The 69,411-nt window shown below is 49.9% G+C and overlaps 2 protein-coding genes and 1 non-coding gene across 8 annotated transcripts; 2 read left to right on the top strand and 1 right to left on the bottom strand.

Annotated features, from left to right (window-relative positions):
• Positions 1-13,360: 13,360 nt before the first annotated feature.
• On the top strand, positions 13,361-46,351 carry DHX8 (DEAH-box helicase 8). Of its 2 annotated transcripts, XM_044389217.3 has the most exons (24): positions 13,577-13,598; positions 17,459-17,519; positions 18,518-18,603; positions 19,356-19,428; positions 19,855-19,940; positions 20,795-20,904; positions 21,291-21,644; positions 22,117-22,261; positions 22,352-22,555; positions 23,239-23,326; positions 25,946-26,043; positions 26,878-27,025; positions 28,643-28,824; positions 30,469-30,663; positions 30,967-31,152; positions 31,272-31,482; positions 31,918-32,099; positions 34,442-34,582; positions 38,305-38,460; positions 40,936-41,073; positions 41,543-41,671; positions 41,853-42,049; positions 42,504-42,683; positions 43,566-46,351. In XM_044389217.3, the coding sequence occupies exons 4-24, from the start codon at positions 19,395-19,397 to the stop codon at positions 43,783-43,785; spliced, it is 3,384 nt and encodes a 1,127-aa protein (XP_044245152.2). In that variant the 5' UTR covers positions 13,577-13,598; positions 17,459-17,519; positions 18,518-18,603; positions 19,356-19,394; the 3' UTR covers positions 43,786-46,351. The 2 variants fall into 2 exon arrangements, with proteins under 2 accessions (XP_026368507.2, XP_044245152.2); XM_026512722.4 differs by lacking the exon at positions 17,459-17,519 and having other exon boundaries at positions 13,361-13,598.
• TRNAM-CAU (transfer RNA methionine (anticodon CAU)) lies at positions 36,914-36,986 on the top strand. The gene has a single exon. It is a non-coding gene; the product is annotated as a tRNA-Met (tRNA).
• Positions 46,352-47,248: 897 nt separating the features above from the next.
• Positions 47,249-61,048, bottom strand: ETV4 (ETS variant transcription factor 4). 5 transcript variants are annotated; one of them, XM_026512721.4, is made up of 12 exons: positions 60,941-61,048; positions 60,665-60,758; positions 60,397-60,444; positions 53,717-53,770; positions 52,406-52,532; positions 51,910-52,071; positions 51,406-51,674; positions 49,424-49,498; positions 49,195-49,263; positions 48,872-49,044; positions 48,498-48,599; positions 47,249-48,158 (listed from the first exon to the last, which is right to left on the bottom strand). In XM_026512721.4, the coding sequence occupies exons 1-12, from the start codon at positions 60,998-61,000 to the stop codon at positions 47,934-47,936; spliced, it is 1,458 nt and encodes a 485-aa protein (XP_026368506.2). In that variant the 5' UTR covers positions 61,001-61,048; the 3' UTR covers positions 47,249-47,933. The 5 variants fall into 5 exon arrangements, with proteins under 5 accessions (XP_026368506.2, XP_044245153.2, XP_057173943.1 ...); XM_044389218.3 differs by having other exon boundaries at positions 51,910-52,053; XM_057317960.1 differs by lacking the exon at positions 60,941-61,048 and adding an exon at positions 58,466-58,541 and having other exon boundaries at positions 60,665-60,699.
• Positions 61,049-69,411: the final 8,363 nt, after the last annotated feature.

Here is a 69,411-nt window from a genome sequence, read left to right as displayed (position 1 = left end):
TTAACAACGTGGATTTGTCCCCCTTAACTGATTCAGGTGTCTGTTTATCACTGTTTCTAGGAAAACATGATCGTACAACCACATGCATCAGCCACCTATAATGGGGTCGAATGATCAAACCTTTTCCCCTTACAGAGGTGGACAGGGAGGGGACCTTGGAGACGCAATTCACGGAAGCCTATCGAGTTCAACGGCAAGCTCACTGGGTAATTAATGGTCTAGACAATGGCAGGTGGGACAGAGGCTGGGCTGACATCATTCTGAAAAAAGATCGAGGAATAGAATTGAAGAAAGAAACAGTTAAAAAAATTAAAGATAATGGGATGGGGTAACTGGATGACGGGCATGTGATGTGATGAGCACTGGGTGTTATCTGCAACTGATGAATAACTGAACTCTCCATCTGAAACCAATGATGTACTCTATGTTAGCTAATTGAACTTAAATTAAAAAATTTAAAGATAATGCTTCATTGTAAATATTTAAACTGAATACAAGGATTTAGAGAAAATTAATTGTCCTTTCTTAATTCTCTCTTCTGTTTCTTGTGCTTCTTTCCAGATTAGATATGTATAAAAACATATGTTTCTAAGTGTGTTTACATCCATCTGTATCATCTATTCTTTAAGAAAGAAAAAAATAATGATATCATAGCACTGTGCCAGTCCACGGCTTCTCACCATATGGCTGCACTGTCATTCATTTAACCATTTCCCTGGTAATGGGCATTAGGGTGATTCTCACTATTATAAGCAGGGGGGCAATGAACATCTTTGTGCTTCTGGACATGTAGCCTTGCTTGCTTCTGTGCACGCGTCTGTAGCATACATTCCTGGAAACAAGATTTGAAAATTAGATGGATATTGGGGCGTCTGGGTGGCTCAGTCGGTTAAGTGTCTGCCTTTGGCTCAGGTCGTGATCCTGCCAAATACCGAAACACACAATTTTTAAGACAGCTGCTGACCTCTTGGGAAGCTTTACTCAGGGCCTCATGACTCTATACACCTAAGAGATCCTCACCCAGTAAGTCAGTTAGGACCATCCAACTGATAGAGGTGTCATGCGTAATGTCCAGGCACCTGCGTAATTTCAGACTGGAGTACTCCTAGTGCTGGGAGGGTGCGTGCTCATTGCAAAGGGTCAACGTGGCCTCATTAAGTCAGTCTCTTGGTGACTTTGGTGAGTTTTTTTTTTTTTTTTTTTAAGATTTTGTGTATTTATTGGGGCACCTGGGTGGTGCAGTTGTTAAGCGTCTGCCTTCGGCTCAGGGCGTGATCCCAGCGTTCTGCGATCAAGTCCCATGTGGGGCTCCTCCGCTGGGAGTCTGCTTCTTCCTCTCCCACTCCCCCTGCTTGTGTTCCCTCTCTCGCTGGCTGTCTCTGTTAAATAAATACATAAAATCTTAAAAAAAATATTTTATGTATTTATTAGAGAGAGAGAGCAAGAACGGGTGGGGGAGGGACAGAGGGAGAGGGAGAGGCAGACTCCTTGCTGAGCAGGGACCCTGACGTAGGGCTCTATCCCAGGACCCTGGGATCATGACCTGAGCTGAAGGTACATGCTTAACCGATTGAACCACCCAGGCGTCCCGCCCGACTTTGGTATTAATAAATTCTCTGGATACTGTTCACCAACCTAGGCGGACCAATGCAATTTACAATGTCCTTCCTTCACTCGAGGTTTGAGGTGGTCCACCCCAGGAGGGCTGTACCGCTCAGCATTTATCCTGCACTGCCCAGTTGCTCTGCTTGAATTACCAGGTGCCTGGAGCTACCCTGGGACCCGGGATAAGTCCCAGGGCTCATTTTCTCCAGACCCCAAGGGGAGGTCAAGTTGATTGTGGCTGACTGACCCCAAAGAGGCTGCCCTAAGCAATGAATCCTCTTCCCTGGGACTTACTCTGTTTCCTCAGGATCGGGTCTGGTTGGAATCTAGCCAGGAACTTGGATTGTCCAAGACAGATCTGAGTTGGGGATTCACGCCCAGCTGATTCAGCCTGCCCCAGGAACAGAAGCTTCTGTCGGGTACCGGGGGAGTCAGTGACAGATGGCTCCCAGGGGGTGCAGGAAGAGCTTCTGCCGCTTCAGCTGGGGGACATTCCCCAAGTGACAGCAACACCTGCATCCCCATTTAAATTTTTTTAAAGATTTTATTTATTTATTCGATAGAGATAGAGACAGCCAGCGAGAGAGGGAACACAAGCAGGGGCAGTGGGAGAGGAAGAAGCAGGCTCATAGCGGAAGAGCCTGATGTGGGGCTCGATCCCAGAACGCCGGGATCACGCCCTGAGCCGAAGGCAGATGCTTAACCGCTGTGCCACCCAGGCGCCCCCCCATTTAAATTTTGATTTAATTTCTGCGTGTGATTTCTGAACTGATATTCCTCTGGTGACAAGGGAATAAAGCAATGACAGGCCTCAATCATCTTCACGTGCTCAGCAGGAGAAACCGTGTTTCCTGCCGCTGGGATTGCGGGCTATGGAAGGGCAGGGTTTCCACCTCCCTTTTACACAACTTGGGCAATGGAATGTCCTTCTGCCTCCCCGAATTAGCTTCTCATGCCATTGAGACTAGCAAAAAGGGAATTGGGACTGCACGTTTGACCCATAAATCACTTGCTAGCTCCTGCAGGAATCACTCTTTTTTTTTTTCTTTGAGCATTTTTGTGCTGGAGTCCTAGGTTTCTGAAACAGCTTGCTTGGGAAGCAAGACCTTTCAAGGCTAGAAGGTCTAATAATGTCTACGGCCAGTAAGCATTTATTTGAAGAACTTTCGGCTGGCAAGCCTGAGAAGTGGCAAAGGGCACTGCGTCTCATGCAGTGGAGAATTAAGGTCTCTCAACCTGCAATGCATGAATTCATGAAGGCGCTGGAAATGCTCGCAGCGTCTTGTGGTCGGGTGCAGAGTGAGGCAACCCACGTTTCAGTGCCTCCTCTGTCCTTGATTAGCTCTGTCACATCGGACAAGTCACTTCATGCCTTTGCCCCACATTTATTCATTCATCAAACGGTCGCTGAACATCTGAACATCGGTAGCATGTGAAGTGAAGGGATGAGTTGAATGAGCACCTGCTATGCTCCTGGCACTGGGGTAGGTGTCTTTCCACAGTCTTCTCTGTAAACTGGAGGTTAGCCTGCACCTGCTCTCTCTCCCTCTTGCGTTGCCATGGGACCCAAAATAAGATGAGGCGTGGGAAGGGACTTTGGGAGAAGCAAAGCATATAACCATGGAGAGGCCTGTTATCTTTGCCTTTAGCTCACATTTTCTACTTCTTTTCTTTTCCCTTCCCATCCTCCCAAGCCTGTATGAATTTGTCTGGGTGCGGCTTCACTGGGCTGATTATTCACCAAGCCGCCCAAGTCCAGTGTAGACACATAGCTAGGAGTGTAACATTTCCTTCCGAGCCCATGCCCTAAGGGGCGCGTGTCATTTTTAAACGTACATCAGTGGGAACATCGGCTTCCCACGCTCTGTGGGAAAGTGAAGCTGAACATGGGTGCGAATCACATGAGGCTGAAGGGCTGGGTTTGGTGCCTTTGTGCTGTTCATTCTCACGTTGCGGGGACAAGATCTGAGCAATCAGGTGATCTTGGTCTACTGTGGCAAAAAGAGCACGGGCTCCAGGGTCTCCTCCTCCAGTTCAGGCCTCTTTACTCTCCAGTTACCAGTGGCATAAAGACGACTTGACTCAGCTTAGGCAAAAAGGGGAATTGAGTGGAAGGATCCAAGAGCATCTAGAATTGGGGGTAACTGGAGTCAGGGACTTAAATGCCTCCAGGACACGCTCTCCCATGGATTTTTTTTTTCTTTCTCCTCTCTAATATGTTTGGCTTTATTCTTTCCGTCTGGCTTTCTCTCCAGACAGGGGATCATGCCTTCTGGTAGCGCTTGTGTCTCATGAGTCATAACTTCACCATTAGAGAAGTCCTGGTCTCTTTCCCCTATTCCAATATCAAATATCCTAGAAAGAAGTCTGATTGGCCTGGCATGGGTCAGGTGTCTGGTCCCAGACCAATCAAATGTTGGGGAGGGAGGGTGTCAGGCAGCAGAGACAAAACCATTTCCAGAGATCCGGGAAATTCACTGTGAGCCTGGCTGATAACCCAATGATACAGCTACTTCACCTCTGAGACTCCCTCTGATCATGTGTAAAATGCAACTAAGCATACCACCCAACGCCATGGTGACATTTTGACGCTTCCGTCCTGCCCTTTGATCTAGCTAGTACTGGGGGCTGAAAAATAATGAGACAAACCAGGACATCTTTAATGTATTGATACAAAGAAATTTGGTGACATGAAATATTTACTTTCACGTCCAAAAGTAGGCAAAGCAGTTACTTTTAAATAAATTATTTCCTGGGCAAGACCCAAGTTCTGGAATTCAGTGTCTAATTAAACAATACCTTTAAAAATGGTGACTGAAACTCTGTGAATACTAAAATATGCAAACTGGGGGCGCCTGGTTGGCACAGCGGTTAAGCGTCTGCCTACGGCTCAGGGCGTGATCCCGGTGTTATGGGATCGAGCCCCACATCAGGCTCCTCCACTGGGAGCCTGCTTCTTCCTCTCCCACTCCCCCTGCTTGTGTTCCCTCTCTCGCTGGCTGTCACTATCTCTGTCGAATAAATAAATAAAATCTTTAAAAAAATAAAATAAAATAAAATGAATAAAGGGAAAGATAAAACGTAGAAAATTGTAAGGAATCGTTTTTTTATGATTCAGAAATTTAAAATTATAATAAACAAGTATATTGATAATACGGGTTATTATATATGCAATTTGTAATCTCCAAGAGTATGTGCTATTAATCAGTCTTTCTATTATATTCATAGAAATAGCTAGATGTTCCCAAAGAGCATCTTCCCTTGTGCTCTGGAGGAAAAAAGGTTTCCTTGTGAGCCAGCACGATAGTAACACGAGCACTGTCTCCTAAGTGGCCAAGGGGATAGTTTCGTGATCACAAACTCAGCTGGAATTTACACGTAGCTGTGAATGACTAGTCCAGGCCAAGGCAACTGGGGCAAATGGCTTTTAGAAAGAGTTGGAGGATATAGTTCAAGGCTTCAACCAGCCGTGCTCAAATCTGCTTTCTGAAAAGCAGAGAAAATTGAAGGCCCCATCATTTGAAGCCTGGCCAAATGGTCCTGCTGCCTGTCTTCCCACTTTCCCATATCTTGCAGTCCCTACTTACCTCCTCGGGCTGTGATGATAACCACTAGGGCATTTAGCCACATGCTTAAGTAGATACACAATGAATACTGATTCTCTTTCTATAGCTCAAAAATCTTAAAAAAAAGAAAATTATGGGCACATAAACAAGGTTGGCTACAGACATTCAATTGTAAAAGCAGGCCATATGGCTCAAATATTGACTATGGTATTCTCTGATTTGCTTAAAACTGACCCAGAGGATCCCACAATGATTCTTAGTTTCAAAAATATCTCAGTGTTCTAAATACTTCCTGGCCCACAATGAATTAGGCAGGCTTGGGCATGTTCGGGAGAAGAGTCACTTCTACTCCGTGAAAATACATGAAATGCTTATATTGTATCTTGTATTACACAGACACATGGGTATAATTATAGTGCATGGTATGCCAAAGGCTCAAAATGGCACAACACTTATTTAAATTGTAGTTTAGAATTTCTCAAATCACTACCTTTTCCTAGGAAGCCTGTGTCCTCATGACATTGTCAGCCCCATAAAAAAAAAAAAGCAGGACATCGTCTATCATCTGAATGTGCAGTCTCCATCATCTAGCAAAACATTTCTAACTAGATGTGTGGCTTTGGGCAAAGCCGCTTGAGCCCTTTAACTTGAACATTTTTGTGCCTACCACATGCCAGGCTTCGGGATGGACTCCTGTGGGGTGACTCAGATGTGCCTTTAAGATTTGGAGCCTGAGTAACTTGGAGAATGGGATGCATTTTTGAGAAGCACTAGAGAAAATAGCGGGACAAGTTAGTGGACGGGGTTAGATATAGAAAGTTAAAGATTTCGGGTGGGTATCCAATTGCTGCTCCCAATAGGTAACTGAAATGTGGACTCAGAGCTTGGGAGAGTTGCAGCGGCTGGAGACAGATCTGAGAGTGGCTGGAAGTGAGAGTTGAACTTGATGGAATCTTTATTGATTAGGTTGTGGGTTCAGCTGATGTCATAGTGACGCCCTCGTAATAGTAGCTTAAACCAGACAGAAGTATATTTCATTTTTGTTTTTTTGGAAGATTTTATTTTCACGTAATCTCTATGCCCCATGTGGGGCTCGAACTCACAACCCTGAGATCAAGAGTTGCATGCTCAAGAGTGGTCAGCCAGTCTCCCCAGAAGTATATTTCTTTCTGTCACAAAACAGTTCAAGAGTAAGCAGTCTAGGGCTGGTATAGTGGCTCTGGGGGGTCAGAGACCTAGGGTCCTCCTGTCATTTTATTTCAACAACCTTGGGGTCATGACCTTGCTCATACAGTCCACGATGACTCAACACTACCGCATCTGCACATCCAGCCAGTGGGAAGGGCGGAAAGTGGGAAAAAGACAGGATCCGGAAGTACTGTGGGACCAGAACCCCAGTCTTTAGCTAGACATGACTGCCACCATGAAGGTCACATTTCTTGTCTCCCTTGCAGATAATTGGTTAAGGGGAGGTGAGCCAAAGACATGTGAGCAACTGCTAGGTCCCCTCTGTAAACATGTTTTGAATATCAATATGTCCTTGCATACTGAGTCAGAGGGCAGTGTTGAGAAAGCCACGTTAAGGAGAGTCTTCGGAAGGAGGGTTTTGACAATGGTACCCATAGTCAAGGAGGATGGGAACCGATGACATTAAGGCAGTGGCTCGAAACCAGACTGATTTTGCTCCCCAGGGGATATTTGGCAATCTCTGGAGACTTTTTTTTTTAAAGATTTTATTTATTTATTTGACAGAGAGAGAGACAGAGCACAAGCGGGGGCGGGGGGTGGGGGAGCAGCAGGCAGAGGGAGAAGCAGGGTCCCTGCTGAGCAGGGAGCCAGACGTGGGGCTTGATCCCAGGACCCCAGGATGGGGACCTGAGTCAAAGACAGATGCTTAATCACTGAGCCACCCAGGCACCCCTTTGGGGACTTTTTTGACACTTGTGACAGTTGGGGGCAGGGGAGGCTATTGGCATCTACGAGATGGGGGGGGGCAGGGATGCTGCTAACGACCCTACAATGTGTACTGGAAACCCCCAACAACAAATAATGACCCTGGCCCCAAGTGTCAATAGTGCTGATGTTGAGAAACCTTGCATTAGGGGATTGGGGCAGTGGTCCCCAAGCTTCACTACACTGCAGACTCATCTGGGAGCTTTTCAAAATCCTGATGCCCAGGTCGTACTCAGACAATTAACACAGTACCTCAGAATAAGTTTGATTACATTATTTCTTAAATCCTTTCCACTCTAAAATTTCATGAGTAATACAAATGACTGAACACTGCATTTATATTTTTTAGAGATTTTATCTATTGCGGCACCTGGGTAGCTCAGTTGATTAAGTGTCTGCCTTCAGCTCGGATCATGATCGTGGCCGGGGTCCCGAGCCCCATGTCGAGCTCCCGGCTCAGTGGGGAGTCTGCTTCTCCCTCTCTCTCCATTCCCCTGCTCCTGCTCTCTCGCTTGCTCTCTCTCAAATAAATAAATAAAATCTTTTTTAAAGATTTAAGTTCTTAAAAAAAATATTTTATTTATTTATTTATTTGAGAGAGAGAGAGAGCACGAGAAGAGAGCACGAGCGGGGTAAGGGGCAGAAGTCGAAGAGGAGTCCCCGCTGAGCAGGGAGCCTGGTGCGGGGGCTCAATCCTGGGCCTCCGGGATCATGCCCTCAGCCCAGCCCAAGGGAGACGCTTAGCTGACTGAGCCACACAGGCGCCCCTGAATACTGCATTTATTTTTATTTATTTTTATTTTTTTTAAAGATTTTATTTATTTATTCGACAGAGATAGAGACAGCCAGCGAGAGAGGGAACACAAGCAGGGGGAGTGGGACAGAGAGACAGCCAGCGAGAGAGGGAACACAAGCAGGGGGAGTGGGAGAGGGAGAAGCAGGCTCACAGCAGAGGAGCCTGATGTGGGGCTCAATCCCAGAACGCCGGGATCACGCCCTGAGCCGAAGGCAGAGGCTTAACCGCTGTGCCACCCAGGCGCCCCTGAATACTGCATTTAAATCCAAATTTCCAAGTAGCGGACAGCGTGACTCCAATCAATCTTTGTTACCTGGGAAGTTCCATTAGGTCCACGTCCATGGGGGTAAAACAGAATGGGGGTTTCTGCGCATGCTCAGTGGTGAGGATGATCAATCAATATCAGAGCTCTACGTCTTTCAAAAATTTTCACTCACACCAATAGTTGACTTTTTTAAGTAGGCTCCACACCCAGCATGGAGCCCACACGGGGCTTGAACTCACGACCCTGAGACCAAGACCTGAACTGCGATCAAGAGTTGGACACCTCCAGGGAGCCCCCCGGGTGCCCCACTCACACCAATATTTGAGTGTGGACTGCGGACGTTAGGAAAGATAGTCTTTCTGGGTCATGTAAAGGCAAATATATGACTAAGAAGAAAAAATATCCTTGTCCCACACATACGCATGTGATAGAGGTTTATCCTTACTTCCCCTTCCCCTCTCTCGGCCAGTTTGTAACTAAAGAGGGTAAATTAGCCGTCCTGGAACAAATGACTTTGAAAGGTGGACCCACAGGCTTGTGTTTACAAGAGGACTCGGGGCATTGGAGAGGGGCAGAGGGGATGCTTGTTAGGACCTGTGCTCATTATCGAACCAGGCAGGGGAACCCGGGCCCCTGAACTCTGTCTGCTTCTGCGGAGCTCTGAGAGCAGGACTTCGGCTCTCTAATTGCCCCATATGCTGGTTTTATTGGGTGGCCCAGCTGGGTGGAGTGAACTCCAGCAAGAGATGCGTTCATTTTTAGTTACCTCACCAGATTGCTAATTTTCACTCTGGAGGCATAAATCACCATAATTGCTGTGAACCCAAAATGGAGAGGCAGCTCTTTTAGGCACGGGGTGGGGGTGGGGGACAGCCACCACTGCGACCACCGACCACCACCGACCACCGATGCTCTCCTACCTGAGGCTCCAGGCCTGGAGAGCTGGGGAAGAGGTCTGGCGTGGCTTGCTCTGCTGGGCGCTCCAGATTTTGGATGGAGGCCAGGCTGGAAACTCATCCTCCTTTACTTGGGGGAAGAAGGGAAGTTTCCAGAGGAGCAGTGTCTTTTGAGTTAGTGGCGAGAACATGCAGATTAACCCAGATCTTTGGTCCGGGGACTGGACTGACCGGATAGCTGTTTATATGCTTGGCTTGCAAATGGAACGCGGCCCCTCCTTTATTCTGGTCTCTTCCCATCAATACCCTTCTTGATTAGGCTTGCTTTTTGCATCTCTCCTGAGGAAAGCCTTAAAAGTTCCTAAAGAATTACCTCAAACAGCAACCAGAGGCTACAAAAATCACTAGAGGAAAAAGAAGCCTAATGTAACTTGTTCCTTTGTTGCCCATACTTGTCACATTGACCTTTAAAAATTCCTTTTTAAAGAAAACCAACCCAGGGGTGCCTGGCTGGCTCAGTCTGAAGAGTATGTGACTCTTAATCTTGGGGTCATGAGTTCAAGCCCCACGTTGGGTGTAGAGAGTGCTAAAAAATAAATAAACAAAAAAAATAAAGAAAGCCAACTCCAATTGAGTTTAAGAAGCAGGGTCACTTAAAGAGTGATTAACTCATAAATAAATATGTGAAAATTCCTTACCATTCTCACAGACGATGAAGAGGCGGAGATGGGAGAATTATTATTATTATTATTTACAAAGTCCACCTCGTAAGGGTATCTGGGTGTCTGATTTTTTTCTTTTTTCCTGATATTTTTAAGATAGTCCTGAAAGTGAGGAAGGAGGAAACTTGATTGTGACGAAAAGATACACACACACACACACACACACACACACACACAAAGGCCTGTTGAGGAGGAATATTTTTTGCCTAATGCTATAAAGCTTTGGAGAATTTGCAGCCAAAACATCCATTACTACCGACGGTAGGTTGATGGCTTAACAAGGAGGGAATTCTAGGTCAGGGACATTTAGGGCAAAATTGAGGCTATGTCTGGGCATAAAAAGATAAGGCTGACAAATAATGGATTGCAGCAGGAGAAACTGTCCTGTGAGATGGCTCCGGCCCTGGTCTGCCCCCGGCCCTCCCCCAGCTGCCCCCAGATGACAGGCAGCAGACCTGCTTTCTTTTTTGTCTTCCAGTCACCTGCCGTCATGTTTAAGCAGCAGAGAGACCAGTTATAAACACAACTCTGCCACCAGCCATGAGTGCCACATTTAGAATATTCTAGTTCTTCCTTGATAGCTTCCCACCACCTTCCAGATCCCTAAGGGTCCTTTCCAGAACCTACCTAAAGTGCCTGGGTCCAAAGTAGATGTCCCATATGCGTTCGATGAATTGATTCAGATTGGGAGAAGAATTTGGGGGGAAAGTCAAAGAGGTATTTCAGTCCTTCATTTTCTCTGGGCTCCTGGAGGACCTCAGACGAAAGCGTTTAGGCCATTTTCACCAATGTCTTTAGGTTGGGTCAGGGCCCCCGTGGAGCAGTGAAGGAGGTGCCATTTTTTCTAGAGTCCGCCTGCATTAATAACAATAATCGTTGAGCAGCAGTTATATGCTTAGACGCAAATCATTCTGATTTTTGCCTTCCAGAGCAGAGGGGTTTCCTCTAAGATCTGAGTTTTACCCCAGCAGAAAAAGCGAGGGCTGTCTTGGTTGCAGCAATACCGTTTTGTTTTGGTGACAGGAAGTCCTGTGATTTTTCTCACCAACCTCCCTGAGGACGCCATCTTTTGGCGACACACACTAAGGTGATCTCTGCCCTCCCCCATCCAGTCTAGGGTTGCTAAGAGGTTCAGTACTTTCTTCTCTGCTTCCTGCCTTCCCCTAACTTCTTACCCAAATGCCAGCAGCTGTGACTAGTCTCTGGGACAGAGCAGAAATAATGCGGGGATTGCGGTTAGAGCTGAACACATATATCAGTCTGGAAATAGGCATCAAAGCAAAGTCCTTGTTACTACAAAGAGGATGGTGGGAAATCATTTCTTAACCGTAATGGGTGGTGGTGTGGGTGGTGATGAAGCATAGGCTATTTGTTTTAATATAGTTTTTGGTGAAGGTAAACTGTCAATGGCTGTGTGACAAGGGCCACATGGAAGCTGTTCAAGGAAAGCAACATAATAATAGTAATGGGCAATTAAGTGTATCTGATATAATATTTAATATGTTATATAATATATAATATTCAATATAATATCTATATTATATATAGATATATAATAACCAAAGGACAATTAGAATGCATTCACTTTAGGACTGCATTTGATTCAGTGCCTCCTCATAAGGGGAGAGGAGGATTCCATGTGCATCTGTGTTTGGGCTGTCAAGTTATCCGTTATCTTTGCTTTTATTTCTTTTCCTTTGGCTTCAAAGAATTCCTTGGTGTTACAGGAAATATGCGTATTGTGTAACAAACTTGCACTCTTGAAAACATGTATATGTAAATAAAATTTAATTAGTTTTGCTGTTAATATTTACTGTTGAGACGTATGTTCAATAATTTCCAAATAATCCTGGAGTGCTAAAAGTTAAACCTTATTTTATTTTTTATTTTATTTTTATTTTTGAGAGAGAGAGAGAGAGCACGTGGCATGGGGGGCAGTGGGAGAGAGAGAACCTTTTTTTTTTCTTAAGATTTTATTTATTTATATGAGAGAGAGAGAGCACGAGCAGGGGGAGGGGGAGAAACAGACCTCCCACGGAGCAGGGAGCAGGACTAGGGCCTTGATCCCAGAACCCTGGGGATCAAGACCCAAGTTGAAGGCAAGCACTTAACCTACTGAGCCACCCAGGCTACCCAATCCTAAGAGTTCTTACAGTATTTACTGCTACTACAACTACTACCCATTGTGGTTCTATAGCCCTTTCCCCCACAGTACTTTTAAGACAAAACAAACTCCATGTTTTCCCCCCTTCCTGTTAAATATTGGAGAAAAGCAGAATATAAATATAACATTTCTAAAGGCAGAGAAGCACAAAGAAAGGAAGCCAAACGGAATAAGTCCCTAATATCCTAACTCCAAGCCGGCAAGTTGAGCGTGTTGAATCAAGAGCAGGATTTTCCTTTCCATTCACAAGGAAAAATAATCAGTGCGCTACTGACTCCTTAGGAGCCTGGAAACAAGGAGCTCTCAAAGTCAGTGAGAGCTACTGCTCCAGGGGTTTCTCTGTCATTTTTTTAGTCCATGGTGAGATGTTGGACGGACAGAGTCCAAAGGTGCAGCAGTGTAATGTAGCCTGAAGCTAAAGGCAAAAGGGTCTGATTTCCTCCCTTTTGCTTGATTGGAGGACCACTCACCCCGGGGTGCCCTCATTTCCTTATTCATCACCCAGAGCAGTGCGGTGTGGGAAAAGGCTTCCTTCACCTTAGGGTTGTTGCAAAGGAAAATGGGAGACCAGAAACAGAAGTTGGGAGACCTGAGCTTATGACCTTAGGTTCACAGCACAGCTGCTATTTGGGGGCACATGTTCTGAGGGTATTGCTACTGGAAAATCCGGAGTTGAGAAGCGCTTTTCATAAGAGACAGCCGGGTCGCTCTCTGGGGTCTCAGACTGAGGGGATGTACCTGACAGATGAATTTTACCATGACCATTATCTCATCCTTAGGATTATACTAACTGGAATTTGTAGTGTGTTCACTATGCGTCGGGCTCCTCGCACAATCATCTTGGTCATCACCTAAACCCAGTTAAAGCAACATTATCTCAGTTTATAGATAAGAAAACTAAGCCCCCAAAGATTAATTTGCCCAATGTCACTTAGGTAGATAGTGGAAGTGTCCGTTTCCTTATCTGTAAAATGAATTAATAATAGAACTAGACTATCACCTAATGGTTTATTACAGAGTCACTCATGAACCACGAAGAGGCAAAGCTCCGGGAATAGAGGGAACCGCTGTACAGCAAGTTCTGCCTTTTCCAGGCTTCAATTCAGGTGCCTTTTTCAAAGCGCAGGCGCCGGTGCGCTGGAGGCGTGAGGGTCGTGACCTCCCCGGAGCCCCTTGCGCAGGCCACGGTCGCCCTCTGCCGACTTCAGGAGGGAGAGCGCTGAGATTGAACGTTTCCGGGCCTGAGAGCCGACTGAGCAGCTCGCTGGCCTGTAGAGGGCGCTGCCGGCGTGCCGAGTAACCCACCTGGCCGTCCCTTCCTCAAGCGCTTCCTGTCTGATCTCTATGATTCTTCGATTGCGTCACGGGAAGTTCCTAGAGTTTTCAATTTACTGTAAACAAAAGGGTCGTGCGCCGACCCGGAAGTGGAAACGGGAGTAGCTCAGACGGCAGGCAGTAAAGCTGGGTGGCGGCGGCCGTAGCCATGGCGGTGGCTGTGGCCTTGGCGGGAGCCGTAACCGGCACAGAGCTAGGCCCCGCGGAGGAACTCGCCAAACTCGAGTATCTGTCTTTAGTGTCGAAAGTTTGCACCGAGCTGGACAATCACCTGGGGATCAACGACAAGGATCTGGGTAAGCCCGGGGAGGCCCCTGCGGCCTCTGGGCCTGGGGTCGAGGGAAGCGGAAGAAGAAATGGGGTTGATGGGCTGAATACGTGTGTCCCTGTGAGTTTCTTTCCCTCTCTGTCGCAGATACTTGGGCCCAGGGAACCTGCGGCCGTGGCCCCCGCTTGAGAACCTTCCAGGCTGAGCTGTTAGAAACCATTGCCCGGAGCTGTCAGTGAAACCCGGAGCGACTATCGCTCTTGCTCCTTGCTACCCCTGCTCCCAGCTCTAGTTAATTAAACAGCGTTAAGAACAACAGCAGGAGCAACCCCATCGTGATCATGATAATAATGGCCGACCTTTATTGACAGGGCAGATATTATGCACAGTGCTTTGCTTACATTATCTTACTTGATCTTCACACGGCCCTGTGAGACAGTATTATCTGTTTTTCGATTAAGAAAACAAGGGTCTGAGTAATTAAGTAATCTCCTCAAAATTACGTATCAAATGTGAGCCTGATCTAGCCTTTTGAAGTCTGCCTTTAACTATTCTCAACCACTTATTAGGCGTTGAATGTACCAAAATGTGGAATTGAAAAAGGCTAGGGGCCTAGAGCTAAGGCCACAGGCTGGTGGAGCCCTTATGAAAGCAAAGGGAGGATGGGATCAAGAGCATGAATGGAGGGGTTGACCTTAGGTACAGGGATGCTTGATCCATTTTAATAGGAAGGAGGACAGAGAATGCGATTGTAGGTGCAGATAGGTTTAGGGATTGGTGGTAGGAAGATGAGGGAGAGACTTCCATTTAATTGTTCTATTTTCTAAATGAAGATGAAGTCATCAACTGGAGAGATGGAAAGGAAAGGGCATGTGACAGAAGGGTCAGGGAGGTTAGATGTATGACCTTATGACTTTGAGTAAGATACCTAATGTCTCTGAAGCTGTTTTCCTTATCTGTGAAATGGGGACGATAATGTGTGTTTCTCGGGGTTACCATGTCACACCTGGGAAGATGCCCTGCTGCCAATATGTTTTAGTCACATTTTTCTTCCCAGTCAAGATGTGCTTGTCCGGTATCTTTTGTCTTCATTCTCCTTCTCTTTTAGATGGTAATGAGTGACAGTCTCGTAGTTTGCTATCTGGGTTGTACGTTCGTTGTTCAGCAAACACGTACTGAGCCAGTGTTAAATCATTTTGAGGTTAACCTCATTATGTAAAAAAACAAAATGAGGTATAAACTCCATAATTTTCTTGCCTATATATAACTGAAGTCTCCATTTAATTTGCAAGTAAACCACAAACATGCGTTTTCTGTTTGTAATACTGACACCATTTATTTATTTATCAAAAATATTTATTTATTTAAGTAATCTCTGTGGCCAGCGTGGGGCTTGAACTCATGAACCTGAGATCAAGAGTCCCGAGCTCTTCTGACTGAGCCAGCCAGGTGCCCCTGACACCGTTTATGATGTGTGTTTTTTCCAGTACCGCTAAGTGGTTCTGTGACATCAGCTGGTATCCTACATTGAACTGAGTTTTGACACCGTCTACCTGGAGATAACATCAGATCCCACAGGTTAAGGACTCAGACCTATAAGACTGCCCCACCCCAAACTTCAGATGCCATTTGCAAGGTCAGGTGCTGACCCACAGTCACTGTAGATCAGGGGTTCCGATGACACCCCTCTCCTTGGGTTTGATTAATTTGCTAGAGCGGCTCCCAGAACTCAGAGAAACATTTTACTTACTAGATTACTGGTTTATTATAAAAGGATATAACTTAGGAACAGCCAGATGGAAGAGATGCGTAGGGCAAGGTATGTGGGAAAGATGGAGGAGCTTCCAGGCTCTCTTTTTTTTTTTAAAGATTTTATTTATTTATTTAACAGAGATAGAGACAGCCAGCGAGAGAGGGAACACAAGCAGGGGAGTGGGAGAGGAAGAAGCAGGCTCATAGTGGAGGAGCCTGATGTGGGGCTCGAACTCAGAACGCCGGGATCACGCCCTGAGCCGAAGGCAGACGCTTGACGCTTAACCGCTGTGCCACCCAGGCGCCCCTTCCAGGCTCTCTTAAGTGCCCCACTGTGCTCAAATCTCCATGTGTTCACCTACCTACAAGCTCTCCAAACCCAGTCCTTTTGGGTGTTTGTGGAGGCTTCGTTATAATAGGCATAATTGGAAAAAAAAAAAAAAAAAGGCAAAATTGATGAAATCGTTGGCCACTGGTAAACGAACTCAGTCTCCAGCCCCTTTCCCCTCTCCAGAGGCGGGGCTGAAAGTTCCAGCATGTAAACACGTGGTTGGTTTCCCTGGCAACCAGCCCCACCTTACTTGGGCACTTTCCTAAAGTCATCTCTTTAATGTAACAAAAGACCTTTTTCACTCTCCACGCTTCTGAAATTCCAAGGGTTTTAGGAGGGCTGTGCCTGGAAAGGGGATGAAGACCAAACACACATTTCTTCTCACAAATCACAGTATCACAGTGTTGGACACAGAATTTTAAAACCAGTAACATTAAAGTTACTAAAGTTGGAAAAATGTGATAGTATTGTTCTGTTGAAATTAAATTGCCAGAGTGGGTTTAATAACTAAAAGGTATATATTTGCTACTTTTATGTTTTATTTTTTGACTTGATTCTTTTGATTTTGGCCTTAATGTATTATCATTTTTCTTTTTTTTAGGGAGATGGGGGAAGGGGCAGAGGGAGAGAGAGAATCTATTTTTTTTAAAGATTTTATTTATTTGACAGAGAGAGAGGCAGTGAGAGAGGGAACACAAGCAGGGGGAGTGGGAGAGGGAGAAGCAGGCTTCCCGCTGAGCAGGGAACCCAGTGTGGGGCTCAATCCCAGTACGCTGGGATCATGACGTGAGCCGAACGCAGACAATTAAGGACAGAACCACCCAGGCGCCCGAGAGAGAGAGAGAGAGAGAGAGAGAGAGAGAGAGAGAGAATCTTAAGCAGGTTCCATGCGCAACGCAGAGCCTGACGCAGGGCTTGATCTCACCTCAACCTGATATCATGACCTGAGCCAAAATCAAGAGTCAGACGGTTACCGAGTGAGCCACCCTGGCACCCTCCTATATTATCGCTTATATCGGTGTCATTATTTTTCCTCTTTTCAGCACTGAACTTTTTTTTTTTTTTTTTAAGATTTTATTTATTTATTTGACACAGAGAGACAGCCAGCGAGAGAGGGAACACAAGCAGGGGGAATGGGAGAGGAAGAAGCAGGCTCCCAGCGGAGGAGCCTGATGTGAGGCTCGATCCCAGACCCCCGGGAACATGCCTTGAGCCGAAGGCAGACGCTTAATGACTGAGCCACCCAGCCGCCCCATCACTGAACTTGTTTTTAAACATGAATTCATCTGGGGCGCCTGGGTGGCGTAGTCGTTAAGCGTCTGCCTTCGGCTCAGGGCATGATCCTGGTGTTCTGGGATCGAGCCCCACATCAGGTTCCTCCGCTGGGAGCCTGCTTCTTCCTCTCCCACTCCCGCTGCTTGTGTTCCCTCTCTCGCTGGCTGTCTCTATCTCTGTCAAATAAATAAATAAAATCTTAAAAAAAAAAAAACATGAATTCATCTTTGGGGTGCCTGGATGGCTCAGTTGGTAGAGCATGTGACTCTTGATCTCCGGGTTGTGAGTTCGAGCCCCACATCGGGTATAGAGCTCGCTAAGGGAAAAAAAAAAAGTCTTACTAATTCATCCTTGATAGTTCAGTTAATTTAATGATGCCCCTATATAATTCTGAAAATTAAAAAAAATAACCCAGCCCTGATTAATGACAGCTGCAGTGTGAATATGCTGCTGATTGCTTTGGAATAGTCTCTTGAGCATTGCATGCCTCGCACCACGTGACTTGCTTCTCCCTCCACCTTTGTCTACAGAATGTGGGCTCAGAAGTCAGATTGCCTGGGTTCCAATCCTGGCTCCACCAGTTATTATTGGGTAGGTGAGCATCTCAAAGCCTTAGCCTCCTCATCTGCCAAAAAAAAAGGGGGGGGGACAATAAAAAAAAAAGGGATCAATGAGGGCTGTTGTGAGGATCACGGGATAGCTTACGGGAAGCACTTGGCATAGTGCTTGCTGGGTCTATGGCAGGTGGTCTCAAAGCCTTAACCGTTGGTATTGTTATGCATAAGCTAAGTCCATGTAGCCCGATGGCATTTGGCTTTTCCTTAGGTCATCAAAAAGGTAAAGGCACAAAAGTTCCCGCTAGGAAATGGCATGATAGCGCTAGCTTGTGTTAGCGATCCAGATCTGCTAGGCTGTTACTGCTGTGTTTCAGGTTTAAAATCCAGGGGAAATCATTATTACTATTTTCTTGTGGCGTTCACAGCGTGAGGCTTATTATCTCAACCCCTCACAAAATGCACTTTTCTTCCAAAAGTCCCTCACTTAAATAGCTCTAATATTAGAAATTTCAAACACTGGGCAGGTTTGTAGAGAAAAATTTGAGGGGCAAGTGAGTCTTTGATCAATTTGGAGATTGTACCATTCAGCAGCTGCCTGGCTCCCATAGATGGACTGGGTCTGACCTTCCTGAAACTGTAGAAAGCATCCTACTGTGTGCTTCCATCGTGGGGGGAGGGGAGAGGGAGGGCTCTTGCTTTGGGGCATTGTTAGCTCTGGAGTCTGTGTGGCAATGCGCACAGCTACTAGTCTCATGAGAGGGGTACGATGATCTGGGAGAGGGAGATATTTCTCCCTTAGATGCACTGAAGGGCCCGGTGAGCCATTCTGTAGTAATATCTTCTTTGCGTTTCTAAAAATTAACTGGAACATACCTGGATAATCTTGGTACTCTAAATTCTCTTTACTCTCACTGGATGGTGCTCTTTGGTTTTATGACTGTTGGATAGGCTAATTGGTTTTGCTTTTAATGTACTTGAAAGTGATTTTTTGTTAGTCTCCATTCCAGTTTTAATCCCTTTCCTCTTTTGCAGCTGAATTTGTGATCAGTCTTGCTGAGAAAAATACCACCTTTGATACTTTTAAGGCATCTCTGGTAAAAAATGGTGCCGAATTCACGGTACGTGTACCCGGAGACCCCTCTTTTGTTTTAATGTCACTACTGAAATTTTGATAGGATTTCACATAGGATTTTGGTGGAGAGAGGAGATAATTTGTGCGTACCAATCCAAGAAACCATTAAGTGTGTAATGTTTTCATGCCACTAAGCAATGGTGATATAACCGTATTTCCTGTGATACCTTTCTAGGAAAATGGGGCAGGATTTCCATCATTAAGTCTTTATGAGTGTTTATATTCTTGTTTTATGAATCCGAAGTTAAAGACAAAAGAGTCTAGGTTTTGGAAGTAATTCTGAACAGTAGAAAATAAAAATGGTTGAATGGAACGAAATTACTTTCCCCCCCAAAAGAATCCTAAATATCAGCTTTCTCTGAAGCTATTTTGCTAGGTTCATGCCCATCAAATTGATACCCTGTGCTGCTTTTGTTCTAGTTAGTTCCGTTCAGGAATACAACCACCTTTTCTTAGTGTTTCTTTCTTTCTTTTTTTTTTTTTTAAGATGTTTTCATTTTAGAGTGAGAGAGAGCGCATGCGTGCGTGGGGGCGGGGGGCAGAGGGGGAGAGAGAATCTTAACCCCAAGCTGAGCGTGGAGCCCGACATGGGGCTCAGTCTCATGACCTTGAGATCACGACCTGAGCCAAAACCAAGAGGCAGATGCTTAACTGACAGTGCCACCCAGGTGCCCCTAAAACTAGTGTTTTCGGGCACGAATTCAGGGGCTGACAATTTTTGTTCTGTTCCTTTGAAAGGATTCCCTTATTAGTAACTTGCTGCGGCTCATACAGACCATGCGGCCTCCAGCAAAGCCTTCTACTAGCAAAGGTGAGTAGAGCGCTCCGCTGCGCTTAGCCCCCAGAGCCGTGTAGAGTGTGAGCGTCCTGTACGTCGTGTTCTTTCCCTTGCAGGAGCTCCCGAGCCAAGTACACAGTCTAGGAACATTTTCCAAATGACTTAAAATTAAACCCATAAGACATAACTACCCAAATGAATTCTGATGTATCCCCCACCCCAGCACACACCCTACCACATGCCCAGATTGTTTGTTGAGGGTTTTGTCATCAGTGTTATTTTTAGAAAATTGAATCATGTTTATAGTAATGTATATGAGTAGTAGGTAGAAAAATGCTATGTCCAATTTTTTAGTTTGATGCAAATCTGTTATTGGGGTTCTTTGTTAAAAATGTTAAATATATCTTTTTCTTTTCTTTTTTTTTTTTTTAACCCCTTTATGCTCTTTGATGAAACAAGATCCAGTTGTTAAACCCAAAACTGGGAAAGAAAAGCTGAAGGAACTCTTCCCAGTCCTTTGCCAACCGGACAACCCTTCTGTTCGGGTACTGATTCCATTTTGAGAATGTCTACCATAACTGGGTGTTTCCCCCATCCCTGTCCTTTTTCTTTGTCTCATTAGTTCCTAGTTTGAAGTTTGTGTTCGTTGTAATATATTTTTCAAATTGAAAATGTTGGATCCTTCCCTGAGTACGCATTATGCATAGAATAGTGTTACAGTTCGGAGAATGGTGTTTGAGGGAAATGGGATTGAGAATTGTGGGGAGCAGTGATTAGGGATATGAAATAAGTATGAACTAGCTTAAGGTTCTAGAACAGATACCTGATATGTGAAATTAGATTTTTTTAAAATCTATTACATGTTAGAAGTGTTTTTATTTTTATTTGTTATTTAAATATTTTATTTATTCATTTGAGAGGGAGAGAGAGCCCGAGAGTGCATAAGCAGGGGGAGGGGCAGAGGGAGAGGAAGAAGCAGACTTCCTGCTGAGCAGGGAGCCTGATGTGATTTGGGGCTTGATCCCAGGACCCTGAGATCATGACCTGAGCGAAGGCAGATGCTTAACCGACTGAGCCACCCGGGCGCCCTTAACATCTATGTTCTGTTTATAATCATCACTCGGATGCTTTCACGGGAGGAGTGGTAGCTAATTGCCCTCCGTAGGCTTGCATGAAGGACAAAGGAAATCTGTCAGATGTAGCCGTGACTTCCAAGAGCCTTTGCTCATTCCTTCTGCCTCTCTCTCAAATTGTGCTGGAAATCTCCAGCTTCTGCTTCCTTCACGTAAAGTGGTCTGTGATGTAGGGCCTGTCAGGTCTGCCGATGGACCTGGAATGCAGATTCTCACATGATTTTCTCCCCCTGTCCTCCTAACTTTGCCGGCCGCTGTCGTCACAGACCATGCTGGATGAGGATGATGTGAAAGTCGCTGTGGATGTCCTAAAGGAACTGGAGGCCTTAATGCCCAGTGCAGCGGGCCAGGAGAAGCAGAGAGATGCTGAGCACCGGTTTGTCCATAGTGTCTTAGCCCTTGGAGGTTGAGGGTACTGTGATAGTAGAATTTTGTGGACCTGCTAAGCAAAATTTGGGGCAAGTTTATAGGATCTAGACTGGCCACGTACCACATTGTTAGATCTACTTCATTGCTCCCTGCAAAGAGTATTTACACGGCAAATGCTAAGTTGTTCATAAGATAGAAATCTGGGTTGAAGGAGGCGGAATATGTTTGTGACCTCATCCTTCATTGGCCTGCAGGGGCGTCCCAGAGAAACTATAATTCAGTTCAATGCTTAGTAGGCCCTTGCCATGTGTGTGGCACTGTGCTGGGTGTTGGGGATGCGGACATGAAATTGGGCCGGTTTCTTTTTCAAACAGGTGTTTGTTGATTTGTTAGGGACAAGACAAAGAAGAAGAAGCGGAGCTGGAGCCGCGACCGGGACCGAGAACGTGACCGAGACCGAGACCGTGATAGAGACCACAAGAGGAGACACCGGTCCCGCTCCCGGTCACGTTCCAGGACCCGGGAAAGGAATAAAGGGAAGTCCAGGTATCGGTCCAGGAGCAGAAGTCAGAGTCCCCCCAAAGACAGGAAGGACCGGGACAAGTATGGGGAAAGGACTCTGGACAGATGGCGGGATAAGCATGTGGACCGCCCACCCCCGGAAGAGCCTGCCATCGGAGACATTTACAATGGCAAAGTTACCAGCATCATGCAGTTTGGATGCTTTGTGCAGCTGGAGGGATTAAGGTAATGGCTGGTGTTCTTCTTCCACACCTGTGATGAGCAGAATTTCTCTTATCCCTGGGGATTTTCACATTCTAAAAAGTTACGGTTAATGCCACTTTAATCAAATCAACTGTATCAGGTTGTTAGAATTTGACCTTTTTTCTTTTTTGAAGATTTTATTTATTTGAGAGATAGTGCGTGGGGGTGGGGGGAGTAGCAGAGGGAGAGGGACAAGGAGACTGCACGCTCAGTGTGGAACCCAGTGCGGGGCTCGATCTCACAACCCTGAGATCACAGCCTGAGCTGAAATGAAGGGTCAGACACTTAACTGACTGAGCCACCCATGTGCCCCACTGTTTTATTTTTTGACCCCCTTTTTGGTACTTTCAAGTTTTTGAGTTTAAGACCATTTCCTTTTGTTCCAACAATGGTGGAAATTGGTTGGGGAAAATGTATTTTAGGCATGCTCCAGATGTGTGTGACTTTCCCTTAGGAAGCGGTGGGAAGGCCTGGTGCACATCTCTGAGCTCCGGCGAGAAGGCCGTGTGGCCAATGTGGCTGATGTGGTGAGCAAAGGCCAGAGGGTGAAGGTCAAAGTACTGTCCTTCACTGGGACCAAGACCAGTCTGAGCATGAAGGTAGGTGAGATACCCCGTGTCCTCATCCGATGGCCAAGGAAACAAGAGGACAAAGAATGAGTTAGTCCCCTTTTTTTGTATATGCTTTAGGATGTGGATCAAGAGACTGGAGAAGATCTAAACCCCAACCGGCGACGAAATCTCGTTGGGGAGACCAATGAGGAGACCTCCATGAGGAATCCAGACAGACCCACTCACCTCTCCCTCGTCAGCGCCCCTGAAGTAGAGGACGATTCACTGGAGCGCAAGCGCCTTACCCGCATCTCTGACCCGGAGAAGTGGGAGATCAAACAGGTCGGAGCCATTTGCCTTTATGATCAGAGTCATTCTGCAGGCCGTAGTAGTTAGGGCGGGCCCTGGAGCTCAGTGGCCTGGGTTGACTTCTGGCCGCTGACTAGCTGTGTGATCTGGAGCCAAGCTACTCGACTTCCTGGTGCCTCAGTGCCCTCATCTGTGAAACAGGGCCAGTGGTGGCACTGTGGGGATCAAATTAATCCGTAGGAGTGGAGCGCTTAGGCTAGTGCCTGCCTGTGGGAAGTGCTGTGTAAACATTCGTTCTTGTTCTCACCACTTGTCCGTGCACGTCAGAGCCACGGGGTGCCAGGCACTGAGTAGATGCTAGGGCTGTAGAGACGAACGTGTCATGGTTCCTTACCCTTGAGGAACTCAGAGTCCACTGGAGGAGACAGATGGAAACACGATTGTCGAAGTTGGGTGTTACGTAACCGGGAATGTGCCCAGTGCTGGGGAAAGCAGGGAAGGAGCAGGTAACACTTCCCGGAGGACAGACCCTTGAGCTTTTAGGCACCAGGTTGTGCCCCCTAGGGATGGGATAGATGATGTTTGAGGCCCCGCAGTCCCGGGTCGGAAGAGGAAAAAAACTTGCGTTTCCTGTGTGGGACCTCTGCATTAACGCCTACAAAGGAAGGGTTTCAGTCCCTGCCGGTGACAGGTGCTGCGCTCTGTCCTTTCACTAGATGATTGCTGCCAATGTCCTTTCCAAAGAAGAGTTTCCGGACTTCGACGAAGAGACTGGCATTCTCCCTAAAGTGGACGATGAAGAAGGTAACTAGCCACTCGGCTCGAGCAGGGTCACGCGTCCGGAAGACAGTGGGCAAGGAGGGCAGTTGGATAGGGTGGTTTAGATGTAGTGTAAGCTACATCTGCCTCTGAGTAGTGACTTAGCTCCTTTGTTCCTGAGGTCTCACCACTCATTATCCCTGAGAACGGGGGTTCCTCCAGGATGGAAGCAGAAAGTGCATTTTTCTGACAGACATATATTGTTGTACTTTTTGGTTATGATATATTTTTTTTAAGATTTATTTTAGAGGGAGCGAGAGCGTGTGTGGGGGATGGGCAGAGGGAGGGGGAGAGAGAGAATCACAGGCAGGCTCCCTGCGAGCACGAAGCCCAACTCGGGACTCAGTCTCGTGACCCTGAGATCATGACTTGGGCCAAAACCAAGAGTTGGACACTTAACCAACTGAGCGACCCAGGCAACCCTGTGATACGTGTTCAGAATCTAAAAAGTTGTAATTGTATTTTGGATAGTAAATTTCATCTGATAGTCTTAGTAATTGTTCTGAAAACCATGGGTCCAATTAGATTACCTCTGACTTGCCATGGAAAGAAATTTTAACTCAGCCTATTAACAGTTTTTAAAAATTGTGAAATCCCAGGACATAAAATTGATGTAAGTAATAAATGAACACTAGGTACCTACTGCCCAGGTTACAGAGAATTTTACCTGCACCTTTGAAACCCTTACCTGTCCCGCTCCGATTACATCCTCTTCTTTCCTCCTCTGGGTAACCACCATCCTAAATTTTGTGTTATTTCCCTTTTTTTTTTTTAGCATTTTCCTCTCTATAAATCTGTTCCTACCTACTACCTTATTTAGTTGGTTTTTGAACTTAATTCCTTTTTTTTAAATCGTTCTTTTGATCTTTATCAATGATGATTTTTTTTTTAAAGATTTTATTTTTTTGACAGAGATAGAGACAGCCAGCGAGAGAGGGAACACAAGCAGGGGGAGTGGGAGAGGAAGAAGCAGGCTCCCAGCGGAGGAGCCCGATGTGGGGCTCGATCCCATAACGCCGGGATCACGCCCTGAGCCGAAGGCAGACGCTTAACTGCTGTGCCACCCAGGCGCCCCTATCAATGATGATTTTTTATAGTTGTATTTCGTATTCACTGCTGTCGTGTTTTCTGTATGTAAATTTACCATAATTTATCCATTTTACTTTTGTTGGGCATATGGGCTGTTTCTGTGTTTTCGTTTTTGTTTTTTTTTTAAAGATTTTATTTATTTTGAGGGTGGCTGGGTGGTTCACTTGGTTAAGCATCTGCCTTTGGCTCAGGTCATGATCCTGGGATCGAGTCCTACATTGGGCTCCCTGCTCAGCAGGGAGTCTGCTTCTCCCTCTGCCCCCCCCACCCCCTGCTCCTGCTCGTGCTCTCTTTTGCTCTCTCTCTCAAAAATAAAATCTTTAAAAGAAAATGTATTTCAATATTTTATTTATTTTGAAAGAGAGAATGTGAGTGTGGAGAGGGAGAATTTCAAGCAGACTCCATGCTGAGCACAGAGCCCAACGCTGGGCTCGGTCTCACGACCCTGAGATCATGACCTAAGCCGAAATCAAGAGTTGGATACTTAATCAACTGAGCCACCAGGTGCCTCTGTTTTCTTGTTTTTTGTTTACTTTTATGAATAATACTATTATGAAATTTTTTAAAGACTTTATTTTATTTTTTGAAGATTTTATTTATTTTGCGAGAGAGCGTGAGAGAGAGAGAGCGAGCACGAGCACAGGGGAGAGGCAGAGGGAGAGGGAGAAGCAAACTCCCTGCTGAGCAGGGAGCCCGATGCGGGACTCGGTCCCAGAACCCTGGGATCACGACCTAAGCTGAAGGCAGACGCTTAACCAACTGAGCCACCCAGGCGCCCTTAAGATTTTATTTTTAAGTAATCTGTACACTCCACGTGGAGCTTGAACTCACAGCCCCAAGATTAAGAGTCTTATGCTCTAACAGCTGAACCAACGAGCCCCCCCCCCCCCCCGCCTTTACACTTCTGTCATAAGTGTGGGCTCCTTTGCTCTGCATCCTGGCCAACATTTGGTATTGTCCAGGTGTTCAACTTAATTTTTTGCTAGTCTGTTGTGGGTGAAGTTACTCCATAATGGAGTTGGATGGCAAATACCTTAGTGCCGTTTAGAATGTTAGACCAGGGGCGCCTGGGTGGCACAGCGGTTGAGCATCTGCCTTCGGCTCAGGGCGTGATCCCGGCGATCTGGGATCGAGCCCCACATCAGGCTCTTCTGCTATGAGCCTGCTTCTTCCTCTCCCACTCCCCCTGCTTGTGTTCCCTCTCTCGCTGGCTGTCTCTATCTCTGTCGAATAAATAAATAAAATCTTAAAAAAAAAAAAAAAAAAGAATGTTAGACCACATTTTTCCACAGGCTTAACTTCTTTGGAAAGTAGCTCCTCTGATCAGTCTTGGGCCAGAGCATAAATGGCAGAAGTATCTGGAGGGCAGAGGAGACAGTCCTCTCTATTGAATTGCTGTCTTTTTGACCTTGGGAGCTATCTTTGATAAAGATCGCCTGTATCCATGGAAATCATTTGTTTTGGTGAAAATGATTGGTTATTTCTCTCTTGTGTTTTTGCTCATTCATCTTTTAGATGAAGATCTTGAGATCGAACTGGTTGAGGAAGAGCCTCCGTTCCTGAGAGGCCACACCAAGCAAAGCATGGACATGAGCCCTATTAAAATCGTCAAGGTGAGAAGTGCTGGGGCTCTAACCTGTGTGTGGCGGGTGGATTTCTTTTCTTAAAGTAACTGTTGAGTTAGTTTCTCGGAGCCGGCTATTACATCTGTGGAAGCAGAACTGAGGCTAGAAGAAAGTATTGACTGTTGGTCAGGATCTAGAATATTTTTGTTTTAAAGAGTGATTGACTTGGCTTTGTTACTTTTGTCTTTTCAAGGCCTTTGCCTTGAAAGAGTCCAAGGCAGTTTTGAAGGGCTCACTTGGGGCTGGCCCTCAGTTGAAAGCTGTAGCACTGGGTACTGTGGATAGCAGGGCTGTGAAGAGAAGAATTCATGGAAAGTTATGATACATTTTTAGGTTTGGACAAGGGTATGTTAAAGGTCTTCCAGCCCAGCCTTCCATACAGTGCTTGTAGTTCACTCACGTACCCTTCTGCAGCATTCCTCCCCTTTGGTTTTCTGTGTATTTGACCTGGTTGGTGACAGGGAATTCATCTTCCCTTAAAGAGACCCATTCCATCTTCAGAGGGATCTGATCATTAGCTCTTTTTTAGGCAGAGCTGAAATCTCTCTTACCGAGACAGCCATGTTGGTCTTAATTTTAGTTCTTGGGACCATACAGAAGAAGTCTTACCCCTTTCTTGTGTGTCCCATCTCTCTTGGGGTTCTCATCTTCAAGCCAAACAGTCCCAGTTCCTCCAGTGTAGTCTGGTACATTGAGATGAACGTCTTTCCAGGTGGGTCTCATTTCTTAGATTCAAGGGGCTTAACCTCTGCATTTTAGTTCCTGGACATTTAATGCATGCTGAGGTCTCATTCTGATGCTGCTTGTCCTCTGTTGCACTAGAACCCGGATGGTTCCCTCTCCCAAGCAGCAATGATGCAGAGTGCCTTAGCCAAAGAAAGGCGGGAACTCAAGCAGGCCCAGCGGGAAGCGGAGATGGATTCTATTCCCATGGGGCTCAACAAACACTGGGTTGATCCTCTGCCTGATGGTAAGACCCTGGGAGGGGCGTGGGGACTGTTCAAAAACAACTGAGCCTTCAGTAGGTTAAGCGTCCGACTCTTGAGCTCAGTCCCATGTTGGACATAGAGTTTACTTAAAAAAAAAAATTAAGTATTTTATTTTTATTTTTATTTTTATTTTGTTTTAAAGATTTTATTTATTTGACAGAGACAGCGAGAGAGGGAACACAAGCAGGGGGAGTGGGAGAGGGAGAAGCAGGCTCCCCACCGAGCCGGGAGTCCGATGTGGGGCTTGATCCCAGGACCTGGGTCCATGACCTGAGCTGAAGGCAGACACTTAACGACTGAGCCACCCAGGCGCCCCTAAAGTATTTTATTTTTAAGCAATCTCCACAGCCAACGTGGGGCTTGAACTCACAACCCCAGGATCAAGAGTCGCACACTGTACTGACTGAGCCAGCCGGGTGTCCCCAGAATTTTTTATGCTAAAGATAATACAGCTTTGAAGCTCCTTTTTTCACATAATTCTTTGTGTAGTCAGTGTTCAGAACTGCCAGATACAGTCATAACAAGTGCTTAGTAATTTGTGTGAGGCAACTGGGGAGCTTGAGGCACGCTGTGAAGTAAGTAGACATGATCCCTGCTCTTACGAGGCTTACGGTTTAGTGGGGAAAATGAAGGTTAATCACACGTAGTTACCAGCTAACTAACTACATCACGACCGGCGCTGTGTGAGGAAGTACAGGTAACGTGGGTCACTTCCCTGAGAAAGTTGAGACCTGAAGGATAAATAGGGTTTTGTCCGTCAGAGGGGATGAGGTGGGCCTTGGGGCGTGTGTCCCAGGCTGAGGAGTGGCCTGGCCTGGGGCTGTGAGCTGGAAAGCAGGCCTGTGCGGCTGGACTCGAGTGGTGGGCCGAGTGGTGGGGATGAGGTGGGGCAGCCAGGACTCAGGAATTGGGGCTCAATCCTAGACTCCGCTGTCAGGGGCTGCCAGGGTCTAAACAGGGGAGGGGCATGATCAGAGTTGCATTTCTTTTTTTTTTTTTTTTTTTTTTTTTTTTTTTTTTTTAAAGATTTTATTTATTTATTCGACAGAGATAGAGACAGCCAGTGAGAGAGGGAACACAAGCAGGAGGAGTGGGAGAGGAAGAAGCAGGCTCACAGCAGAGGAGCCTGATATGGGGCTCGATCCCACAACGCCAGGATCACGCCCTGAGCCGAAGGCAGACGCTTAACCGCTGTGCCACCCAGGCGCCCCCAGAGTTGCATTTCTAAAGGATTGTTGAGAGTGCCCCACAGATGGATCGATGGGGCGAGTGTAGACACTGAGCTGACCTAGGAGGCTTTTCTTTTTTCTTTTTTTTTTTTTTAAATGATTTTTTATTATATTATGTTAGTCACCATACAGTACATCCCCGGTTTCCGATGTAAGGCTCGATGTTTCATTAGTTGTGTATAACACCCAGTGCACCATGCACTACATGCCCCTAGGAGGCTTTTCTAACAGAGGAGAGAGCATGGTGCCTTGAACACAGAGGTAGCAGACAGGAGGGATCAACTGGGGAAATGGGATTTGTTGAATGTTGGGGGCGGGGGCGCTGAGCTAGCTTGAGGATAATACTAAGTCGCCTGTTTTTCTTTGCAGCGGAAGGCAGGCAGATTGCTGCCAATATGAGGGGTATTGGGATGATGCCCAATGACATCCCTGAGTGGAAGAAGCATGCCTTTGGGGGCAACAAAGCTTCTTACGGGAAAAAGACGCAGATGTCAATCATTGAGCAGAGAGAGAGCCTGCCCATCTACAAGCTGAAGGAGCAGCTGGTCCAGGTGAGAAGCCCCTTTACGATGTATTGGTGTGGGAGCAACGGTGTTTTCTAAAAGAAGGATGACGTGTTTGAGTTGAAATTAGCTGGACGGGTATGTGTACATTTGAAGTGGCTTTTCCAGAGAGAATAGGAAAAAAACAGAACACATCCAAGTACTTATAAAAATGTATATGTTAGTCTATATAGTTTTTTGGATTTATTTATGTAATCTCTACACCAGTGTGGGGCTTGAACTCATGATCAAGAGTCGCATGTTCCGGGGCGCCTGGGTGGCTCAGTCCTTAAGCGTCTGCCTTCGGCTCAGGGCGTGATCCCAGAGTCTTGGGATCGAGCCCCGCCTCCGGCTCCTTGCTCAGCTGGGAGCCTGCTTCTTCCTCTCCCGCTCCCCCTGGTTGTGTTCCCTCTCTCGCTGGCTGTCTCCCTCTGTCAAGTAAATAAATAAAATCTTAAAAAAAAAAAAAAAAAAGTCGCATGTTCCACCGACTGAGCCAGCCAGACACCCCTATGTTTTTTTTTTTTTTCCAATGAGAAAATAAACCTGTTTGAACGAGGGGCCCATGGAGCCGTTCCGAGTGGGCAGGGGTGTTGTGTGGCGTGGAACTGCGTCTCCGGCCAGTGAGAGAGGTTGGGGATGCTTGACCAGGGATCCCATATGGGCAACACTTTGCTTCGGGTACTATTTTCCATTTTTTGGAGATCAGGTTTGAAGACCAGCAAGTTTTCCCTAGGCAGCCGAGTTTACTAGTTCCTAGTGAATCCTTTCTGTGTTATCTCAAACATACGCAAGCAAGTACAAGTACACGTGTACCTGTGTGCATAAACGGTGTATGTTTCTTGTCTACTGTATGTTTGTAGATGGCAGCATATCATGCATATGTTCTGCACCTTGCTTTTCCCCCTTAATGACATAGCTCGGAAAATCTTCCTTTTTTTTTTTTTTTTTTTTGGGTGCTTTTTTGTGTGGCTGTGCTTTGGCTTATTTAACTAGTCCTGTATTAATAGACGTATAGGTTGATGGCAGTCCTTTGCTGTTATAAACAGTGTAGAAATAAGATGACTTCTGGGGTAAGGTATTGGAGATTTGGCAGTGACAAAGAGCCGGGAGCCTGTTTCGGGGCTTGATCCCAGGACCCCAGGATCATGACCTGAGCCGAAGGCAGATGCTTGACCGACTAAGCCGAGACACCCAGGAACACTTTATATACCTTTTTTCTTTACTGTTGAATTTTTAACCATGTGCATGTGGTACGTAAAAAAATATATATATGTAAAATCAGGGATATCTGGGTGGTAGTTTATGCTTTTAGCATCAACCTTTAGGTTCTTATGAATTGAAGAAAACCAATAAAATTTTAAAAAATAGAGTTGAGTCTGTTAAAAATGAATACCCATAAAGTTTGAGGTTTTTAATTTAAGCTATGCATGCAGTTCAAATAAGAAAGAGCATTGCCCATAGAAAATCACCATTAATATTTTTTTCTATGCCCGATTCAAAGTAACTTGGACTCTGGTTGTAATCCTACCATATGTATATTGTTGTATCCCCTTTTTGTTCTTTAGTGTTAGAATGTAAGCATTAATTATTTTCCTGCAGAGTAACGTGTCGGAAATTTTAATGATTATGTTTATATTCTCTTGCTTTCAGGCTGTCCATGACAACCAAATCCTGATTGTTATTGGAGAGACAGGATCTGGGAAGACCACGCAGATCACCCAGTACCTGGCGGAGGCAGGCTACACGTCCCGGGGCAAGATAGGATGTACCCAGCCCAGAAGAGTAGCAGCCATGTCCGTGGCCAAAAGAGTGTCGGAGGAGTTTGGTTGTTGCTTGGGCCAAGAGGTAAGTGGGTAGTGAAGCTGTTCTGGAAACGCCTAAAGAGAGTGTAAAGCCCAGATCTCTCTCTCTAGAATGGGAATGGTACTTCAGGTTTCTCCGAGGGGGAGAGGGTGCTCATTGTCATCATTAATCCGTTCAGGGTCAAGTCCAAGGCAGATTTTACTATGAGGAAATCACTGCACACCTTGGTCAAATTCTTACCTGTTAAGATTACAGGCAACAGTGTGACCGGGCCAAAGTCTTGCCTGCTGGTTGCAGAAAGGAGAGGGTTCGTGTCTGAGGTTTTCAGCTTCGCTTCTGCTTTAGGTGGGCTACACCATTCGCTTTGAGGACTGCACCAGCCCGGAGACAGTGATCAAGTACATGACAGACGGGATGTTGCTCCGAGAGTGCCTGATTGACCCCGACCTCACACAGTACGCGATCATCATGTTGGACGAGGCGCACGAGAGAACCATTCACACCGACGTGCTCTTTGGATTGCTGAAGAAGGTAGCGAGGTGCCCTTTGGTGCCCCTTCCACCTGTTGGGGACTGAGTCCTGGGAATTGGATTCGAGTCCCTGTGCCTTTGTGCCCTAGTCCTTCTTCACCGCACTGCGTTTCCCTCTAGACGGTTCAGAAGCGGCAGGACATGAAGCTGATCGTCACCTCCGCCACGCTGGACGCAGTGAAGTTTTCGCAGTACTTCTACGAAGCGCCCATCTTCACCATCCCAGGTCGGACATACCCGGTGGAAATACTGTACACGAAGGAACCCGAGACAGATTATCTGGACGCCAGCTTGATCACCGTCATGCAGATCCATTTAACAGAACCGCCAGGTGGGAGGAAAGGGCATCTTCCCGTCTTAGGGCAAAAGACCTAACGTGGGTCACTTTTCTCTCATCTTTAAAAAAATGCCTTGTAAATATCAGTCTCTCTGTGAGCCTAAGTCTTGCATGTTTGAAGTGGTGGTAGAGATGCAAATAATGGTGCACAGGGTTAAAGTGCATCTGTTTAAACATAGACACACACGTGCACACACACGCATGCACGTGCGCTCACACATATTGACCCAAATTTTTAAAAATCAAAAAAAAAAATTAAAAACAAGAACACACTCAAAAGGAAAAACCAGAATAAACCCGGACAGATGAAAACCACTTGATTTAGTAGAGGTCGGAATAGGAGTGTGTCTTCCATCCTTCGGCGTTCTTTTCATGTCCCTGTGGTCTTGTATGGAGCACGCACCCAGGAAGTCCACGTTCTCTTCTTAGGTGATATCCTGGTCTTCCTGACTGGTCAGGAGGAGATCGATACCGCTTGCGAGATCCTCTATGAAAGAATGAAATCCCTGGGACCGGATGTTCCAGAGCTGATCATCCTGCCGGTATACTCTGCTCTTCCCAGTGAGATGCAGACCCGAATCTTCGACCCGGCTCCGCCTGGCAGCAGGAAGGTAACTGGGCAGAGGTCGAGCTCCCGTGCGCTCTGGACCCACGCGGTGCGTGCACCTGCCGCTGACGGGGGTTGCCTGAGGTGCACGCCAGCTTTGTTTTCTTATGTCTTAGAAAACAGTCCAACCAGTTTGTTAAGGAATACAGATCTTGTATGTGGCCCCAGCTCCTCGTCCTCTCCTACATCCGACAGATACTTTGTGAGCGTCTGTCAGGCTTCGGAGCACACACTAGGGCTGCGGTGTGAGGCCAGGCCTGTCTCTGCCGTGGGGCACCCACCAGTAGACATGCCCTGAGCACATGCTGTGAAAGAGCTGCTGGGGCTGTGGATACCCCGAGGGGGAGCCCCTCGCCCAGAATTCTTAGAGGAAGTCAGGATCTAAGCTCGTCCTGAAGAGCATGTGGCTGTTCCTCTAGGCAAGCAGGGTGGGAGGACAAGCATTCTGAGAGCACAGCCTGTGATAGCCTAGGGACAGGAGAGTGTGGCCGTCCCTGGGGGCTGTGTCCTTCTAGCCGCTGGAACTAACCGTGGGGATGTGCAAATGAGACAGCGGGAGAGGAGACAGATGGGTTTTTGTTTGTTTTTTTTTTTAAGATTATTTATTTATTTGTTTGACAGAGACAGCCAGCGAGAGAGGGAACACAAGCAGGGGGAGTGGGAGAGGAAGAAGCAGGCTCCCAGAGGAGCAAGGAGCCTGATGCGGGGCTCGATCCCAGAACGGTGGGATCACACCCTGAGCCGAAGGCAGACGATTAATGACTGAGCCACCCAGGTGCCCCCAGATGGGTTTTTTTTAGATGACAGCCTTACAGAGACACAATTTACATACCATACAATTCATCCCTTTAAAACATACAATCCAGTGGCTTTTGGTATATTCAGAGTCGTTTGACTGTTAATTGCCATTATTGGTGGTAATTAATCATAACCATTAATCACTAGAGTTAATTTTAGAATAATTTCATGACCTCCAAACGAAACCCTGTACCCCTTAACAGTCACCCCCCATTCAACCCTCTGCTCAGTCCCTGGAAACCACTCATCTACTTTTTGTATTTCTGGATTTGCTTATTCTGAGCAGTTTATATGAATGGAGTCATATAATACGTGGTCCTTGTTGACCGGTTTCTTTCACGCAGCACATTTCCAGGTTTCATCCACGTTGCAGGGTGTATCAGTACTTCGTTTTTTTTTTTTACTGCCACACGATCTTCTACCGTAGAATGAGAGTCTACCTCCAGAATGTGGCTGTCCCGCATTTCGTTTTTCCATTCACCAGTTGACGGATATTCAGGTCGTTTCCACAGGTTAGCTATTAGGAATAATGCCGCTATGAGCGTTTGTTTGCAAGTTTCTGTGCGGGCATATGTTTTCATTTCTCTTGAGTACATACCTTGGAATGGAAGACAGATGCATTCGAATAACACTGAAGAGTTAGAATGGACGAGACAGAACGGGTGCCTGGAGGTGCAGGGGAGAAGGGCAGGGAGATGTCAGGAGTGACTCGCAGTTTTCTGGCTTGAACAGTTGGATGGAAGAGGGTGCCGAGGAGGAAACACGGAGAAGGAACAGGTTTGGGGCGGGGAAGACGGCGATTCCTCTTCTGTTCTGTTCCTGGTGATCGGACTTCTTTTTAAGAGGGCTCTGCAGCTCTGTGGCAGGTGGAAGCCTTTCAGGGCCAGGGAGATGCTGGCACGACTCGGGATGTTCTGGTGCTTCCTTGCAATGATTTTTCCAAGCAATTGTGTTTTATTAGCTGAACCTCTGGGTGGAAGAACAGTGGCGGTGCCAAGCCGAGACCAATAATCTTCTAGATCACACAGACTGCTGCATACACACAAACCGTGAAATTCCTCTGCCGCCTCGTTCATTTTATGATCAGGAAAAAAAAAAATCTCTCGTTCCACGTACACAAACAGCTCATTTTGTAGTCCAGATGTCCCCGTGGGGGAAGAAAAATCTCATTTTGCGCCGGCACATGTGATGCCAGGAAATCTCTGCTTTCCCAGGGTGCAAGAAAATTAAAATTGTAGTAATCAACACTGGATCTAGAAAATGAGATATGTAGCCATTTGCACCAAATGAAATTGGCTTTGATTGGCCTTTGCTTTTTCCTGTTTGCTTCTCCTCTCAGGTAGCAGCCCGTTCCCAACTTGACCTTTAAGATGAGGGCACCTCCCCTTCCACTCATTTGAGGCCGAACAGACGAAGTGCTGTCGAATCCCCTAGAGAGGCTGAGAATGGCACACTCCTTCGGGAATATGTCTGAGGTCAGAGGTCCTGATTCAGAGCTCCGGGCGGAGCCTGGGCGGCTCAATCCAGTGGTGTCCTTTTTGTCTGCAGGTCGTGATTGCCACCAACATCGCAGAGACCTCGCTGACTATTGATGGCATCTACTATGTGGTGGACCCTGGGTTTGTGAAGCAAAAAGTTTACAATTCCAAGACTGGCATCGATCAGCTCGTGGTCACTCCGATTTCTCAGGTATGGCAGCTTCTACCCACAGCTATCCTGAAAATCCTTGTTAGGGCTTCTAAATTTTTTATGGTTTTATATTTTGAACTTTATTGGTTTTTTTTTTTTAAAGATTTTATTTATTTATGTGACAGAGAGACAGCCAGCGAGAGAGGGAACACAGCAGGGGGAGTGGGAGAGGAAGAAGCAGGCTCCCAGTGGAGGAGCCTGATGTGGGGCTCGATCCTGGAACGCCAGGATCACGCCCTGAGCCAAAGGCAGACGCTTAACGACTGCGCTACCCAGGCGCCCCTATTGGTTTTTTTTTTTAAGATTTTTTTTAAAGATTTAATTTATTTGAGAGAGCGCACGTGCATTTACGTGCACAAGCAGGGGGGTGGGGCCGAGGAAGAGGGAGAGGGAGAAGCAAACTCCCTGCTGAGCAGGGAGCCCAATGTGGGGCTCGATCCCAGGATCCTGGGATCATGACCTGCGCTGAAGTTAGACCCTTAACAGACTGAGCCACCCAGGCGCCCCTGAACTTTATTGTTTTCAAAGAGGAACCTTTAAGGGGTGCCTGGGTGGCTCAGTCAGTTAAGCGTCTGCCTTTGGCTCGGGTCATGATCTCGGGGTCCTGGGATTGAGCCCCACGTCAGGCTCTCTGCTCATCAGGGAGTCTGCTTCTTCCTCTCCTCTGTACACTCACACTCTCGCCCTTGCTCTCTCACTGTCTCTCAAATAAATAAATAAGATCTTAAAAATAAAAAAAGAGGAACCTTTAAGATACTGGCTGCTTTTGTGAGATAAGGAAGATTTTGTGTGGTTTGTGTTCAATCTTTAGGATAGTGTTTCAACATTAAAAAGCCTCCTCAAACTTAAAATGTTTAAATTCTAGCACCTTAGATTATAAAACTATATAAGGACATATATTTATTTTAAAGATTTATTTGCGAGAGAGAGCACGAGATGGGGGAGGGTCAGAGGAAGAAGCAGGGTCCCCACTGAGCAGGGAGCCTGACGCGGGGCTTGATCCCAGGTCTCCGGGATCATGACCTGAGCCAAAGGCAGATGCTTAACCAACTGAGCCACCCCAGTGCCCATATGGACATATTTTTTAAAATACTGTACTTAACCACAGACATCTGAGATAGTAATATTTCATGAGATGTTAATGTGTTTCTTTGGTAATTGTGGAATAATTTCCTGCCCAAATTATGTTTAAAAATGAATAACGTGATCAGCCTTTTTGAGGGCATTTTGGCTACAAGGCATCCAACATTTCAGAGTTCATCTTTTGAATGTAATGGTTCCACTTGCCGGAATTAATCTGAAAGTTTACTAAGCACACGTCTGAAAGTAAGGGGAGAGGGTGTTCACTGAAGCATTATTTATATGAAGGGAAACCTGGGAAAATGCTAAATGAACTCCAAAAGGGAAGTCGTTTAATAAAATATGGTTTATCCACGCCATAGAGTGTTGCGTGGCGTTAACATGGTTGTTCGCATCTATAGTTAATGACATAAGCATATAATTATGATCTATTATTTGAAAAAAGTGAATGGGACCATAGCACCTAGAATCCAAGTTTTGTTGAAAAATAAATGGTGCGCGCGCATGCGCCCGAGACGGCGTGCAGTCGGCATGGTAGCTGGGGGTTTTGTCGATGGAGCTGCCGGTTTCTGTGCTGAGGGGTGAAGTGCATTTTTTTCCGTGTGCTTCTACGTATTATTTTCATGTTTTATAAGAGGGATGCGTGACTTTCGTAATCCATAGAAATCAGAAGGCTGTCGTCCTTTCGAACCTCCAGTGGCGCTAGCTACCGCGTGCAGAGTGCTTACTAAGTGCCGGCCCGCGGTACTTGCACATACATGAACTCATTGCGCTCCCGCACCCACCCTCGGTGGTAGATGTGTCTTTACCCTCATTTCACAGATGAGGAGGAGGCACAGAGGGGTTAAGTGACTTGCCCAAGGTCACACAGCTGGTGGAGCTAGGATTTGAACCGGGGCGGTCTGGCCCCTGCGTGTATGTTTTGTACCATTCCTCGGGATGGTGCGTGCAACTCGCAGTGATTGAGAAATTAGCTGCACTTGTCCTCTCTGATTTGGAGAGAGACATCTGTAGAACGCCGTGGAGTCTGCCACTGTGCGATTGCTGCCTGCCTTTGTGCGCTTAGTGATTTTTCATACGCTGTCCTTTGGTTTGGGGCTGGAATAGGTATTTGTAAAGTCCTGATACTACTTGTAAGACAGATGGTTTTGTCAGCAAATGGCCCTCTTCCGATTGCCATTCACTGTTTCCTAGCAACCTATGGCTAAACTACATATATGTTTTAAATATAAAATTAGCGCCCCTCAGGGTGCCTGGCTGGCTCAGTTGGAAGAGCATGGGACTCATGATCTCAGGGTCGTGAGTTCGAGCCCCACACTGGGTGCAGAGATTACTTAAATAAATAATTTTAAAAAACACACACTTTAAAAATCAGCGGCCCTCTCCCCTCAGTAGTGCAGAGAAGTATTACATTATTTTGGGGAAAGAGGGAAAAAAAATGTTAAATTGCTTGTAATCCTGCTGCCACCACTGTCATCATTTTGATGCTTTTCCTGCCGCCCATCTTTTTTTGTTTGTTTGTTTCTTTTTTTTTTTAAGATTTTATTTATTTATTCGACAGAGACAGAGACAGCCAGCGAGAGAGGGAACACAGCAGGGGGAGTGGGAGAGGAAGAAGCAGGCTCACAGCAGAAGAGCCCGATGTGGGGCTCGATCCCATCACGCTGGGATCACGCCCTGAGCCGAAGGCAGACGCTTAACCGCTGAGCCACCCAGGCGCCCCTGCTTGTTTCTTTCTTGTTTGCAAGTCTAGTCGTCTACTAAGTATGCAGTTTTGTGTATTTTTTTGTTTAAACGTTTAATTTTCTTGATTATTAAGGTAAAATAATGTTCCACATCAGATCTGTGATCAAAGTCGATGGAACCGATCTGCAAGCCTACCGTCAGAGCCGCAGTTTGGGGGCATTTTGTCCTAGTTTTTCCTTTTGGTAGTTTTTTGTTCCGTTTACAAATTTAGTATTGTTCTGTAACTTGCTCTTCTCCCTATGTGCGCGAACATTTCCTTCTGTTATTGAGAGTCCCAAACCTGATTTGGGAGGGGCGCCCGGGTGGCTCAGTCGGGTAAGCATCCAACTCCTGGTCTCTGGTCAGGTCTTGATCTCAGGGTCATGAGTTCAGTCCCTGTGTCAGGCTCCATGCTGGGCCATGAAGTAAGTGGAGCTCATAATTCTTTTGTAAGTGGAGCCTACTTACACACACACGCACGCACACGCGCGCACACACGCGCGCACACGCACGCACAAGCTGCCGAGTCATCACTGGTGTGATTAACATAACATTTCTTTAGTTCACTTACATTTTTGGTCACGACAGTGGAGGTGGTATTTTTCATACTGTGTTACGCTTTTTCTTTTATATTGTGTCACAGTATTTTGAATGTGCATTTCTATGATCTTTATAATATTTCTTCCATTCACGTTGCTAATATTTGCCTCCTTTGAACAAACTTTCCTGAAATGCTGAGTTTTAGAGAGGGGATGATAAGAGCTTTGATAGTCTTGGAAATGGTCCTAAAGGAAGTGAAATAAACCCCATTTCAGGTTTTGCCAGCTGCTCAGTGCCCCCCTTTTAGTAGATTTCCTGGGTAAAGCTGTTGAACGATGTTTAACAGATATGTTACTTTTATATGCCCACCCCTCTAGGCTCAGGCAAAACAACGAGCTGGCAGAGCCGGCAGAACAGGCCCAGGAAAGTGTTACAGGCTGTACACCGAACGTGCCTACCGAGATGAAATGCTGACCACCAACGTGCCGGAAATCCAGAGGACCAACCTAGCGAGCACAGTGCTCTCGCTCAAGGTAGAAATCACTGTCTTGTTAGAATGGGCTGGTGGAACAGTCCAGTCGTATGTCCATAGTAAATGAGCGTCTGTTTTATGAACCTTGTTAAATACTGCAGTAACCTCGTGGAGCCAATCCCTTTGAATGGAATGCAAATGGCTGTGATAACAGCATCTCCACTGCGGGTCTGGGGCTAAGTTGGCATGTCTGCTGCGAGCACACGTTTTTTTCTTACCATAATAACCAGCAGGATATTTGGTTATAAAAGATTTTATTTGGTAGCATTTTCTAAAAGGATATTAGAAAAATCTCATTAGTGCCAAACCATGGACAGGCACACTTCCTTCAACCCCAGTCCGGCCCTCTTCTTCTAGAATGGAAGCGAAACTCCCAATCCAAGAACTTTGCAAGGGAACTATCAGTACAGGTTTCTGTACTGACTGACCCTCTGGGGGCTGGGTTTTCATTCTGAATCATTGCTCTTCCTCTCTCGGTCCCCAGTGAGGACCCTTATTCTCTTTGGCAGGGGGAGCTGCATGAATAATTTCCCAGCTGATGGCATCTGCACCCCCTGACACTGATGCTGCCCTGGGGCCCTGGCACTCTACTGGTGCAGAGTGCTCTGTTGTAATTTATTATTCATTCGCCGTAAGAGAGGCTAAACCAGAGCTTCAGACAAAAAAAACCCTGCTCTAGTCTCTGGAGTGAGAACAGAGAGGCATCTGTGGCTCAGACTTCGGCTCCGAGCTCTGTGTCCTTGGCAAATTTATCTGCTCAGCCCTCTGTTCTATATTCTCCTTTCCAGAAGTGGGCTATTAATAGTATCTGTTGTGAAAATAAATGAGATAACACAGGTAAAGGCCCTTGGCACAGTGCTTGCTGATTGCTAACATAATTCCTTGTAGTGATTATTCATACAATAAGCATTTATTGGGCACCTGCTGTGTTTATGGTCACAGTCAGTTTAGGGGAAAGGAACAGAAGGCTTAGGTCCTACCACATCCCCCTTATACACACTTGGATAGTGCACCACTCGTCTGTTTCTTTGATTCATCACATTAGCCAACAAACACATGAAATGCCTACTCTTCGCCCGGCACGCAGATCTCACTGTGTTACTGCAGTTTTGTGTCCGTGTGTCTCCCCATTGTGAACTCTATGAGCGCCGGGGCCATATCTTAGTCATCTTCATATCCCTGCCGCCTGACATGAGGCACTGCCTCGATGCAAAGTAGAAATTACGTATGTAAGAGACAGGACAAGCTGGTGTGTTGTCCTTTTTTAAAAATTTTGTTACAATACGCAACATAGTACCCTTGTAACCTTTTAAAGATCTACAGTTCAGTGGCATTAAGTACTTCCCCAGGTATGCAGCCATCACCACCATCCATTTCTGGAACTTTGTCATCATTCCAAACAAACTCTGTCCCTGTTGCATTGAACCATCCCTCCTCCCCTCCTCCAGCCCCTGGTGACCATTAGTCCACTTTCTGGTCTCTGGAGCTTAATTTCCATGTAAATGGAATCATGCAGTATTTGTCCTTTTGTGTCTGGCCTCTTTTGCACTGCCTCTTGTTTTCATGGTTCATTGTGTTGTAGCGTGTGTTGGAATTTCATTCCTTTTTGAGGGTGAATAATACGTTGTATACACACAGTGTTTTGTCTGTCCCTGCCTCTGTTGGTGCATATTTGGGTGGTTTCTGCCTTTTGGCTATTGTGAATAATGCTGCTGTGAAACCTAGTGTACAAGTATCTACTTGTGTCCCTCCTTTCAGTTCTTTGGGGCATATCTAGAAGTGGAATTGCTGGATCCTACGGTGATCGTATGGTTAACTTACTGAGAGATCACCGGTTTACATTGCCGCTGGCAACACGTGAGGGTCCCTATTTCTCCATATCCTTGCCAACCCTGGTTCTGCTCTTTTCCTCATTGGAGCCGTCCTCGTGGGTGTGAAGGGGCATCTCGTGCTTTTCATTTGCATTTCCCTAATTACCGGTTCTGTGGAGCATATTTTCATGTGCTTTTTGGCTATTTTTATAATCTCTTTGGAGAAATGTCTCTTCCAAGTCTGATGCCCATTTTTATTTACTTGTATTTATTTGTTTTTTTAAAGATTTATTTATTTAAGTGATCTCCACACCCAACGTGGGGCTTGAACTCACAACCTCGAGATGAAGAGTCGTAAGCTCTTCTGACTGAGCCCGCCAGGCGCGCCCCCCCTTTGCCCATATTTAAATTGTGATCGTTTTGGTGTCGAGTTATATTTACATTTACTCTGAAGGAGCAGTTTTTAAAGTTTTCTGAGAAAGTATATGCTTTCCACTAGTCTGAGGGTTTTGTGTGGCCCAGCCCTGGAGGTGACCGCTAAGCTTGCTGATGACTTCCTACTTGTGACAGAAGAAACAAGAAAGAAGTGGACAAGGACTGTCCCTCCCCGTTAATGCTGGCAGAGCTGACCCTCCCATCACACACTTTCTTCCCTTCTCTTCTAGGCCATGGGCATCAATGACCTGCTGTCCTTTGACTTCATGGACGCCCCTCCAATGGAAACCTTGATCACGGCCATGGAGCAGCTGTACACGCTGGGGGCCTTGGACGACGAGGGCCTGCTCACTCGCCTGGGCCGCAGGGTAGGAACCAGACTGAACTTCCGGTGCTTTCGGGGAGGGGCCCTGGCCAGCCTTCCGTACTCTTTGTTCTGTGCAAAATCAAACTCTGAGGCCCTGGGTAAGCTTTGAGTAGAATTTTAGATGCCTCTTTTTAAACTGGATGTTCCACCATCACTTAAAATTATTTCTTTACAGAAAAAGGAATTCTGTGTACAGTCAGTTTTACTTCAGGATACATGATTGAGTCTAGGCTTAATTTTAAAAGAGGTCTGCAAAATTCCCATCTACCCCAACAGTAGTTATGTTCTCAGTCACATACATTTTGTTGAGGTTTATTTGGGAAATTAAAAAACAACATTCTTCGGATAGAGACCGGCAGTTCATATCGTCATGCTCGGGTAAAGGTTCTGGGTGTGTTACCCCCTCAGACCCTCAGTGTCGCATGGCTCTTCCGCGGGGCAGCAACTGCAGTCTCCACTTCTCCCTCTAGATGGCAGAATTCCCTCTGGAGCCCATGCTGTGCAAAATGCTGATCATGTCCGTGCATCTGGGCTGCAGCGAGGAGATGCTAACCATCGTGTCCATGCTGTCGGTGCAGAACGTCTTCTACAGGCCCAAGGTAGGGAGAGCAGGCTCACGTTCAGGTGCAGGGCGTGGCGACGGTGGGTAACATCAGCCTGTTGTCACTGCAGTGCTTCACGTAGACACTCGGCAGGGCCAGGTAGGCCTCTCTGGAGCTGCTGAGTGCTCACATAGTAGCCGTTGGACAGAAAATGATCCTCCGTCCCACCTCTTGGCAGGATAAACAAGCCCTCGCAGACCAGAAGAAAGCCAAGTTCCACCAGACCGAAGGGGACCACCTCACCCTGCTGGCCGTGTACAACTCCTGGAAGAACAACAAGTTCTCCAACCCGTGGTGCTACGAGAACTTTATCCAGGCTCGCTCTCTGCGCCGGGCCCAGGATATTCGCAAGCAGATGTTGGGCATAATGGACAGGTGACGTCTGGTGGCTTGCCCCGTGTTTGAGTGGAGCCTGCTTGACTATCCGGTCTGTTCGTCTGTCTCTCTGTGCACCTGATGAGAAGTTACAGGCTCTTCACATTCGCCTTTTCCTCCAGCTTTTCCATCTTTGTTGTGCCCCACCCCCCCACCGCCCAGGCAGGGGGCAACTGAGAATCATTTCAGAAAGTTCCTAAGCAGTTTACTTCTTAGTAATTGAAGAATGCTTTGCTTATAAGTATCTGGAACATTATAGGCTCAATCTAATAAAATCTCTGGCTCTTCCTGCATCCATCCTGCCCGCTGTAGAGCTGCCCCTGTGGTACACTTAGGGCTGGAAGAGGGGAACCCAAGACTCTGGGGACCCGGGCACCATCATTCCAGAAGATAGACCCTGTGAATGCGGAGTAGTCTCGCATCTTCATTCTCTTTTGATCTCTTCTCCTGCTAGGCACAAGCTGGATGTGGTCTCCTGTGGCAAGTCCACGGTGCGAGTGCAGAAGGCCATCTGCAGTGGATTCTTCCGGAACGCTGCCAAGAAAGACCCGCAGGAGGGCTACCGGACGCTGATCGACCAGCAGGTGGTCTACATCCACCCTTCCAGCGCTCTCTTCAACAGACAGCCCGAATGGTAGGTGGGCAGGACTCGGGTCCAGGGGCAGTCGTGGGCAGAAAGGGCGTGTAACCATCCTGGCACCTTGCGCTCAGGTGTTCACCCGGACTCGCACCACCTCCTCTAGCATCGCTTCCGTTTCTAGAGCGGCAGAAGCTGGAGGTAGGCACAGTCGAGAGAAATAAAATCACAGGAGTGAGAGCCAAGGAGGATGATCTTAGAGATCGTCTAGTGAGACGGTTTGTTTATTTATTTATTTATTTGTTTGTTTGTTTGTTTATTTTTAAAGATTTTATTTATTTATTTGACAGAGAGAGACAGCCAGTGAGAGAGGGAACACAAGCAGGGGGAGTGGGAGAGGAAGAGGCAGGCTCCCAGCGGAGGAGCCTGATGTGGGGCTCGATCCCATAATGCCGGGATCACGCCCTGAGCCGAAGGCAGTCGCTTAACGACTGAGCCACCCAGGCGCCTCTAGTGAGACGGTTTAAACAAGTTTTTTTTTAAGTAGCACTTAAAAAAATTGGAGTCTTACCCACCCTAACATCAAACTGCTCTAAACCCATGGTGTCGTCATGCTAGGAGGGGTTGGAGCTGCAGAGCCTTGCCGCGCGGGCCTCCCCAGCCCCTGCGGCAGCCCCCAGAGGCACCTCTTCAGGGCCCCAGAGTTCTGTGGAGACAGCCCGAAAAACCACGCTCCCGTCCCACAGAGCAGGAAACCCAGGTCCAGAGAAGCGGTGTGATTGGCTTCACGTCGCTTAACTAGCTAGAGCCAAGACTAGTTGGAGCCGGGACTAGAACACATCCTGACAGCTCTGCCGAGGCCCGCCAGGGACCCCGGGGACCCGGCGGGGGGGGGGTGCTGCGCGGGAGGCTGCAGCCCTCTGTCTGTCCCGCACTCAGGGTGGTGTACCACGAGCTGGTGCTGACCACGAAGGAGTACATGCGTGAGGTCACCACTATCGACCCCAGGTGGCTTGTAGAGTTCGCCCCGGCCTTCTTCAAGGTCTCCGACCCGACCAAGCTGAGCAAGCAGAAGAAGCAGCAGCGTCTTGAACCCTTGTACAACCGCTACGAGGAGCCCAACGCGTGGAGAATATCCCGGGCCTTCCGGCGGCGCTGAGAGGCGGGACTTCTCCGTGTCTGCCTCTCCTGCGGCCGAGGCCTGGGCCTTGGACTCACTCTTACTGAGGAAAAACTGGTCCTGAGGGTACAGCTGTCCTGTGACTGAATATCTTCCCTGGGCCTTTTCTAAACTTGACTCTTACTTCTTCCCTGGTGGTAAAGTTGAAACGGATTTACGCCTGGTTTGGCCAGAGCCTCCAGCCGCTCCCACCTCAAGGCACTGTGGCCAGCGGGGGCTCAGAGCCGACACGGGAGTACAGGGCATCATCTCCACGACATGGGCGACTCCTGTAGCCCTAGGATGGGAACGGGAGTGGCGAGCATCTGACCCTCAGACGCAGCGAGGACCTGATGCCGTAGCTGGAACTCTGGAGGAGGGAGCCACGAAGCTCACTGACCGTGTTGCCCCCACTTCCCGCCCCTATCCAGCGCCTGTACTTTTGCTTAACGTCCTAGAAATATTTATTTTCTTAAGGAAACAGAAATGGTTTTCTGTGGCTGTGTCTTCTAGCTGGAAGGTTAGGATGTTGGCCTGGGCTCAGGGTTGGGGAGATGGGTGGCTTCTCCACATGGTGGAGAGTCCCCTGTAACCAGAGCTCTGGGCCTCTTCGGGCTTGGGGGTGACGCATCGCCCAGGCCTGCAGTCCTATCTCTTGATGCCCGCGCAAGGCCAGCTCTGCCGCATGGCCCCGTGATTAACCACATCCACTGGCCCAGTCTGGGCGCCTGCGTGGTCACAGATGCAGCCTGCTGGCTGCGGAATGCTCGCCCGGCCTCCCTCCTCTGCACGCCACACAGCGCGCAGTGTGTCCTTTTTCTTTTTGAAACATGCAAGCGATGTCACAGCTTTTATTTTATTTTGTTCTTATTTTTTTCCCCTGGGGTCCTCGATGGGCTTTAACAAAGGGTTTTTCTGGTCAAAGCCTCTCGTCCCCCACCACAAACAAAACCCACAGAACCCTTCTCATAGCCGGTCTGTGCTGCTGTTGCCAAGTGGGTTTCTCGTAGCATTTGGTTGGGGAATGGCCATCTCCCAGTGCCTGAGGAAGCTCTCTACTGGGAAGAACATCAGACAGATGCTGCCAGGCCAGGTGGTGGGGCTTCTGGAGAGCAGGTGTAGGTGTGGAGCTGGTAGAGACGCCCCTGGGGGACTGGGCACGTCGGAGATTATGGCCTGCATTGTCTCCCCCATCCCTATTCTAGTAAATTCTGAAATGATGTAAATACCAGAAGTACTGAGTTGTACACCGGAAGCTAAGAGACTCTAGGACGTTCTAGGATGTAAAAGAATGTAGGCTGTCTTTGGGCAGCAAACTGACCACCCTAAAGACAGTTCAGAGAGGATCCAGCAGAGAGGAATACAGGCCGGGGCGTCTGCGGACAGAGGTCCCTGCCCCACCCTTGAGCTGATTCTGTTCACGTGCTCCTCAGGAAGCCCAGGCCAGTAATTATGGGCAGGGGATCTTTGTGTGTTTACCTTTAAGGCCTTAGGGGGAGAGACTGGCAGGGGCCTACAGATGAAACCGAACGTGAAGCTGGGGCTGGGCACCCAGCTACCCAGTCTCCGGCTCAGGAACAGACTCCAGGCTGGGCAGCCGCCTGCCCCACTGAGTGACCAAGCCTGGAGGCATGGGCACCTAGGAGATCATAAAGGCCCTGGGGACAGGGTGGGGAGGTTTGGGATTTGAGCTGAGATTGAGGACATGTTTAACAGGCCAACGTGAGAGGCAGCAGGGCTAGTCATCTTGTGTGGGTTAGGTGAGTAAAAAGGACCCTAGCTCTGTGGGTGTTCCTTGAACATCTGCCCCTCTTAAGAGCTGGGGTCACTGCTCTGCTCTGCCGGTATGGCTAGGGGTCTGACCTTCAGACTGACCATCAGGAAACAGCATGGAGGCAGCGTTGTTGAGCCTGCTCAGAGGGAGAAAGGGGCCAGATTGGGAAGGAGGACTTGCCTGCCGCTCCCACACAATGGGGCCCTTGTTTCTCTTCCTTGAAACAATATTTCCCTGAGATTGAGTGACAGCCTGGGAGAGGATGTGGGTCTTCTGCAGGGCGCTGGAAACTTCTAGGCCATTCGCCCCGCCCCTGCAGGAGCCTCGCTCAGGAGTTTCCTGCCCCTGCGCACGTGCTGAGTGTGTGCTTGTGTACGTGGGGGGAACTGTCCCGGTGCGGCTTGTGTGAACTCTACGCCTCCGTCCAGGGTTCACCTTCATCCAGTCCGGAGCCGGACTGCCTCCTCGGAGTCGTGGCCCTCCAAGGTTAAGATTTGAACAAAGGGCTGTGAGGAGTGGCAGTGTTCACACTTCAGAGGATAGAGGTCACAGGTCTCAGGCGGTGGATACCATTTCTCATCCAAATCTGTCACTCCTTTACGAAAACTCAGGACCTCAGGGTTTCCATGGACTTCTACAGCTTCCCACCAAGATAGTCTGGCTTTAATGTGGAATTAAATTATGTATTTTTAAAAAAACATGTATATTTTTTAAAACTTGTATTTTAAAATGTTTTGTTCCTTGCTCTAAATTATAAAAGTAAGTTGATGTTTTCAGTTTCTAGGAAAACAATAACGTTACTTTTTATTTGTGGTAGTGGTTGACGGGCATCCGTTCCTTTGAGGGCTTAGGGGCCGGGGACCCAAGCTGCTCAAGCCTTAATGAGGGCTGGGCCTGCGTAGCCTCAGCAGGGCTGCAGTTCTGGCTTAACTGGAGCGTGCATTTTTACCAGAGCGTGGGTCTAGAACCTTCCATTCTAACCCTCACACCTGGACAGGTCTCCTCCGTAGGTGTTACCACTTTCTCAGCTTTGACTTTCCCGTCCACCCACAGAGAACGGCCCCAGCATTCTGGTGTCCCCTAAATATGGGGAAGGAGCCTGTTTCTAGTCCCCTTTCCCCGAAGACCCAGGGTCCTTTGCCTTCACTGGCCAGAACACAGGGCTTTGCTCCAGCCTCTCCCTGCACCCTCTTGCCCAGGTGCCCATTCTCTCCCCATTCTCCAGATCCTCTCTGTATAAACTCGTCCCCAGCTTCAGCAAAAACAGAAACCTGGAGCCATGGCAGAAGGGGGGACACACAGTTGGGGTATAGACGTGGGTAGTGCGGTCATGGTCACAAAACCACAGGCCAAACTGCCTGAGGAAGCTCCAGGAGGGCCTCCAAGCTCAGCCCTGTCTGGCCCCTCCCCAGCAAGAAGACAGCCAGTGCCAGATTATGAAGTACCCGTCAACCATTATTTCAGGATCCTGACACCATAATCCTGGAGAGGGATAGAACGGGGGGAAAGAACAGGTATCACTGAGCCCATTTTTAGAGGAAAAGTCAGAGGTCAACTGTCTTTTCCCAAATCCAACTGTGAAGCTAAGTGTCAAGGCCAGGCGCCAAACTCTGGTCATCTGCCCCAAGGCCAAAGCTCTTTCCAACCCCAGGTCCTTCTCCCATGGCAGCAAAGAGGACACGGGACAACTAACAGGAGAAGCAGGGGCCTTTATTGGGGTCCGGCAGATGTGGGGGAGGTTGGAGGTGGAGGTGGAATCCCAGGCCTAGGCCTAGAAAAAGGCAGAGAAAAGGCAAAGGGTCCTAGGAGCAGGAACCCAGCCCTCCCTGCCTCCACCCTGCAGCCCCTCCCCCACACCAGCGTCCTTATTCCAGCCTCCCCCTGCCTCTGGGAACACAGAGCACCAAGAATGGACAAGCAGGACCCTCGGGGGGTCACAGCTTGGAGCGGAGTGCAAGATCCAGGCTTCTGTCTGCCCACAGTGGGAGATCCAGGGAGCTCAATGCAACCCTCTCCACCAGGATAAAGTGGGAATGCTCCTTCTCTGTTGTCCCCCAGAACAGAGCAAACTATTGTTCTCTGTGTTGGGGGAGAGGAGTGCAGCTTGGGCCTCTAAGCAGGACCTGGGAAGAGGCTGGAGGTGACACCCCCAGGGGAGCTTCTAGACCCCACCTTTACACTTTCAGTGTTCTCCATTTTTCCTTCCCATCAACTCTGGTGAGCAGCTCAGAGTCTGGGCAGGGGCGACTGATGGGCCAGTGGGGATCTGCTCCAAAGACATCTGTGGGTTTCACAGTGAGGTTTCCCCAACACCAAATTCATCTATATGTACACAGGGCAGCACCCCCCGGCGGCAGGGGAGCAGCGGCCAGGGCTAGTAAGAGTAGCCACCCTTGGGGCCAAAGGGCTGGGTAGGGCCAGCTAGCTCCGGGAGGTAGGCAGGGCTCTCGTCCAAGTGGGACAAAGGGACTGTGTCCTCCTCACTGACTGGCCGGTCAAACTCAGCCTTGAGGGCTGGACGCTGATTGTCCGGGAAGGCCAGAGAGAAGAGGGCCTCAGGCTCACACACAAACTTGTACACGTAGCGCTCGCCCGCCACCTGTGGGAAGAGAGGGTCTGGGTCGGCCTAGCTCTCCCTCCAGGTCGGTGTGGGGCAGGGGGAACACGACCCGGCCTGGCCAGGTCCAGGCAGACACGGGGGGCGCCAGCTCCCTGCACAGCTCCGGTTCTCCAATCTCGATGTCTCCACACTTTGGGCTTTGCAGTTACTGGGTGGCACTTTTTCGGGAAAGGGAAATCTTGTCGACGATTTCTCATTCCCTCTGACTGGTTCACTATCTGCTCCCACACACTTGCTGAGAAATGCTCCCCTGCCCCCATCATCTTCCCACGGCTATTGCCCCTCCCCCTCCCATCCCTGGGCCCTTGGCCCCCCAACCTTCTGCATGATGCCTTTCTCATAGTAGTATCGGAGCGAGCGGCTCAGTTTGTCGTAATTCATGGCCGGCCGATTCTTCTGAATGCCCCAGAGCCTGGCAACCTGGAGACGGGACAGAGTTTTGGGATGGTGGTGTCTGCTCAGCAGACAAAAAACGGGGCGGGGGGCAGGTTAGAAAGAACACCAGAGATTCTTGGTACAAAATGGTAAGCTGGTCCAGCAGACTAAGCAGCAGCCCACAGACCCAGGTGTGACAAGAATTCAGGTCAGGAAAAGCAACTCTGATGGGGAGGCGTCTGCCACATTCCCAGGTCCCAGTATCTCCAGGCCCCAAAGAGGTGGGGAGGAGAGGTGGGGACATCTGAGAGGCCCACCTCCTCAGGCTCTATTAGTTTGAACTCCATCCCCCGGCCGGTCCAGGCGATGAAGTGGGCATTCGTCGGGTCGTCCAGCAGGGCCACCAGGAACTGCCATAGCTGCAAGGCCCCCCGGCGCTGGTAGGGCGGTCCCTCTCTGAACACTCCCACCCCTTCCTGCTTGATGTCCCCTGGGCGACACAGAAAACAGGGGCCGTCAGGTTTGTGCCTTCTGGTCCCCCAAGCAACCCCTTCTTCTCTCCCCAGGGGTAATGAGGGGGGCAGGGGGGACACAGAGGGCATGGCCAAGACCCTGACCCTCTCACAAACACTTCTCTGACCTTCAAATTTCTCCGGGACGACGCAGACATCATCTGGGAATGGTCGCAGAGGTTTCTCATAGCCATAACCTTGAGGAGGAAGTTGGGGGTCATTCAGATCTGGGGGGGGGGGCTCACTGCTATGAGCCCCCAGCATCCCGAGGCACTCCTGGCCAGGAGACCCTCCCAGACAGCAGGACACCCCCGTCCAATGTGAAGGGGCTTGGCAGAGAGGAGGGGGCCGCCTTACCCATGGTCCCGTCACCTGGAGAGTGCCCAGAGAAACCCTCTGTGTGAAGGTACATTGATGCACACCCAGGGACATCTGGGACGGGAGGAAAGAAAGGGTGATGTTACAGGTGGCTGCAGGGGGAGGCGGCAGTCCTGCCCACATTTGAGAACGTCTTCCTGCCAGCCTGCATTCCGGTTCTTTTCCCCAGCTGCCTGCCAAGCACCAAATCCCAAGGCAAGTTCACCCAGAGGGAGCGCAAGGCTTGAACCTCTCGGCTTGAAGTCTGGGCCAGAGGGCCAGAGGGCACTGCCGGCAGCAGCTGGGCTGGGCAAAGCTGTTGCACAAGGCGCAGGATTCCAGGCAACAGCTGTTTCCTGTGAGTTCAGGGGGAGGAGGTGGGGGGAGGGATGAACCTCCGGGGAAAGGGTTCAGTGTCCATGCCTAAGACTCCCTTGGAATGGGCTAGCCTCCGGTCAGCAGGTCAGGTTCCTAGCTGTGTGTGTGTGTGAGAGAGAGAGAGAGAGAGAGTGCAGCAGGCCAGGTTCCTAGCTCTGTGTGTGTTGTGTAGGGAGGGAGGAAACGGAGGAGGATGGGGGCTGGGGGAAGACCCATAGGGAGGGAGAGCGAGAGAGCACACCGGAATGTATCTGTATCTGGGAAGAGCCGGTGGGCACTGGGCTGTGTTTTTGCAGGTCTGACAGCAGAGCGCATTCACTCCCTTTTCCCTCCCTTCCCTAGGATTGAAAGAGCCCTACTCCACCTGGAGGAGGCGGGTGGCGTGAAGCCACCCGTTCAAGCTCCAGCCCCTTCCCGCCCTACCCCCTCCACTCCCACCTATGAATGAGACGGTGAAACCCGACACCTCCGGGAGGAGGCTGGAGGGTGGGCTCATTCATGCCTCCATTTTGTGAATGGAATTCCTGACTCCATTGAGAGGAAGCCGAAGGGGGTGGGGCAGGAGTTCAAGGGCATGTAACAAGATCTCCTCCGGTCTACATCCTTTGAAGGTCAGCGGCAAGAGCATTTCCCTCCTCCTTCCTCCACCTCGCTGCCAGGCGCGGCTCAGCGTCTGCCCCACGTTGGAGGAGAGGCGAACCCTTGTGGTTCTCACTTGGGCAGCCTGGGGGTTTGTGGTTCACCCCTCCCCCCCGCCCCTAAAAGCCTGTACATCAGGAAATGGGAAATCCGAAAGCTCTAGCCTGCCCTGAGCCGACTCTAATCTCAGTATTTATTTTTCTCACACCAACTTGCAGATAAACTCAAATTTGGGGATGGTGACAATGTAACAGAAGCCAAGGTTTTCTGGGTCCCTCCTAAATGAGAATGGCCCTCCCTCAGGCCCCGGAGGCTTTGCATTCTTGCTGGTCAAGAATCTGGCTGAGTGCCCCTCACTCCTGTCCAGGCTCAGGCAGCAGCCCTGCTCCCGTACCCAGCTCCATCAACCTGGAGGCTGGAACAGAATGTGGAAACCACACAGTAATCCTGCGTTCCCGCTGGAACTAGGAGCCTGGCTCCTTGCAGGTCCATGTTTCTCTTCGTTCAAATCCGTTAATAATTTTAAGCTTCCGTGGAGACTGGGACCAATGACACATCCTACTCATCTCTGTGTCCCCCAGCTCCTCACAACTCCTGCTCCCGGCCCAGCATTCGGGTCTCAGTAGGTAATGATAGCCTCAAACGCTTGGCAGAGAGAAAAAGGAAGAGATAAACCTCAACTTCCCTATGAAACCTCAAGCCGCCTGAGGGCAAGGAACTGCACCCCTCTTATCTTTCATCTGAGCAGAAGGTTGCTGACTGAAAAATGACAATTCTTTGGAAACTATGACAAAAAGTGAGTGGTTGGGCGGGTTGGATGTATGAAGCGGTAAGCGGGTGAGCAGGTAAAAAACTTGTAGGGAGACCTTCTGGGTGTAATGGAACTGTTCATAGGATCGCATGCCACCCTCCCCAGCAATCCCAGCAAAACTCCTCCAACCCCCTTCCCTGGGAGCATGTCTTACCAGAGTCGTAGGCGAAGTCCGTCTGCTCCTGTTTGATCACCACCCCCGCCCCTGGGTACCTGTGCCCATTGACTCCAGCCTGGCCCACCGCCGGCTGGCCTGCCTGTTCGTACAGGGGGTCCAGGTATTCCTGCTTGAAGCTCTGCGGGGGGTAGGGCGGGCAGGGCTCCGACAGCTGGTGTGGGTAGGGGGCTGGGAGGGGTTCCCGGCCCCCTCCCTGGGAGGATGTGAAGGAGTGGCAAATATCCAGGGGCTGCTGGAAGACAGAGCTGGATGTGTTGGACAGAGAAGGAAGAGAAGATTAACTTAAACTGTCCCTGTGTGCCCCACTCGCAGAGCTTGCAGAGTGGGCTCTGGGGTGGGGGTGAGGGGGGTATCAACGTCCCTTCTTCCTCACCTCCCCCACGCCAGGTCTCTTAGGGACAGCTGGAGAACACTCAGGGATTGAGGAAGAACCAGTGAGACCTGGGCCCACAGGTTCTGTAGGTCTCCTTGTCTCCTTACCTCTGCTCCCCGAGGTACCCGTGGCCAGGGTGGGGCTGGGAGGTGCCAGAGGATCTCAGGAAACTCTGTTGTTCTGCCCGGGGGAAGGGCTGCAGGGGCGACTGTCCGGGGGCACCGGGGGCGGGGGACTTGATGGCGATTTGTCTAGGGGGGTCATAGGCACTGGAGTTGAGGGGGAGACGGGGGTGAGGGGGCAGAGAAGCTGGGCGAGCATCTTTGAACCCTTTATCCCCAGAGAAGGAAGAGTAGAGGGTGCTGGGAAAGGAACGGCATGAGCGACGGGGCCCCAAAGTGAGCTCTTTTTCTCCCTTCTCGTAACTCATGAAAATGGGTGTAATCCTGAGAATGCCTCTCCCCAGCCCCGTTGCTCCCTTCCAGGGGCTCAGAAATCCTTTGTGTTGTCTAACTTGCATCCCACTGCTGCCTTCACCTGTCTCCTCCTGCCTCCCCCTCCTCCCTCCGCCCTCCTCCCCTTCCCCGGCAGGCTGGGGCTCACCTGAAATAAAGGCACTGCTCGCCACGGTGGTAGGGGAGCGGCAGCTCCCTGCCGCAGGACAGGGCGGGCTCTGTGCGGGGACTCTGGGGCTCCTTCTTGATCCTGGTGGTGGGGCTGTGGAAAGCTACTGCAGGAGCGGGAGGAGGCAGAGCAAGGCCAGAGGGGGTCACGGAGGAGGCAAGGAGAGCTCCCGACACCTGTTCTTTGAGGACCAGCCAGGTGATTCCCTGGGTCTCAGTTTCCAGAGACTCATGATCAGACACTTTCAAGGACAGTGTGGCTATCTACACTATGTCTAGTTTTATACATCGGGCTAAGGTCCAATATTAACCAAAGAAACTGTCTAAAATTCAACATGTAATGTGACCCTAAGCCCCCAAAAACATCTTTGGAGGAGTGAGCACCTCCAACCTAGGGCCTGTGGTTTTCCTGAGTGCCCTGGAAAATTCCAAGGGAGAGACATGTTTTCTTCTTCGGTGCTATAAAGGATCATTCTTTCTCTGGTTCGGGTTGGCTATCCGCCCACTCGCACGTCAGCTGACTACCATTAAACACATGCTCCTAATTATCTGTGAGGAACATTGGTCTTTCCTGCGGCCCCTGTTGGGTCCGCAAACTCCAGCCTCCAGGCCGAGCCGCGGAGCTGGTTCCGAGCGAGTGTGAGGTTCTCTCTCTACTACGCCAGTGATGGACTGTTCTGTTGTTGGCTGTTTTCCATTATTTGTCCCCTAGTTCATTTCAACGGTGAAGACAGTTGAGAACTGAGTATCTGACATTAAAGCGGGGTTTCTCAACAGTGCGCTGAGGACCTTTGGGCCAGAGGATTTTTGTTGGGGGGGGGAGCTGTCCTCGGCATTATGGGGTGTTTATAGCATCTCTGGCCTCTACCCACTAAATGCCTATAGCACCCCACTCTGGCGTGACCACTAAAAATGTCTGCAGACGCAGCCACATGTCTCCTGGGAGGCAAAAGGGTCCCCCAGTTGCACGAAAGTAACCTAGAAGGGTAGGACTGGACCCTGCTAAACTGGTTTAAGCCCCTCCTTCCAGAAATCAGGGACTGGAGGGACAGCGGAAGTGTCCACTCCCAGGGCACACAGCGAGGACGGCGCAAACCCTGACTTGAACCAAGGTCTCCAGCTCCCAGGCACTGCCTTGGTCTTGGCGTCCAAACCCAAGACTGGGGAGCCCCGTTCTTCCCCCCTTTTCCTTAGGAGAGAACAAGTTGATCTTTTGTGATTCTCTATCCCCATGACTCATTTCCTGCCCTCCCCCACTCCCCATTCCCTCAACCCAGGGCCCTCCACTCACAGTTTTCTGCATGGAAATCAGGAACAAAGGGCTCATCACTGTCTGGTACCTGGGCTGCAGAGAGAGGTCAGAGGTGAGTCTGGGTGGGGGCCCTGGGGGGCAGCCCTGCAGATTAGCACCAGCCCGAGGGGAAAACAGCCTTCCTAGGCCTGAAAGCAACCCCACCCCAGGTCCTAGTGCCCTCCATCTCTGGGCTCCATTAAGACCCTGGAGGCAAGGCGGCAAGTTCCCAGAACCTGTCTGAGCAGATTCCAGTCTTTTCCTAGATGCTTTGTCTTTATTCCCTCCATTTTTTCGGAAGTGAAGGCAACCCTGGCCCTCAGCGTTCACAAAGCCCCCTCTCAGAGCTCCCAGCAGAGCTGAATCCGGGATGGGTGGGCATTACCACGACATCCTGTGGACCTAGACTAACACGGGGAGATTCTGAACCCGGGCCTGGCCCAGGAATCTGTGTTTTATACAACCTCCTGGGTGAACTCCGGAAATGGAGAACTTGGGAAGGAAGATGGAATGGAGAACGGGGTGGCTCAGGAGAGGTGAACGGGATGGCAGTGGGACGGGAAGTGGCTGGGGACATGGGCAGGTCACCGCGCCTCATGTCTTCGGCGTGTAGCTAGGAGAGAGGGGAAGGCTTCCCAAGCTTGGAGGTCTGAGAACACTCCCAGGGAGCCGGCGTCGGCGGAGCTGGGTTTGGGGGTTAGGCAGCCATAGCACAGCAGTTGGTCATGGCCTCCAAGCTGGACCTTCGGACTTTGATTTCCAGTTCTTACCCTGGCCTCGCCAGCTCCTTCAGGTGGGCATACAGCTGAGTACCACCCCTGACCCCAGAATCTTTGGCCACTTTTGCCCCTCTCTCCAGAATAGATCAAAGCAGGAAGGGGAAGGGTAGACACCAAGAAGAACTTCCTGATAGTCCAGGAAGAGAGTGGTTTGAAGGAGAGGGGGCGGAAGACAGGAGACTGTTCTTAGAATGGACAACGGGAAACCGATGGATAAAACAAGCAGAGCGGAGAAAGGCTGGTAAGGATCAAGGACACAAGGACACAAGGCTGGGGACCAGCTCCACTCCTAGCTCTACCCGCACCCACCGCAGCCTCTTCAGCCTCCCCATGAGCAGAGGTTTCTTCCCGAGATTTCAGCCAGAGCCTCTGTCGGGACGCCCTCCTTCCTCGCTCACTTCCTACAGCACGTGGTTCCCCACGCAGCTGTCAGAGCGGTCTTTCTGCAAGAGAAGTCCACTCTCTTCTCTCCTTGCTTAAACCTCGAACCCCAAACTCTTCCTCTTGGCCAGCCTCTGGGGCCCCACGTGGTCTGGACTGCTGACCTCTCCGACCTGCCTCTCCTTGCCTTTCCTCTCCCCCAGACCTTCGCCTGCCTGTTTTTTTCTGGCCACTGAAGTCTTGGCTCACTTTGTCGCTTCCTCAGATGCCTTCTCTGACCACCCACACCAAAGTGGTCCCTCCCGGCTCCTATCACACCCCACGTGTATTTTTGCCCTCGCATGTACCGCTACCTGGATCCCTCTTATTAACTTATTTACGTTTATGGGCTTGTCGTCTACCTTCTCTACGTGAAAGTTAAGCTCCCTGAGGTCAGGGGCTTTATCTGTCTTGATGATTTCCCAGCACGGGGAAAGAAGGTCTGGCTAAGAATAGACACTCAAATGCTTTATTTGTTGACGACATGAATAAACATACGATGACCCCATCCTCAGGCTGGTGGGAGTCCTCCTGGTGGACTTAAGAGCAAGAGCGGAAGGGATCCTAACCAACCAGCTCTTCCCTCTCCCTGGGGGCTTCTCCCTCCCCCCACACAGGGTAACTGTAAAGGCAGGTCCTCCCTCCAGAGAAAGCCCGTCTCACAAGAGGTACTTCAGGCTGGGATCAATTGCTTGGCAGGATTCTTCATCAACTTGCTTTGAATACCAGAGTTGCCAAGCGCTTTAAAAATACACATTTCTAGATAGCTGACTTCTCGACAGAGGGATGGGACTGAGGGGTTTAAGAATCAGAAGCCACCGGCAGCGAAAGAAGAACTTAGGAAAAGTCAGCAGAAAACTATTCTAAAGTGAGTGAACGAATGAGCGGGACACAACGTCCCTTGGCAAAAACGCACAGACAGCTAAGGCGCGAATGCAAACATCCCCAGACTGACCAAATCAAGAATCACCAAGATATTGTTAAAAATGCACATTCCTGGGGCGCCTGGCTGGCTCAGACGGTGGGTAGAGCATGCGACTCTTGATCTCGGGGTCATAGGTTCGAGCACAGAATTCATTTAAAAAGAACACACAGATTCCCAGTCCCCGCCCCTGGCGAGTCTTATTCCATAAGCATGGGTTGGGGTCCAGGCATTTGTACTTTTAACAAGCCTCCCCGGTGGCCCTTAAGAACAGGCAGGTTTGGGAAACACTGGATAAAGGGAAGGAGCAAAACCTTCTCGGGGGCGCAAGGGCCACGCTCATCCCTGATGTGCCCTCTGGCCCAGCCACAGCCGATCCCCCCGAAGTTGACAGGATGGGGGTGATGGGAGCAGGAAGAGCAACATTTCCATCTCTGCTACCTAGGCAAGGAGGGTCCCGAGGGCAGGGTAGGTGGAGAACATGGGGGAGGCTGACGCATTCTGGGCCCCCTTTGGGGCTTCATTAACTGCCAGTTTCCACTGAGGTAATGGGCTGGGGGCATCTCCTGCTGGCGTCACAGGCCAGTCACAGGCCAGTTCACATGATGCGACAGAGCCCTAGGGGTCGTCTTGCCTTTCCTCCCACCTCAGGCCTGAAGCTCTGACCAGAATCCCCGCACCCCAGCGGTGCCAGAGAAGGCTACCCCCTGGCACATAGACCGCACCCCATAAGGGGTGCGCTCTCTTCCCAGGGCCAGGAGAAACCAGTCAAGACAAAAACGGGCTGCGGTGTGAACCCCAGTCTCTGCTTGGCCCCTCCCCAGAATACTGGCTTCTGGAACCAAAGGGACAGGATAGGGCCTCGCTCAGAGACTGCCAACAAGAATAGAAATAGGAACAGTGTGACACGGAGCCCCGAGTTCCTGGAGAGCAGGAGAATTTCTAATTACCATGTTTGGTCTTGAGACTCTGCCACTCTACTTATTTGTTGATTTGGCTGAGTTCTGGCTGCCAAGCTATTGTGCCAGGGGCTGCCCCCAGCTCCATCCTGGCATGAAGCTGGAGTTTATCTGCCTGGGGACATGGCAGATGATTAAAGATGGGGATGAGAAAAGTGCCCTTCCAGCATCATGCCCAGAGAGGAGAGAATTTCAGGGAACGTCCCTCCGACAGGGGGGTCAGTAGAAGGGAAGGGGCTTGGGAGCCTCCCAAGCTGGGCTGCGAGGGAACTGGGAGGTTAAAGCAGCCAAGCAGCTAAGCCCACCCCAGGCTGGCCGCCTACCTACACCATCTATGCCCCATCACCTTCTCCCCTTCCTGGGGTCCAATCACCGGGTGAAGGGGCCTCTTCAGGATTCCAGTGGAGGCGGGGGAGGCATTCTGCTCCATTGTGTCACCACTGGCCTTGTCTCTCACCCTTACCCTGCCCCCACCCTGGCAGCCTCTGTACTGGAAGGAACCAGTTCTCTATCTATGGAGGGACATTTGTCCCCAAGAGCCTTCTGGAAGGGGAGGAGACAGAAAGATGTAGAAGGAGGCATTGTAGCTAGGAGAAACTGGGGGAGGGGATTAACCCCATCTCGTCCCACAGACATGCTGAGGCACCAGTGTGCATACACACGGATTCACACACACCCTACTTCCTTTTCACTACACGGCAGCACACGGGTAAAACATATCCTCCATGCACACCCTTCACACACCGGCTCTTTTTGGACTTGCAAATGTGACAGGGTGGGGTGGGAGGGGGGACCAAAGGGCAAAGGGACTGGAGACCTTAGAGGAAGATTTAGGAACAGTAAACCTTTTGAAAAGGGGAGCACAGACCCACCCCTTTAAGAATCTCGTAAAACCCATGGATCGTCTCTTCCTAGAAAAATCCACATTCCTTTGTGTATGGTGCACCCCTAACAATTTTGCACACAACATCGGAGGGCGTAAGGACCCCTGCAACCTACCTCCAGAGCTTCTGTGAATCCAGACTCTCCGTTATAGACCCCAGCCTCATACAAAAGACAAACGTGGCCCAGACTCAATGTTCCTTGCTACCAAATAGACCCAAGTCATTGTCCCTGAGGGCTCCCCGAGGGCTCCCGACAAGCCGGGAAAGAAACCTTTGACCAGAAGCAGCACATTTTGACCCTAACCAGATATGGCTTAAAGCTCAGCCTGCCTGAGCCCAGGTCCCTACAGCAGACCGATCCCTTCTGTAGCAACTCCACAGATCCCAGGCATCCGAAACAGACACACCCTCTTAGCCTTATTTTAACACACCCCCCCACTATCTAGAAAAACCTCAAACCCAAAGATGTCTAAGCTGTCTCTACAGAGCCCCACTCACACTCACCCCTAAATAAGCCCAGACACCAGACTGAACCCAGAACCCTATCCTTGCGGATCCAGCCTGGCATCCCCCAAATTCTTCACAGCCCCACCCACACTACAAGGACCCACTGCTTCTCTCCAAATTGGGACTTTATTAAAAAAAAAAAAAATCAAACTTGCGGTGGGGAGGTTGGGTTCCGGCCCCCATTCCTCCTGATGTCCCCCACCACTGGCAAGTTTCCAAAGAAGCTAGTCCCCTCCCTACCACCCCAAAGCTCCCTCTGGGCTGTGGGGGTCACTGACCTGGTGGGAAGAGGCAGGAGAGGAGGCTGGGGTGGTGCTGGGATGGTGCAGGGGGACAGGGCCCCGGCAGCTGCATCTGTCTCCGCAGAGAGAGTGAGAAGGAGCGAGTGGCCTCAGCATCCCCCTCTCAGGCCTGGCCATCCATCGCCAGCTGGGAACCTGAGCTGCTCCCTCAGAAGGAAGGAGAGGGAACCAAGGAGATCCCCACCCCCACCTCCCCACCCACTGGATTTAAATGTACAGGGACTCCCAGGGCAGCAGCATGAAACACACACACTCGCCCTCACACTGATACATGCGGATAGACACACGTACAATCTCTAGACCCCCACCGCCAAGGGGTGGGGCTTCCAAGGTTGAGAGAGCGTTTTTCCCTCCCCTTCCCATTCCAGACCCAGGCACAAATGGACCAGCTGCGGCCAAAATGCCAACCTCTGAGCCTACCCCTACATCGCAGCCCTGGGAGCTGCCCACTGTGGGGCGCAGAGGGACCCTCTGCCGACAGACAAGAAGGCTGGCAAGCCAGACAGAAATCAGGCGTTGGGAAAGGAAGTCTTTTAGAGACCGTGGAAACTGACACCCCTGAGTTCTTCAGCTCCAGCTCAGCTCCGGAACCTCGGGAGGAGGATGGGCAGACTGGGCAGACTCTGCCTGGAACTCAGGGCTGGGCGCCCAGGGCTTGCAGAGTCAGGGAAGAGCCGTATCATTCCCTTGCCAGAACCCCCAGATCCCTCCAACATCCATACAGGCGGTCGGCCACGAATTCCACAGAATGTCTTAAGCATTTGCTCTATGCTAAATAGTTGTTTTGTTAATACACATATTTTGGGGGACACCACGGTAGTCAAGACAGAGAGTCTCACTCCAAGGATCTAGTCAGGGGTCTTTCCCTTCTACCTCAAGCTTTTAATCATGGTTCCAGAGGAGCTGGGTGTGAGCTTTAAAAAATCACCAAAGATACCCAGGTGGAGATGGGGAAATCCTAAAGAAAAGCCCTTAAAAAGGGGTTCCTACTGTAATGGATTCTTGGTTTTCAGAGTGTTAAAATAAAGGGATCCTAAAATGGGGGTATTAACCCTTCCCTCTCAGACTGTCTAAACACCGCAAGCCTTCTACCTGCCACCCCACCAGTGACACCCTGAGGTCCCGCAAAAACGCACTAAGGGATCCAACCAGAAGACCCTGAGAACACGGCTCCCTTCGCAGAGGAGCTCCTGACCCCACCCCAGCTAGCTCGAAGTTCACCACCTAGCAAACACCCGAGTCAAAGGAGGGGGAATTTGCTTGGGGCAGAGGTATTTGGGAGAGAAGGGGGAGGGAGGATCACTTGCCATCAGAATTACAATCGAGGCTATTTGCGGGGGAAGCCCTGGGCCCTCTCTGCCAAAGGGCTGCAAAAAAGAATTATTTAAACTTTTGTTGTGCTTTTGGCTCAGACAGTAAATGGTTAGGCGCTGGGGGTTGGGAAGAAGAGGAACCCAGGGGGCGAAAACCACTGTTTTGGCAACTCCTGAAGATAGGTTACAAATTAATTGCTCTTTCTCCCCCTCCTCCTGTCCCTTATTCACCACCCCCCAAACACACCAACACACACCTCGCCTGGCAGCTGCTAACAAACTTTGCAAATGAAAATTTCAACCAGGAAAATGGGCCTGGGGCCAAGTTCCATTCAAATAAGCAAATACCCCACACAATGGTCTGATTCATCCCCGGGCCTAGTTACACAAGCCTGGCTCAGGGCAGAGAAAATAAATATCAATATAAGTGTCCACATTGGGCGCTGGGGAGAGCGGGGAGTAAGGAGGCTTGGGGCGGGGGGGTGTCTTTGCAAAGTTCCTTGAGGCAGGGAGAGAGAAGTGGGTTAGGTTGGAATATCAGGGGTAGAGAGCATCCCCCGCCCCAATCATAGAAAAGGTCACAAAACTACTCACCTTCAGCGAGCCACGTCTCCTGGAAGTGACTGAGATCCTGGAAGAGATCTGAGGGGTGAATAATGGAATTGGAGGTGAGGTGGAGGAGACGGTAAGACGGAGGGAGCCTAGCGAGCCGGGTGATGACCCCCCCCCTTGGTGGTAGGGGCCCGAGAATGATCAGAGTCCCTTGGAGGGGAGTCTTTTGGAGAATAGAGCGGGGGTCCAGGATCGGCCCTCGGCGTGCGTGAGGTGAAGAGGGTCATGGTTTGTCTTTTCGGCTCTTTACCTTCGGAGTCGGGGGGCGGCAGGGAGCCCGGGTCCATGAGCTTCCCCTGCGGGACCATCAGCGCTTCGCGCAAGCTCCCATTTCCGGGCGATTTCTGCGGAGACGGGGAAGAATGCCCCCGAGTCACCCTGAGGCCGCCCGGTCTGGGGGGGCGGGGCTGGGGTCCCGGGGTGACACAGGGGCCGGGCAGCGCTGGACCCCGTGGGGGCCGCGGGGAAGGGGCTGCGGGGCGGGGTGTAGGGCGGGGGCGGGCGTGGAGGACCGCGCGGCGCTCACGCTGCAGAAGGTGTAGGGCACTTGCTGGTCCAAGTATCCGCCTTTCATCCTCCGCTCCATCCGGCCGCTCCCTCCGGCCGCACCGCCCGGGCCCCGCGCGGGGGCAGAGACCTGGGGGGGGGGGGGGCTGCGTTCGCACACCGTCCTGGGAAGGCAGCGGGGTGGGGGTGGGTAAGGGCAGTAGGGAGGGGCAGTCCCGAGGCTCTGCGTCCGACAGCAAAACTTCTCCGACTCACTCAGGCGATGGGGAGGTTTCCGCCTGCGGAGCTGAGCGCCGCCACCACTCCCCTCCCGCCAAAGGAGGTCCCACCTGCTCCTGGGAGCCGGGCTCGCCGTTTCGGCTGCTTTCTGCAGCCCTGCTCTGCCCAAGCTCGGTTACATAAGACGTGTGTGTGTGTGTGTGTGTGTGTGTGTGTGTGTGTGCGCTCGCGCGCGGAGGAGCGGGCGAGGCGCGCACCATTCGCACGCCCACAACTCCCGCGCCCCCTCCGACCCCGAATCCCAGCGCCTCCCACCCCCCCCCCCCCGCCCTAGAATCTGCGGAGGCGGCGGTTAGAGAGTGCAGCGTGTGTCGGAGGCGAGGCGAGGAGTCACAGACGCTCTCCCTCCCTCCCCCTCCCGCAGCCTCACCTGAGGCCGGGGCGTCTGAGCTGGAGCCGCGGGGGTTCGCGAGCTTGCCCCGGGGCCGCACCGAGGGCCGCGGGGCTAGGCCGGAGCGAGGCTGCCCCGGCCCCGGGTCCCCCGCGCACCGGCTTGTTTTCCGGGCGCCGCCGACAGTTGTGAGCCCGGGGGAGCCGCTGATTGGTGCATTTCCTTCGCCTCGGCTTCGGCTCTCTTACCCCCCCCCACCCCGATCCCTTTGTTTCATTGACTTTTGTGAATGAAACCCCAGGGCCGGGCACGCCCGCCAATCCGGAGACTCGCCCGGCCGAGCCTTGGGGGGCGGAGTTTCCCAGACGCGAGGACCAATCAGGACGCAGGGGCTGGCTCCCGGCCTCATTCACGGCTCGGGCTCCCATTCATAAAAAAATAAACTCCTCGGCGGCCGGAGTTCATTCATAAAGAGCTGAGAGAAAGGGAGCGAAGCCGAGGACCCGACGGCTTCGTTGCGGGGCTCCGCGGTGTCCCTGGGTGTGAAGCTCGGCCAGCTCCTCGGGCTGGCCCGGCTGGCGTCTGCACACGTCTCTGCATCTGCGTGTACGTGGGAGTGTGAACATGTCTGTGTGTGCGCCCTGCGGGGAGGCGAGCGGACTTGTGCCCGGAGGAACAATAATAACTAGCGTTTATGAAGCGCTCCGCTTCCACGTGCTCGTTTCATTCCCATAACCTGGCGAAGGGATTCTATTGTTTCCATTTTACAGAGATTGAGAATGAAAACTCAGTGAGGGGTGGTGACTTGGCTGCGGCAGCTCAGCGCAGCTGGGGTTTACAGCCCCCAATCTCCCACATTCTCCTGTACAGCCCTTTGAGGCCACAGTTAAATGAATTAAGGCTTTGTGACAACAACTGATACACAGTAGGCCCTCAATAAATGTAAGTGAGCACGGAATCGGGGCTTTTCCTCAAGGGTTTGCTCTGCAGAGCTGTCTGTGACCCACTTTTTGTTGATTGCAGCAGAAGCCAGAGGCCCCCGCATGGACCTCTGAAAGAGCAGTTCCCTCTCAGCCATCTTTCCTCTTAATCCTGAGAGCAAACATAGGGTTTTAGGGAGAAAAGCCCCAAGGCATCTGATGACCTGGGGGTAGGACTGGTTCAGTGTAGCCAAAAAGCTGGTCACAGGCTCTGGTTCCTTGATCATTCACCAAGATCATTCACCAGTTCGTTCAATAGACATTTACTGTGCTAGACACAGTGCTGGGTGCCAGGCAGGCAGCTGTGACCAAGACAGACCCCCGATAAGAGCTGGGCTGTGTAGACTGTAGCCATGGGGGTACACGGAACATGAAGTCCCCCAGGCCCTCTTTCAGAGACAATCTCTGGGTTTACAGTGTATACACTCCTTTGAGGAGAGCCCGATTTTGCCCCCTGCCTATCTGGGATACACACTAGAGACTAGCCAAACCCCAGGCCAGCTGGGGCTGCTTTCAAAATTCATCTAACCTGGGGCACCCGGCTGGCTCCGTCGGTAAAGCATGGGGCTCTTGATCTCCAGGTTGTGAGCTTGGACCCCACGTTGGCCGGAGAGTTTATGTAATAAACAAACCCCAAATTCTGTCTAACCTAACACCTCCACTTTACAGATGAGGCAGTGGCATTTCAGAGAAGGAAATGATACTGGTAAGCTCTTTAGGCCGCTCAAGGTGAGAACCGGGACTCGAACACCACAGCTCTAGCACCTAGGGCTATTTATTTTATTTAGGGTTAATTCCAGGAGATCATCGTGGGCAGATGAAAATAAACTTCTCTCTCTTCTCCGAGGAACTATTCTTTGAGACGCATGTCTACTGCCCCCCTCCTCCAGGAAGCCTTCCAGATAACTTGAGTCAGTTCCTTAAGGACCCCACAACATTCTCGCCTGTATCTCTGTTGTAGATGTCTTTCATTCTGCCTCATGGTCGTTCGGAAGCATGGAGAGCTCTCCAGGTCCTGAGGAGGTCTCTTTTGTCTCTTAAAACCTTCCCCCAGCTGTTTCATGCTTAGGAGAGTCCCTTGAAATACTAGTTCAGCGAAGAGGTGCAATAAAGACCAAATTAATCGAGCTTAGCAGGAACCCTGCCCAAAGCAGGAGAGACAAGCCCCAGCAAATCCCAGCTTTGGGCTGGATGGAACCGGCTTAGGGAAGAGCTTGTGTCTCAGGGCCAAAAGAAGTGGGGGAGGAGGACAGAGGATTCTTCCGATGTAGTCTCCATGACAATGAAGAAGATTCCTGTGGGTCCCAGAGTGGGCACTCCAGAGAAGAGACTCTCTTAGGGGTGCCCCTCTGGTTTTGAGCTTTTGCATTTCTCTAGAAGGCCCCTGGCTCTCTGGAGAGTAAGTGTTCCCTTTCTATTCCCCATCCGGGGTCCCAGCTGAGAGCCACCCCCTCCTCCTGCTCTTCTTCCGGCTTTGGCTTAGCATGCGGGCTGAGTGAGAGAAAATGCCACTCGCTGCTGTTGCCCCTGCTGTCACCCGGCCTCTGATTCAACACCCAGGCTCAGAGCAGTGATCTCCAGGGGGAACATTCGAGCCTTTTCCAGGGCTCGAGATAGTTAGGGAAAGGAAGGAATAGAGGGGCCAGAGGTTTCTGTCGGAAATCACATCATGATAAGCAACATTTCCTGAGCATGTCCAGTGCTTGACTTGAGTAAGTCGCGCCACTTTCACAGTGGTCCTGTGAGGTGTCTTGTCCACTTCACAAATGGGCAGATTGAGGCCTTGCAAACACACATCTATCCCAAGGGTCTACTCAACAGATGGAGGGCATCCCAAACAGACTTTTTGCCACAGACTCTTCTTCTTTTTTTTTTTTTTTAAAGATTTTATTTATTTATTCGACAGAGATAGAGACAGCCAGCGAGAGAGGGAACACAAGCAGGGGGAGTGGGAGAGGAAGAAGCAGGCTCATAGCGGAAGAGCCTGATGTGGGGCTCGATCCCATAACGCCGGGATCACGCCCTGAGCCGAAGGCAGACGCTTAACCGCTGTGCCACCCAGGCACCCCTGGAGGACTCTTCTGAGCCAGGACGCGGACATGTGGACACACCCAGATTCAGGATGTTCACAGTCCCCTCTCGGACACACAGCTTCCTTGCCGAAGCACAACATACTCCCCGGTAGTCCCCCCAAAACAGCTTGGGAGGGGGTTGCCCAGGTAAATGCTTCTTTCTAGTACATTGGGGCTGGACTCTGACCTGTTTCCCAGGAGTCTAAGTTATAAAATGCCAATGTGGGTTTTAGATATGCAAATATTCCTATAATAGCAGCCTGGGGCTTGCTCAGAGGGCTGGGCTGAGCCCTGCCAGGAGGCGAGAGAGGCACCTGGGTCAGACAAGGAGGCCCAGCAGCCATCAGAGAGGCCGGCTTTCCCAGGCAGCCTTCAGAGAGTGTAGTGGCGGGGCGCTGGGTGACCTGTCCGGCCTACCTGTGAGGGAACCCAAAATGTCTTCAAAGGCCTGGCTTCCACAGTGTCTGGAAGAGCTCAGAGTCCCAATGGCAAAAAGTGTGGAACTCAGGAGGTAACCCAGGGAGACAGCTCGATAAGGCCAGATGGATGAGATAAACAGGGTCGAGTGGTGTCCTATGTCCCTTTAGGGGCTCCCAGTCTAGATCTGTCCCCAGGGGGAATGAACCAGAGAACAGGGTCAGGCAGTAGGGGTGGGGAACCGTGGGGTCGTCCCCGTGGACGGGTGGGTCAGGACCACCAAACACAAAGTGCTCCTCGCGGGCTTCCTTTTGTCCTTGACTCCCAGACCCACTTTTACATTGCTCCCTCCAAAGCGTAGGGCATCTGAAGTCGGGGTTCATGGGTGGGGCACCCGCGGAGGCCACCGGCTGCACTGGCGTGTGCACTCATATAGACACTTTGCTGACGGGAGAGGCCATGGCTTTTTTCAGGGTCGTCACAGAACGGGACTGTGACCCCCCCACCTCCAGGTTAAGAATCATGTGCTAATGGCTTTCATCATAGATGTCTTTACAGATATCTTGCCAATATCTATTACCTTCTAAATGGTTGGAAAGGCACCATTTGGGAGATGTGCTTGGGTGGGGGTGGTGTGCAACTGCTTCCCTTGTTCATCTCTACCTGCCACTTAGCTGAGACCTTTCCTGACACCCCGCAGAAAAGAGACCCCTCCTTCTAGTCGGCTGGCCGGGAGCATGTCGGGCTAAAGAGGAAAGGTACAGGTGAAGCTGATGTCTTGCTCAATTCCAGAGGGCACCCTGTAGAGGAGAGCTGTCTCAGGAGGAAAGTCCTAAAGGTGAGGCCTTAGAAGGGCCCTTTGGGTGGTGCAGTTGCATGAGGGTCGGTTCTTGGTTTCAGCTCAGGTCGTGATCTCAGGGTTGTGAGGTCGAGCCCCGTGTTGAGCTCCGTGCTCAGCATGGAGTCTGCTTGGGATTCTTGCTCCTTCTGCCCCTGCTGCCTGCTCACACACACTCTCTCTCTGTTTTATTTATTTATTTGAGAGAGAGACAGAGAGAGAGAGTGCGTGCGTGCATACACAGAGGGAGAGGGAAAGGGAGAGGGAGAAGCAAGGTTCCCAGTGAGCAGGGAGCCTGAACCGGGGCTTGATCCCAGGACCCTGAGATCATGACCTGAACCGAAGGCAGATGCTTAACTGACTGAGCCACCCAGGTGCCCCAAATAAATAAAATCTTAAAAAAAAAAAAAGAAAAAGATGAGGCCTTGGAGACCGGTCTTTCTCTTGGGTATTGTGGGGTGGGTTATACTCAAGAACCTTGGGAGAAATAGAAGGTGATCATGCCAGCCTGACTCCAGGGAGGAAGGGGGGGCAGATTTCCTAGAGCAGATGGATCTGGCAGTCAGGAATCTGAGGTGGGAGGTTCCAGTCCCCGGGAGAGACCCTCATCTCAGTGTGGCAGCTGTGATAGTCTCAGGAGTAGAGGGATGGATACAGCGATCTCCGTGGGGCCAAGCCAATCCCTGGGAGGGGCTGATTTTAGGATTCCTCCTGGGGAGCAATCTTTTGGGGAGCTGTATAAGAACTTGTCAGAAATCCAGTGAAGAGCATTTAAATATTTTTTTTTAAGATTTTGTTTTTAAGTAATCTCTACCCCCAGGGTGGGGCTCGAACTTGAAACCCTGAGATCAAGAGTTCACCACCAACTGAACCAGCCTGGAGCCCCAATATATGTATATTGTTTTGTTATATGTATATTAAAGATTTTATTTATTTATTTGACAGAGAGAGAGAGACAGCCAGCGAGAGAGGGAACACAGCAGGGGAGTGGGAGAGGAAGAAGCAGGCTCCCAGCGGAGGAGCCCGACGTGGGGCTCGATCCCAGGACCCTGGGATCACTCCCTGAGCCGAAGGCAGACATTTAACGACTGAGCCACCCAGGCGCCCCTGTTTTTTATATCTATTTTTCAGTAAACGCTACTCTACACCCACCGTGGGGCTCAAACTCATGACCCTGAGGGCAAGAGTCACATGCTCTACCGACTGAGCCAGCCAGGCGCCCCTAGCCTTTCAGTATTTTTAAACAAGGCAGAATACATGTGTCCGCCTTTCATCTGGAATATTGTCCCAGGGCAAAAGGTTGAGCCTCATGCTGGCAAGAGTCTGGAAGGCCAAAGAGAGACCAACTGTGCCCCGAGGAGAGTCATTTCTATTTTTAGAAGGTGTTGGTGACTTCAGCTTTTCATATTCGCTGCCTGTAGCCACTCGGGACTCCCCCCAAATGCAAAACCTTCCTTGTCCTGTTCTGTGTCTTCCCGTACTAACTGAACTTGCAGCCCTCTACTTACAGACCTACTGCCTCAGCTCAAGTTCAGGCCCTGTCTGAAAGCTGCGGGAAAGAAGATTCTTTTTGTCTTTTGATTCCCACCACCCCGCTTTTTGTCAAAGAGAGACAAACAGACAAATGTCAGCAGCCTGAAGGATTAGAATAGAATTGGTGCCAATTGGGCAGAGTCCAGAATGCTCCCCTTTTTAATTAAGTGTAGACTTGAATGATGAGGGACCTCAGCTCCCGCTGGGCGGGGCTCTCCCAAGCAAAGGCAATTGCTCTCTTTAAAGACCGAACACCGTTTATTTCACTGAGTCTCTCCTCTGTTCTCTGAGAGTGTCTATATTTGCTCTTGTCATTACGAATAATGGGCAACTGAGGGGATGCCCCGACTCGCTAAGGCTGGGGCAGGGAAAGCCACAGCTGGCAGAAGCCTGGGTTCTTGACTCATTCTGGACTGTTTTGGGGGGAAGAGTGGTGGCCGTGGGCATTCCCGGTTTTATTTCTGAGTGTTTTTGTTTTTCACAACAGAAACTCCTCTGTCACCAACCCCCCAGCCCCTGACCGCCCCTAGGGTGTGGGGAGGGGGCTCCCCTGTGACTCAGGGACCCCCCGTTGTAGATTTAGTTCTCCTGTTGATTCTCATCCATCCCGCGGGGGACCCCAGCCCAGAGTTATCTGGTAATTTACAACCACATTTGTTAATTTACGGGCTGGGGATGGTGGAGCCCGGAGCCCAGGAAATGACACTCCCCCCTGGGTGAGGCTTTGCTTTCTTTGCTCTTCCGTGGGGCCAAGTGCCTGGGTGGAGAGTGTGTGGCAGGGAGGAAGGACTAGTAGGGGGACGCATGCTAAGAGGACACAGTACCTCATCAGAGGGGACCAGGCATCCTGGATCCCAATTCGAGGTTCCAAAACGCGGTGATTGCACACACGCTTCACGCTTCAGCGGTTTCCTAAGCGTTTGCAGATACGTTCTCTTACATTTGCCTAGCACTCCTTGAAGTTGGTGCTTTTAGTTCCATTTTACAGCTGAGCCCTCCAAAGTTCAGGGAGCAGTTTGCCTTATGTCACCAGGGCTGGGACCAAACGCCTCGCTCCTGAGTCCCATCCAAGCTCCACCCAGTTTCTAGGGTGAACTACGGCTTCTGAGGGGAGAGAGGAGACAAAAGCAAGCTGTTCTTAGCAGTCCCTGTCCTCTCTACCCTGACCCCACCTGATCTTCCCCTCCCCGACATTTCCTTTTTATGTTCTTTTTCCCCCCCTTCAAGTCCCACTTTCCTGATAAGAAATACCTGTTAGGGTCTTGTTAATTGTGGATCTTCTTAGGGGGCGGTTCGGCATTTTCTTAAATTGTGCATCAGCCATGAATGTCTCCCACGAAGGGAAAACTGATGGGGGGTAGCATTTTGCTCCCTAGAAATTGAGAATGTAAAGTATATTTAATTAAAATGATAAATCTGATTTTCAGTTTTGTTTTTACTACTGCTTAAAACTCATCTATTTTATGCACGTTTGCAGAAGGCTGCAGCCATCAAATCAGAGAATATTAGAGCTGTGAGGCACCTGGAGATCTTTCTGGGCCAAACCCTTCATTTTATAGACAAAGAAACCAAGTCTCAGATTGGCGAAGGGTCCCCTGAAGTTCCAGAAATGGGTGAGGGGCTGGTTCTCCAAGGCTCCACCTTCTTCCCCTATTTTGACTTCCTGGTGTATCTCAAGGGCAGGAATCACCGATGGGCTCCTCTGTCTTTAAATGTCTCCCCCTTCTCCCCACCCACCCTCAGTGCAAACTCATGCTGGGAGGGGCTTGGCCTCCGGAGCCCCTTTCCCCGCCTCCCTAGTTGGTACCAGATCTCTTCTCTGCCCGTTTCCTGCCTCTCGCTTTCCTGACTTCCAGGATGGATCCTTATTCCGCATGAATCCCATTTGGTGAGATTTTAAAATGCATTTGGTTCTCTGTGTTGGTCTCTCTGCCTTGCTGTGAGGCGGTAACCAGACCTTTGTGTTGTGGTCCCAGGTGGGTCGGCGGCGTTGAAAACAGAAGTTACTGAATTCACATTTTATGTTGTTTTTGCTTCAAG

Source organism: Ursus arctos, unplaced genomic scaffold (genome assembly GCF_023065955.2).
Source record: "Ursus arctos isolate Adak ecotype North America unplaced genomic scaffold, UrsArc2.0 scaffold_24, whole genome shotgun sequence".
Classification (NCBI taxonomy): Eukaryota; Metazoa; Chordata; class Mammalia; order Carnivora; family Ursidae; genus Ursus; species Ursus arctos.
Note: the sequence above shows the minus strand (reverse complement) of the source record. Positions and strands in the feature narration are given on the sequence as shown.

Coding starts and splice junctions, on each gene's coding strand:
- DHX8 (XM_026512722.4), top strand. CDS start 13,451: ATGGCGGTGGCTGTGGCCTTGGCGGGAGCCGTAACCGGCACAGAGCTA. Junction 19,941..20,794: donor CGGACAACCCTTCTGTTCGG/GTACTGATTCCA, acceptor CTGTCGTCACAG/ACCATGCTGGATGAGGATGA. Junction 42,684..43,565: donor TTCAACAGACAGCCCGAATG/GTAGGTGGGCAG, acceptor TCCCGCACTCAG/GGTGGTGTACCACGAGCTGG.
- ETV4 (XM_026512721.4), bottom strand. CDS start 61,000: ATGGAGCGGAGGATGAAAGGCGGATACTTGGACCAGCAAGTGCCCTAC. Junction 52,072..52,405: donor GAGCAGTGCCTTTATTTCAG/GTGAGCCCCAGC, acceptor CCTCAACTCCAG/TGCCTATGACCCCCCTAGAC. Junction 48,600..48,871: donor AACTAATAGAGCCTGAGGAG/GTGGGCCTCTCA, acceptor TCCCGTCTCCAG/GTTGCCAGGCTCTGGGGCAT.